We start from the raw sequence: 72,089 nt of genomic DNA on the forward strand, positions 1-72,089 counted from the left end.
TCGATAATGATCGATAATTCGATAATGTCAAGTTTGAGAAATTTTATACAAAGTACCATATCATCCACAGATTTATCTCGATCGGGCACCTGCAGTCTAATAGAAAAGTCAAGGTGACCAACAAGATAATTCTACAAGACCTGAAGATAAGAATTGATCAAGCCAAAGGATGTTGGGCTGACGAACTCCCCAACATCCTATGGTCTTACCGAATAACTCCTCGGATCCCGACCGGAGTGACCCCCTTCAAACTGGCATTCAGGATAGAACCTATAATCCTGATTGAAATCGGCCTACCATCGACTCGGATGGAGCACTACGATGAACAGATCAATTCGAACAAGCGACGAACTGATCTGGACTTGCTCGACGAGACTCGGGGACAAGCCCAATAGAGGATGGCTTCCTATCAGCAAAGGATAGCTCGGTATTACAACTCTCGAGTTAAGTCCAAGATCTTTCAAGTCGGAGACTTAGTCCTCAGGAAAGCCGAAGTCTCCAAACCGACTGAGCAAGAAAAGTTGTCCATAAATTAAGAAGATTCCTACAAAATTTCAATGGTTTTATGACCTGGAGTATACAAGATCGAGAGTTTGGATGGCATGAAGATTTTTCGAACCTGAAATGTTGAGAATCTATGGATGTATTATCAATAGGAACACTTTATAAATAAAAATTTTTCTTTCCTACAATTTTGTGTTAAACAACTCAACTCTTGGAGGCTTAACCATCGATCGAATTAGAGACACCTTGGCCAAGTCCAAGGTGCGACGATGGGAACCCTTGGTCAAGGACCAAGGCTGCCTTGATGAGATTCGAGGCACAGCAAATGACGATGCTCCTCTATGATAGAATGGCCTGTAACAAAAATCCTCATCAAGGCCTCAAGTCACCTTGGTGGTTTTCGAGGTGCAGTGCAGTCAAGATCATTGATGGGACATGAGGTCACCTCGATAAAATTTAAGGTACAATAGTAGTACTGACGAGACATGAGATCATCTTGACAAAATCTGAGGAGGAACTCCTAAAAAGTCATTAAGAAGCTCCTCCAAAATGAGTCAATCATGACCTTGACAAGACTGACACTACGGGGGGCAGACAACTCAGGATGTTCCTTTGACTTGGAAAACTCCTCCAGACATCACCAACTTGGTCGCTTGACAGCCGATCAATCCACATCTTTGCCAGCTGAAACCAGACAAGATGTTACTCAACTAATATCTATTTAACAGAGCCGTGGAGTCTGACAACTGTCAGCATGCCAGCTATGGCCGAAGGGCCGCTAGAGTATATGCTACAGTTTGTGGTGTAGGCCCAAGTGAAATCTAATGTTATTTAACTAATACCTATTTAATGGAGCCATGGGGTTTGACAACTGTTAGCGTGTCAGCTATGGCCATAGATCGTTGGAGTATAAGCTACAGTTTGTGGCGTAGACCCAAGTGAAATCCAATGTTATTTGACTAATACCTATTTAACAGAGCCTTGGAGTCTAGCAATTCTTAGCGTGCCAGCTATGGTCGAAAGGCCGCTGGAGTATGAGCTACAGTTTGCTTGCGGCATAGATCTAGGCAAAAAATGTTATGGTTAGTCAGCTTATCCCTGATTGACCAAGGACCAGTTTATCCGAAATGAAGTAGAGATACGATCATACTCCGCCTCAACCACCATGCTTCAAACTTAATGAGATGCTCCGTAGAATGACGACCCTCATCCTGAAACAACAAGTCCACTGTGCATGGCTTCCAAAGATCAGGAGGGCACAAGCACAAAAAGTGCCACATTGGGGATCGTGAGTCGGGAGGGTCTCCGATAAACTACTCCTGATGCTTGAATAGAGTCGAGCTACGCAATCAATCATTGTGCACAATCAATCAAGCACAAAAAGTCCATGTAGTCGTCAAAAAATATTACTTAGACCCACACATCGATTAACTCCTTTCGCCCGATGAAGACTATGTAATCGGACTCAAGAGTTGGGGGGAAAGTGCTGGGGTAGGTCCTCATCACTTAACCGACCTCATCCAACCAACCTCAACCAGAGGCCTACCTCGATAAAAGCCGACCTCATCAGAAGACCGTGGTCTCCAAGAAGTCGGTCTCACCAGAAGGCCGACCTCATCTAAAAATTAATATCGGTGAAAATCCGATCTCAGCATCATCTGGATGTGGCGAGTCCAAGTTGAAGACTACATCGGCTAATGATCGATCTGTTTCTTTAGTGGCATCAGTGAAAAATCGACATACTTATCTGTTGCGACAGTCCTGATCCAGAGATCGGATTCTTTAGCTGCCTACAGTGCCTAATGCTTCAAATTGATCATCTACTGAACTGACTTTCCAACCTTGCTTGGCAAGCTTGAGACTGCTGGCACATGGGGTACTCACCTTGGACTATTTCTAGTCTCCTTCACCTTGCTCTGGCTAGTGGTCAACCTGGATATCGATATCGACCAAACTATCGGAGGTCAAGTGAGGCTACCATACAGTCACATCAAGTCGCGTCATCCTAAGGTCATATCCTAGGCAGTCCGCTCTACATCATGATAAAACACCATAAAATCATTAATTGTGCCATGCACATGTGATGAGGCCCACCGCCGCAACCATCGGTGTGCCGGACAAAAGGCATGCCTGCTGATGGGGCCATTTAAAGATGTCCCTATGCGGCTCCATATGATTGGACATTATAGGAATACATTTTCATCCTTTCATCCTTCATCCTGCTCTTTCTATAAATAAAGGTAAGAGAAGATCCCCAAGAGGTATGCATACTCAAGTATTTAGAGCCTGAAACTCTGTCTCACTCACTCCGCCTCTTGAGCTAGAAACTGACTTGAGCATCGAAGGATCATCACTGGAGCTATCTCTGACGAAGACTTTTCTTGCAGATTTTTTGGCTGCCACCGGACGCCGCCGACCAACTTTTTCATCTGGTCCGTGTTGATCCTGCCTCTGTTCAATGCACAGTGAGCCCTCACTCTCATTCTCGGCCCTCTCGATTGTGCCTCTCTTCGACGAGCGGTCCTTCTCCATCAGTTTTCTGCCATTCAACATTCAAGCACGACGATCCGACTACCCTGTCGGAGACGAGCCGCAATGATATCCTAAGTAATAAGCCTATCATTCTCTCACTATTGCTTGATGGTTTCTCACCATTCGAATGCTTGTAGCTCTCTGCAAGTGATAAGCAGTGAAGTGGACATTTCCTTGGTCTGTGTATTCCATACTAGCAAAGGCCTTCTCCATTTCTTGGAGCCACTTTAGTGATTCGATGGGATCAGTGGAGCCTTCAAAAGCAGGTGGTGTCAACCTCTTAAATTCTCCTATCCCTTATTACAATCTTGAGGATTGGCCACCTTTGTTTTCCTATTGCTCCATATGTTGAATGAGTCTGATTAGATCTTGTATAAGATTCACCATCTGTCCTTCAATCCTTGAAGGATTAGTAGCATCCTGATTGACATTTGCGGCATTGGTAGCATCATTCCTTTGGCAAAGAGGGTCTAGCTCTGATGATGGACTACAAGCTATCCTAGAGGTATTGACAACTCAAGAGGCACCAGCAGCTTGTGATGCACTACCAGAAGCTTGAGAGGTATGCTCAGCTCAGGAAGTACCAGCTATCCAAGAGGCACCACAAGTTTGAGAGCCATTAGGGGATTCGAAAGGTGTAACCATTTTGATAAGTCCAACATGTATTAGCCGTATAGGAATCCTCCACAATGTCAGACAATCTCCTAGATTTGGTTTAAATGATTTTGACCTATATCATGAGAAGGAATAGTTCTCTAATACAATCACTAAACATTTCATTACTTGTGATTAGAATCATTCAATCATAACCCTAATTCTATCCCACTCTCACTAACTTAAACTATAAAATCTTTTAACCTAAACTCTAATACCACTTAATCTATCATGCCCCAGGCCAATGGCCTAAACCAAGGATGTGATAAACGGCCACACATCCTTAGTATTTAAGCCCACAGGACATGCAAAACCTATCTTCATATTCATATATACTCATATAAATCTCAAGCAGTGGTAACAAAAGCAAACTTCTAATATATTTATTTAATAAAAATGGTTTATAAAGATGGATAAGAATAAATCAACATTTATTTCAAAAATAAATTAAGCAACATGTATCTAGGGTCCTACACTCCTCACTGCTTCCCAAGCCCCATATGTTCTTCTGGATCTGAAAAATATAGAATATAGAAGTGAACTTTATGGACTCAATAAGTTACCAGAACCTCTAATTCAATTAAATATTTTTATAAAAAAATAAATTTTTAAGCTGCATGATTTTTCACAAAATTATTTCAATAAGTATAAAAGCATGCCATATCATTCAATATAGAATTGAAATATGCATTTGCTTGAAATAATTTTTTTCAAATAATCAATAGTCAACCTTTCACTCTTACTTTCCTAGTCTCTCTGACTATAGCCACAATCGGTCCGTAACTAGCCTCAAAAGAGACTAGATCCTGACTACAACATACCATCCCTTGGCCATACACCAATGGTCACCCCGCTGGAGGCTCAGAAGAAAACCTAGATCCAATATCACACTAAGATTCATGCTCTCAACGGTATATACAAGTAATCAGTGCAAGGTTGAAAAGAAACCAGCTCCTAACTACAACATGCCATCGGTTGGTCATGTATCAATAATCACCCCACTGAAGGTCCAAAAAGAGACTAGATTCTAAATCCGTGTGATCATGATCGGACTAGATAGCAGTAGAATTGATACAACACATTTTGGATGCAACAAAATACAATTCATGTCCACTAAATTGTGTATATTCGATCAAATATTTCATGAATCATTTTCATGTAGAGTATATAAGATACTTAATTTAAACAGCATACCATAGCAATGATAAATTTAGAAATCAAATTACATACATGATAAAATATACTAGGGGTAGAGATAACTTATAAATTTTTGCCCTAAATTTTTATGATACTTCACCAACTAAGAGTATTAACCAAAATCTAAAATAATTAAAGACTGTATAAAGGCTTTTAAAAAGCAGTGGATTGTTTGATTTTTCTCATAGCAGATTATAGTCCAAACCATCGAATTCAACCTAACATCCAGGGGTCTTAACCAACCCTTGGATCTAATAATTATCTAAACGAGTATTTAAATGGAGTTCATGGTTACCTATATGCAGAGGAATTGGTTGCAATCACTCCTCAATGTCCGGATCTATATTTCCACCTGATCAAATTCAAATTTAATTCTCAAATTAAAATAAAATTAATCTAATTAATGAAGATTAGGCTTGATCTAGGTAATTTAATAGACATAGAGGTAGAGAGAGAATTGATCTGGTTGAATCAAAGTCGAGGTTTATTCCACCGATACTAGTAATTTCTGAGTATAGACAAAAGATAAAACTAAAAACTAATGAACATGAAGCATCGAAGTTTTATTTGAATGATTAATTAATGAAAGAATTTGAGAAGAAAGAAAGGGAGTAGTAGAGGGTGATACAAAGGGGAAGAGAATAGAAGGGGAGAGGAGAGAAGAGGGAAAAGAGGGATCTTGGTGGTCGTCTGACCGTGGTGGGCCGATGGCAGTGGCCAACAAGAATGGCCAAATCTAAAAGAAAACATTCTGAAACTGATCGTTAAATCAGCTAAAAAATTGGAGGGATCAACTCCATTCGAGGAAAAATAGAGGGTGAGGAAAGGAGGCTCAACCGTAATCAACGAATGCAACAGATCTTGGTTGATAGTGGCAGGTTCTAGCAGTTCAAGAGCTCAAAATCAACTCAAAATAAGACAAAGATGGGTTAGAGAGAGAAAAGTAGAGGTTTTGGGTGATCGAGCTTTGATTAAGACAGCTCATCGACTAATGGAGAGGAGAAGGAAGAGGAGGGAGAGGGTTCGATAGTGCCAAACATAGAAGAAGAGGGGTTTAAATAGAAAATGGTTGCGAAAAAGACAAGACTGGTCTAACGTCAGCCAATCGCCAGTTGCATTGGCCTCTAGTGACCACCGATGGTTCATACCAATCTAAAGATCTTACACTGGCCAACATTTGATCCCAACATTTTTTTTTACAAAACTTCGAATTGAAGAAAGGAAGAAATTTACTAACTTCAATTCAAAATCAGAACAGGTGGGCTGGATTTCATATACAGTGTGCATGTTGCAAGGATAAATGCATAGCCCCTATATTCTCAGTTGCAATAGATGAATCTTTTTAGATTTGGAAGTATATGTTATCCATTAACAATAGATTGCTAATGAACAAAAAAAAATTATGCTTCGACCAATTAGCCAATTGAAGTCGTAAAAGAAGAGCCTTGAATTAGCTTATTTAGTACACAATTTTGAATATCATTTGGACATAGAAATTGTAATTATTTGTGTTACACCTTTCTTACCCAAAAAATGGAAATGCATTAACACATGACAACTAGAATTGAAGCCAGATAATAAAATAGAGAAGTGTTTATCCAGTGTTTATTTAATAAAGTGATTACTTATAATACTTGGCAAAAAATTCTGCAAAATAGCAAAAAGGTCCACCATGCTATGTTATTTGGAAAGTCAAAAACATTGCTTCAGTACAGGTTAAAGCAATATAAGGAGAACCGGCTAACATGAATATCAAGGCTTGATAACACAAAATCTTAATTAACAGCTCAAAATAAGGAAATGGGCTAGGATACGCATTTAAATGTCAAAAAAGGATATGAATAGAAATTGTAAGAAAAAGATTTGAAAGAAATTTATTAAATGCATGAACACCCTCTAGGACGACCAGCCAAAAAAGATATGACAAACGAGCCCAAACAATTGAGAAGATCAGATGGCTAGGATTAGTTGCCTCAAGAAATAATTACACTGTTGAGAAGAACTCCTTTCTCAAAACGTCCCGTGCCTTGACCTAAGCATACAGTGCAGTACATTCACTAATAAAGTTAATCAAATCATGGACGATAGTTCTGCAAGGAAGTTATCATGACATGGAACCAGAATGCAATTTGAGCAATAAGATAGAAAGCGTGGTTGTCTTCCAGGATTTCTGCATGAAATGGTCCTCAAAAGAAATTCTGGAAGTAGGCTTGAATTAGCTGCTTCAGCTTCCTGATGAGACAACAGCTGCAATTCGTGAGAAGACATTTAAAGCATCTATGAGCCATGATGAAACCAAAAGAATGACTACAAGTCACGTCGCAGGTCCTCTATATGTGCTACAAGTAGATCGTTCCACGTATCTGTCAATCCAGGCAAACACCAGTGCATGCAATCCTCATGTTTTTTTCCACCTGTGGTTGAAGGATGAGCATCTGCTCTGAATTCACTCATGTGTGTAACGTCCAGTATGTGAAACCTTGACCCATTTAGGGCCTTGTGCAGGTGCTGATTTATCAGGCGTGCCTCCACATTAGTCCCATTGTTCTCTATAGAGAAAAGATTTTCAACCTACATGAAAAACACGTCCGCAATACAACTGTTAATTCTAAAAACCTAACTTCACAAAATAACAAGTTATCACGGAGCATTCTAGAAAAAATTGTGGTGAGAACTGAATTTTAATCCAATATGTAAATAATGGGATGCTTTATCTCTCATCGGTTGCAAGGTAACTACTATGTAAGCAAGGTTTTAAATACTGATGGGATAGCAGAGGGTCTCACCATTCCAAGTGCCGGGATGGGGCACCATCCCAAGTGTCAAGACAGGATGATGAAATGGATCAGAAGAGGACAGAATATCCACCAACTCAGGTATCGAGAAACGGGATGTCCTATTCCATGAAAATACCCCGATGGCACCATCTCATGGCATTTAAAAACTTGCATGCAGGTGCCTATCATTTTCTCTACATTAAGATTGGAGATTGATACTTAAAACAAACTTTTAAGAAGGAATAAAGAATATTAGCAGATGAGGATATTAGAGAAAAGGACTCACACCAAGAAAGAGGCAAGACATGCCGAAGAATAACTGCAACAGCATTTTTATCACTTCATCTCCAAAACATTCAAAAATCATGCACTATTAAGACAATGCGATTGACAGAACTGTTTCAATCATTTCCCATGGGAATTATTACCCCTACCATATGTCAACTCATCATTAAACTAGAATAATCTCGAGCAACAACTAAAATGTCTCTATTCCCAAGCCTCAAAAGATTAAAGACCTAATCAAAGATGGACATGGACAGTAGTTTGCGGTAGAAGTGGGATAAATGGGGTGGTTTGCCCTGCTGGCAGAGATCAGCATTTTGGTCAAGCCTGGTGGTGCTTTTCGATCTGCACATATAAATGCTAGGAAATGACTTGACATTTTGAACCCAAATTGATTCCATATCCTATGCATACTTTTAAGTGCCACAGTTTGTCAGTATGTCCATATGACCCCTTGTCACAAGCCATATCTTCTAACAATTTCACTTTCTAATACTTTCACACACACTACCATTTTCCTCATTTACTGAGATTACAATATCTGCAGATCTTCAAAGGAGAGGTGCTCTGATTACTATGCCAGACAAACAGTAACTATAATGCCACAAAAAGATATGCAAACTTAAACTCATAATGATGATGACCATATTTCTCAAGCTCAAGACTTTGCTACTGCTGGCTTTATTTATATGTCCATGTTGGGAAAGCAGTCATTCTAACATCAAAAATCAATATCCATGATCTTAAACCCTGCCCCACATAAAAGCTCCTGCTCCACGTGATATCCTCTGGCATTGGTTTTGGGACCCAAAGCCATTCAGCTGTCAAAAAGGATGGAACCATACCATTAACCATGTCAATGTTGTTCACAACTCTGAAAAAATATAAAATGGAAGCAAAGAAGCATCCAGGGTTCTGCTTGACTATCTGAAGACAACTGATCATGCTTTTACCGCACATGAAATTGTACCCACCCACAGGGCAATGTGCCAATGTGCTTCAATTTTGGTAGGGGAGAGGTATTGCAAAGTTCGGGGTTATGCCATGCTGGAGGCCTGGATACATGGGACAGATGAGGTGGAATATCACTTTCATTATGAGATTCCCCAGTTTCTGCTTACAAGAATTACAAGAAAATAGTATAATAAGTGAAAAACTTGGCCTACCTGGCCATCTCCCAACATACTCTAAAATTTACCTCTAAGCCCATCTTTGCCCAAGGACAGTGGGGCTCAGCTACTCAACAAGACACTATGCCACACTAATATTTTTCTAGCACATCCTGGACAATCAACGTTCACTTGCTCTTTCATCAAAGTGGAGTTAAATTTATTATTGAACAAACTCTTAACTTCTTAAATAAGAAAATTAGTGGCATATAAATACTGCAATGTTGTGATGTGTAAATGTCAGTGAAATAACAGGACATGAAAAAAGTGGATGTTGCACACCAGGGCTGCCCTAGTGGTGAGACTCCTCTGCTTCGCAACTAGAGATTCTTGGTTTGGTAATTATAGTGTGGGTGGGTCGTCCTCCCTTTGTCAAGGAAAAAGGGAAAAAAAATTGGATGTTCCACCTTAGCATTACAAGCAAAAAAGAACAATGAAGTCAATTGGCCATTTTCATGATAGAAATATTACAACTATTACTAACCATCAATATATAGTGGGTTAATGTCCACTTTCAGGATACCCTATTAGATGAACAAGAAGTCAACAACCTAGCACCAATTCACATTTAGGGCCTGTTTGGATGAATGGATTGAAAATCCCATTGGATTAGTACATTGAGCCAATCAAATTAGTAAGATAATAATCTTACAGGCCGGGCTAGGTCTATATCCATAACCATCCAAGATTGGTTTTAGAGTGGGCTGGTCCGAATCCCATAAGAAGAAAGCAAGTCTTTTTTTTCTTCCAATGGGATTCAGGCTAGCCCACTCCAAAATCAATCCTGGATGGTTATAAATATTACCTAGCCCGGTCTGTAAGATTGTTATCTAACTGATTTTACTAGCCCAATCCATGAATCCAATGATATTTTCAGCCCATTCATCCATAAAGGCTCTAAATAACATTGCATGAAATGGAAGTGATAAAGATAATCTTTTAACAAAATAAAATTGAAATGCATATAGAAAATTTACACAAAAAAAAAAAACTAACCAAATGCCATTGGAAGCGCATATAGATATATATAATGGATCTACTTGATAAAAGTGTCAAATCTCATACAATTAGATCATACCTGTCCAGGCAGCAGCGGTTGTATACGTCGACATGAACCACCTTTATTCCAGTCACCACCCTCAAAATGCCTTGGAGATTGAGTACGAAAGAATTTTACTGCATCAATACCAATTCTTTCCACGTATAACACCTATTCCAAAAAACAGATGTTCAAAAATTTCATACATATGAGCAAGCAGAAGAAAGGGAAGAGGAAGGAAAAGAGAGAGCGAGATACTAGTGCGTGCTTGTGCACACATAAAGCACAATAATGTGCACCAGATCCTTAAGAACTATACAATGAGTACATCAGGAGCCAATTGATAGACCTCCACTGAAAAGTCATCGTGTAAGATTCCATTTTAATGAAGCAATGAAGTGATCATCTCCCATTTTCAAAGTCTCCATTTATGATCATTTGAAAAATCTAAGAATCAAAAAGTCAAGATAACTCACTTGAAAGAAAAGTTTTAACATGATGTCTTCTCAGTTGCAAAATGTATTAGATTTAAGATGGCATATTCTCGGGCAAGGCATTGTTTTGCACTCAATTGCAATGCTTTTATTCAAAGATTTTGGTTAACCAACCATGAGGCACCCCCCTCTTCCTCCCAAAAATACTACTAGCATACAGGCACGTACATATATCCCATTTACTTTCAGGTCACTAGGTATTATTGAAAAATTTTAGATCAAGAGTACATGATTTTGTTGGAAAATATGTCCTAAAGCCAATCATCAGTATGTTGATGATTGTGCTCACTTTTATAAATATATATAATTTTTTATTAATAAAAATTAGTTAGCTTTTTCATCACATTTTGTCCATCTTATTTGAACTCCTGTATTGTGATGAAGTCTTTAGGACTATATTTAATCGACAAAAGAGAATTTATCATTTAGTCCTTAAAACGTATTCGCAACCAAATGATATGCTGTTAATAAGACGATAGCAATATCGAGTATAGGTTGTTGTGTGCCATATGAATTAGTTGTCCTCTTAACCAAAGAGTGTAGAGACACTGGTATGGCATGTAGATGGAATGTAGGAGTACACTCGCACCGAACGTGACCATTTGCCGAATACTCTGCTGTCAAGAGTGGCTCATAAAGGATATGGGTATAAGTGTTCCTCAGATCTGAGATCATCATGGTGACTTGTAAGCAACTTACTGTACTTTAGTACCGGACCATCTGAGTTTCTAATTCAGTGACGGAAGGTTACTGGGTGCAGTCAAGTACTTATCAAGTCGGTATATGAGTCAAAGATGAAATTGACCCCTCTGAATTAGTAGGAGATATGCATCAGTGTATTTCAATTTACTAAAATTTTGACCAAGATAATCCATGTGATGGATTTGAAATGTTAAAATACAATGTGGTCGACTATATTAAAGTTGAAAGTCAAACCCTAGGTCACCTTGAGCATTAGGGTCAAAAGGATGAATTATACGGTAACCATACATCAGTAAGTTCTAGAATGTTGCTTTGCAATCTTTCGACCTATCCAGATGTCGAATCCCATTGCTAGATGGTTACATCGATTAGTAGAGAAAATTATTCCTATGCTACCGGCTTAGGTTCGAACCTATGGGGTCACACACATTAAAAGATTTGGTTAAATCTGATGGCTGAAGAGTTTAATTGAATTGTGACTCCAGTGAAGAGTCCCACTGGATTGGGACTCTGGAGGAGAGTCCCACTGAAGAGTTTAATTGAATTGTAACTCCAGTGAAGAGTCTCACTGGATTGAGACTCTGGAGGAGAGTCCCACTAAACTGGGACTCTACTATTAATGAAGAATTAATTAACAATTAGATTGCTAATTGACTCAATTTGATTGAGCAAAGAGCTTTGGATCAAGTCTAATTGAATTGAATTCAGTTTGACTTAGTTTGGATTTGATTTGATCAAGCCTAATTGCAAGAAAAATTTAATCCTGATTTGATCAGGACTTGGGCTCAGCTAATTTCTAATTGGATTAGAAATTTATTGAGATGATTGGGCTCCTAATTAGATTGGATTCATTTCTATCATTGGGTTCAAACCAAATTTGATTTGGCTTAGAATCGAATTAGAAATGAAGAGTCCCAATCGGCAAGGACTCTATTTCTTTATCCTTGCACAACTCTGGACCCATGCCCTATTCTCAATGCCAAAATAGTTTTGGCATGAGATTTTTGGCGTGAAGAAAGTAGACCCAGTAAGGATGGGCGGCAAAACATGATGAGTCATGATCATATCTCCTGCCTAATTTAAATACGATCCGAATTAGAGATAAAGAGATAAGAAGGAAAGAGATTTTTCAAGTTTGGAAAGAAAGATGGCGCCTATTAATTTTTCTTAAATTTTTTTGAAAAGTTTTTGGGCGTGTGAGACACCTGATCTCCTTCATCACGCCATCAGCCATTCTTGGAAATTTTGGGATGCCAAATTAGAGGTTGGCGTGGTGGATATTGGTGCCCTCCCTTTGACCCAAAACCCTAAGTCCTTGTTATTAAAAAGGAGCTCCAATAGTGGATGCCCTATATGAGTTCCTTTGTTGGTTTTATTTTTTCTCCAGAGCTTTCTCTCTTCTCCTCTTCCTCCTTTAGATCTTCTCTTCCTGTGGAGTGTCCAAGAGATCAAAAGAAGAAGAAGAGTTCAGCCCTTGAAGATCATTGCAAGCTAGTACTTCCAAAGAGCCCGATCTACGTCGGTCTTCGTGTGGACGTTTTGTAGAGGCCAGACATCTTCGTGCGGCTGCGAGCAACCTGAAGGAGCATCTATCCAAGTGTTGGATCAGAAAAGATCAGCAACTTACAGTTCGATAATGATTCCTGAACTTGCTTGATTGTTTTTTATAGATCTAACGGTTAGATCTAGATTGCAGCATTGATTAGATCAATACGATTTTTATTTTCAGATCTTAAAGTGCATGTTACATCATATTATAGGTCATGGCATGGTAGTCTAAATTGGATCTTATGCATGTAAATTAGGTTAAATTATTTAATTTAATAGATCCGCTGCGTAAAATTTTAAAATTACATGCATAGTACTGCCGTACTTTTCCTTCAATTAGTATCAGAGCGATGTTTCATTATGATATGATTTAATATGCCTTTAGATCTGATTATATGCTATTAGATTTGATTATTTGTTATTTAGATTAGATCTAAATATGTTTTATTTTCAGATCTGGTTTTTTATGTATTAGATTAGATGATTTGAGTAGCAAAGTACTCGGATTGAGTAATCACCAGGCCGTCCTGTCATAGAAGCAAGTAGGGTTACATGACCCTCTCTTTTCATTCAATGAAGTACTCCTCATGGCATATAGGGGTGCCACTATAAGGTCCCATGAAGAAGAAAGCGAAAAGAAAAATTTACTTTCTTGCAAAATCCTAAGTCTTGAAACCCTAGAATTTGTTGTATATGATGCAAGTTACAAAGAAAATTAGTTACATCTAATCTTGATAATCAAAATTATTTTGATTTAAAATCATGAAAATTTAGATTTGATCTAAAAAGATTTTATGATTTAATGTAAAAAGTTTACATAAGAAATTATTTCAGAACCTAAACCATATTGATACTAAACTTAATTGAGAATTAAGTATTGAATCGATTAGAACTAGAATTGTAATTTAAGATCTAATGACATTGCATAAAATATGGGACATGGATTAGCTCAAATCAGGTCCTCTTAATTGGATTAGACCTAAGGTTAGAATCAAAGAATTAATTGACCATGTAGACAAATTGATTAAATCTAACCAAATGTTGAATTAGATTAAATTAGAATTTCTCTAATACAATAGTTGTAGATGGTCAAGTCCATGTCTTTGATTAGACCAAATGGATCTTGATTGTGGCTCAGTGGTTAAACCCGAATCATTAGGTTGGTCAAATCGAAACTAATTAACCAATTGGTATCTAAAATAAATTTGGCATTTCGACTAGTGATTTTTAATTAGGAGTGGCTTACCTGACCATTTCGATGGTATCTAAGGCAAGCTTAGCAGACCCTCCCATCGATCTCACTTATCTGACCAATTTGATGAATTATGTTTGGATTAGATCGCTAAGTGATTCAAGTTAACCCATGCCATTAAGGTTGATCGGTGTGACTGATCTAGGTGCCAGTTCGATCAACATGACCTTAATCCGATTCAATAACTTGATGAAGTCAGTGGAAGGATTATGATTTATTGATTGATCTCTTCTTTTCTCTTCTTTTAATTCATAAATTAAATCCTCTAAATTATTAAGTCTCTTAAATGAGATAGTTATGGTGATAACTAAATCATAGCCTCCCATTAAGTTGGGTGATAATGGGTCCAATAGTATAATGATCATTAGAGGCCCAAAGATCTGGTGCTCATCTGCTATTGGAATTATCATTCATAATATGATGACTTAGTCGAGTCTCTCTAGCTAGTGGTCAGGTTAGCCGGCCAAAGTCGGACCTGATCATTTGTTAGTTAGATTCGTAAGTATGACCATGTTAATGGTTGAACCTAACCAGGACTTGCAAAGAAAACCAAAATCAACTGAAAAGTTACTTGGGGCTAAATCAATTACTAGAAACTGTTTGGTGAAACAATTGGTTAATAAACCTACCCATAAATGTACATGGATAAGCCGGCAAAAGTCGGACTTTGGTGCAGTCTGTGTGGATTCTAGTACCCGTTAAGAAATTAAAGTAATTCCTCGAGTTGGAGGTAGAGACTACCAATTCGTATAAAATAGTAGAAAAATCTTTAGACTAAAATCCATGTCTTTAGGATTAATTAATATACTAATTGGGTTTTGATTTTTCTTTTGTGCAGATATGGCCTCAAACTTATCACTCCGATCACTGTTGGACAGTAAGAAGTTGACGAGACTCAATTTCGATAACAGATATCGAAAACTTAAAATCATCCTGGAGCATGAGTGGATTTTGTATATCATTACAGATCCGACACCTGAGGAGCCTGCTCCCAATGCCCGTGACACGCTTCAAGACACTTATTTGAAGTGGCTCAACGACCGCACCACAATACGTTGTATAATGCAGGCTTCAATGAATGACAAGTTCCACCGAAAATTTAAAGAGGCTCGACTAGAAGACATGCTCAAGGTGTTAAGAAAGTCTTTTGGTATTCCCGACGATGTTGAGCGGCACAAGACTAGTTGCACCGTTTTCAATACTCGAATGAGGAAGGGAACATTGGTCACCGATTATGTATTGTACATGATTGAACAGATCGAGCGACTGAGCAAGCTCGGCTTCTCCTTGCACGAACAGTTGGGGAAGGATGCAATCCTGAACTCCCTACCCAAATCCTACCTGCCATTTCTAAGTCATTTTAGAATGACGAAGCCTGTAGTCAACTACCACGATCTGTTGGGATTGTTACAGACTTTTAAGAAGGATCACTAGCTCCACAAGGACACGGTGAATGTAGTAGGAGGATCTTCTTCGGATAAGTGTCATCTCTTTAAGAAAGAGAAGAAAAATAAAAATAAAAAAGTGCAAAGTGCTGGGAGTCAGACCCAGAAGCCTAAGTTCAAGGCCGATCAGAGTCAGGTAGAGTGCTTCTATTGCAGGAAGCTGGGTCACTGGAAGAGGAACTGTCCTCAATACTTAGCTTCCCTTAACCCGAACAGACCAAAGAAGAAGAAGCAATCGGTTGCTAGACAAGGTAATTATATGATAACACCTTGTAACTTCTCAATTTTTTATACAATGACCTATGTATTGGATACCGATAGCCCTATTAACATTTGCAATTCGTTGCAAGATCTTCAAGTCAGTAGGAGATTTGAAGACGGCGAGAGATTCCTGAACGTTGGAGATGGAAAACCAGTTTCAATTCTAACTTTAGGAATTATCAAGCTTATATTCGAGTCCCATTTTATTGTTCTTAATGAATGTCATTACTATCCTAGTTTTCTTTTGAATGTTATTTCTGTAGGTCTTTTGACCAAAATGAATTATGAAATTTCAATAAAGAAAAGCTTTTGTAATATCATTTTGAATGGTGTTACTACAATGTGTGGATAGTTGAACAATGATGTATATATTGTATCATGGCCTAATGTAATGTACACGTCTAATAAACGCCCTAGAGTAGTCGATGTCACGGATGCCTATCTTTGACATTGTAGGCTAAGTCATATCAACAAGAACATGATGAACATGTTAGTTCAAGAAGAAATTCTTGATGAAAACGATTATGAATCGTTGCCTACCTGTAAGTCTTGTCTACTTGGAAAGATGACCAAGTCACCTTTTACTGAAAAAGATGAACGAGCCAGTGATGTTCTAGGTCTGGTACATATGATGTATGTAGACCCATGAGCACAAGTGCCAGAGAAGGATACCACTATTTCATTACGTTTACAGACGACCTAAGTATAGGTACGTCTACTTGATGAAACACAAGTCCGAATCATTTGAAATGTTTAAACGATTTCGTAATGAGGTAAAAAAACAAGCTGAAAAGAACATTAAAACTCTTCGATCAGATCGAAGAGGAGAGTATCTTTCTGGTTAATTTCTAACATACCTTGACGAGAATGGGATTCTCTTTCAATGGACACCTCCTGGAATGCCACAACATAATGGCATGTCGGAAAGGAAAAATCAAATCCTGTTGGACATGATTCGATCCATGATGGGCTTTTCTAGCCTACCAATATCTTTTTGAAGATATACACTCGAGTCGGTTTGTTATGTGCTTAATAGGGTTTCTAGTAAATCTGTAAGTAAAACACCATATGAGATATGGACGGAACGTAAATCAGGGCTCTCTCACCTTAAGATTTGGAGGTGTCCGACTTATGTCAAATATTTAAAAACAGACAAACTCGAAGCCAGATCTGATAAATATATTTTTATAGGATATCCCAAAGAAACTAAGGGGTATTACTTCTACCTTGCTGATGAACAAAAAGTGTTGGTCAGTCTTAAGACAGTCTTTTTAGAAAAAAAGTTCCTTGGAGAAGGAATTAATATCTCTAAAATTGAACTTGATGAAGTTCAACAGATAGAACCGATACAGTCTAGTGAACCCACAGAACTGGGTTTGACACGAAACCTGAAACCTGTTGTAGAGACACTATTAAGGAGATCCGATAGAATATCGCGTCAACCGGACAGATACTACGGTTTCTTGATCCAGGACGGAAATCTTATTGAACTCAATGAGAACAATGAGGATCCGATCACCTATATAGATGCAATGCAGAGGTCCGACTCTGATAAATGGCCTGAAGCCATGAAATTCGAAATGAAGTCCATGAAGGTCAATGATGTGTGGACATTAGTTGACTCATCTGAAGGGATTAAACCCATAGGGTGTAAGTGGATCTTCAAAAAGAAGAGAGGCGTAGATGGGAAGATGGAGACCTATAAAGCCCGTTTGATTGCTAAGGGTTATCGTCAGCATTATGGTATTGACTATGACGAGCATTTTATCCTGTGGCAATACTCAAATCCATTCGGATTATATTTGCGATAGCAGTACATATGGACTATGAAATCTGACAAATGGATGTAAAAACAGCTTTTCTAAATGGAGAGCTAGAAGAAGAGGTGTATATGATATAGCTTGAAAGTTTCACATCCACAGATGAGTCCAAAATGTGCAAGCTTCAGAGATCCATCCATGGATTGAAGCAGGCATCTAGGAGTTGGAACATGTGTTTTGATAAGATTATCAGAACGTATGGCTTCGTTAGGAATGGAGAACTCTGCATTTACAAATGGATAAATGACTCTGCGGTTGTATTCCTCGTTCTGTATGTAATCGAGAATGACATCCCTGCATTACAAGGAATAAAAGTCTGATTATCGTCTCAGTTCTCTATGAAGGACTTAGGAGAAACATCCTACATTCTTGGAATGAAGATCTATAGAGATAGATCGAAAAGGTTGTTTGGATTGTCCCAGTCCACATACATAGACACCGTGCTGAAGCGATTTAGCATGGAGAATTCCAAGAAAAGCTATCTCCCAATAGACCATGAAATTTCTCTCTCGAAGAGGGATTGTCCGACAACTCCTCAAGAGACAAAGCATATGAGTAAAATTCTATATTCTTCGGCAGTGGGTTCTATTATGTACGTCATGACATGTGCAAGACCAGACGTGGCATACTCACTAGTAGTGAGTAGATATCAGTCTGATCCAAGAGAGAACCACTGAAAAGTCGTAAAGACCATCCTTAAGTATTTAAGAAATACTAAGGACCAGTGACTTGTTTATGGTGAAATTGACTTGAAATTAGTGGGGTTCACCGACTCCAGCTTTCAGTCAAACCATGACGATAGTAAGAGTGTCGGATTATATTTTTACCCTGAACGGTAGAGTAATCTGCTAAAAAAGCTCTAAGCAGCACACCGTGGCTGACTCTGTTTGCGAGATGGATATATCACGGCATCCAATGCTGCGAAAGAAGCTGTATGGTTGCAAAAATTCATCGACGAGCTCGGAGTGGCACTCTTCGTCGATGGTCCTGTCCTGTTATACTGTGACAGCACTGGAGCCATTGCTCAAGCTAAAGAGCCGAAGTCCCATCAGCGCACCAAACATATTCTGTGCCGCTACCACCTTATCCGAGAGATCGTGGATCGAGGTGACATCGATCTTCAGAAGATCAACGGAAAAGAAAACCTAGCTGATCCATTTATTAAAGCTCTCAAAATCAAAGAGTTCGATGATCACAAGTTGAAGATGGGTATACGATACTGTACCGATTGACTTTAGTCCAAATGAGAGTTGTTGGAAAATATGTCTCAAAGTCAATCGTCAGTCTGTTGATGATTATGCTCACTTTTGTAAATGTATATAATTTTTTATTAATAAAAATTATTTGACTTTTTCATCATATTTTATCCATCTTTTTTGTCCATCTTATTTGAACTCCTGTATTGTGATGAAGTCCTTAGGACTATATTTAATCGACAAAGGAGGATTTGTCGTTTAATCCTTAAAACGTGTTCGCGACCAAATAATATGCTGTTAATAAGATGATAGCAATATCGAATACAGGTCATTGTGTGTCATATGAGTTGGTTGTCCTCTTAATTAAAGAGTGTGGAGATCTGATATGGCATGCAGATGGAATGTAGGAGTACATTCGCACCGAACGTGACTATTTGCCGAGCACTCTGCTGTCAAGAGTGGCCTGTGAAGGGTATCGGTATAAGTATCCCTCAGATCTGAGATCACCATGGTGACTTGTAAGCAACTCACTGTACTTTAGTACCAGACCATCTGAGTTTCTAATTCAGTGACGGAAGGTTACTGGATGCAGTCAAGTACTTATCAAGTCGATGTGTGAGTCAAAGATGAAATTGATCCCTCTGAATTAGTAAGAGATATGCATCAATATATTTCAATTTAGTAAAATCTTGACCAAAATAATTCATGTGATGGATTTGAAAGGTTGAAATATAATGTGATCGACTATATTAGGGTTGACAGTCAAACCCTAGGTCACCTTGAGCATTAGGATCAAAGGAATGAATTATACGATAACCATACGCAAGTAGATTTTAGAATGTTGCTTTGCAATCTTTCGACCTATCCGGACGTCGGATCCTATTGCTAGATGGTTATATCGATTAGTATAGAAAATTGTTCCTATACTACCGGCTTAGATTCGAACCTATGGAATCACATACATTAGAAAATTTGATCAGATCTGATGGCTGAAGAGTCCAATTGGATTGCGATTCTGGTGAAGAGTCCCACTGGACTAGAAATTTGAAGGAGAATCCTACTGGACTGAGACTCTTGTATTAATGGAGAATTAATTAGCAATTAAATTGCGAATTGACTCAATTTAATTGAGCAAAGGACTTTGGATCAAGTCTAATTGAATTGGATTCAGTTTGACTTAATTTGGGTTTGATTTGATCAAGCCTAATTGCAAGAAAAATTTAATCCTGATTTGATCAGGACTTGGGCTCAGCTAATTCCTAATTGGGTTAGAAATTTATTGAGATGATTGCGCTCCTAATTAGATTGGATTCATTCCTATCATTGGGTTCAAACCAAATTTGATTTGGTTTAGAATCGAATTAGAAATGAAGAGTCCCAATTGGCATGGACTCTATCTCTTTATCCTTGCGCCACCTTGGACCCATGCCCTATTCTCAATGCCAAAATAGTTTTGGCATGAGATTTTTGGCGTGAAGAAAGTGGGCCCAGTAAGGGTGGGCGGCAAAGCATGATGAGCCATGATCATATCTCCTGCCTAGTTTGAATGCGATCCGAATTAGAAATAAAGGGATAAGAAGGAAAGAGATTTTTCAAGTTTGGAAAGAAGGGTGACGCCTATTGATTTTTTCTAAATTTCTTTGAAGAGTTTTTGGTCGTGTGAGACGCCTAATCTCCTTCATCAATCAGCCATTTTTGGAAATTTTGGGATGCCAAATTGATGGTTGGCGTGGTGGATATTGGCGCCCCCCCCTTTGACCCAAAACCCTAAGTCCCTGTTATAAAAAGGGGGCTCCAGTAGTGGACGCCCTATATGAGTTCCTTTGCTGGTTTTATTTTTTCTCCAGAGCTTTCTCTCTTCTCCTCTTCCTCGTTTAGATCTTCTCTTCCTTTAAAGTGTCCAAGAGATCAAAAGAAGAAGAAGAGTTCAGTCCTTGAAGATCATTGCAAGCTAGCACTTCTAAGGAGCCTGAGCTGCATCGGTCTTCGTGTGGACGTTCTGTAGAGACCGAATGTCTTCGTGTGGCTGCGAGCAACCTGAAGGAGCATCTATCCAAGTGTTGGGCCCGGAAAGATCAACAACTTATAGTTCGGTAATGGTTCCTGAACTTGATTGTTTTTGATAGATCTAACGGTTAGATCTAGATTGCAGCATTAATTAGATCAATGCGGTTTTTATTTTCAGATCTTAAAGTGCATGTTAAATCATATTATAGGTTTTGGCATGATAGTCTAGATTAGATCTTATGTATGTAAATTAGGTTAAATTATTTAATCTAATAGATCTGCTGTATAAAATTTTGAAATTGCATGCATAGCACTGCCGTACTTTTCCTTCAGGTTTGGCAAAACAATTTTGCTCAAAAGAGAATATTACACAAAACAATAGAATATCAAAATTTGAAAAATGACAAGAGGTAGGTATTTTTTTCCTTTATACCTTAAAAGGGCATCAAGCACTTACCACTAACTCATTGGCATACAAAACTTGGATTAAAATCAACTCATGAAGCATTAATATTTCTATGAACTAAAAAAAGGATTGGTAGTCATACCATATGTTTCAAAGCCATATCCAAGCCAACCTCTGGAGATACATGAGGCAATACTGGCAAGCCCTTCTCAAAAAAAAGCATCGGTGACTGAACAGGATCAAATTTTGAAGGAGCCAACCACCTGAAAGTATAAGAAACAAAACGAAAGATTAAGAATAACAAAAATGAACAGAACATCTATCTTATAACCTAATTGGCCGATGGTAATGAATTAGAAACTATTATAATGAACCTAAAGGATGCTAATCGAAATAGAATTTATAATAATCAAACATTTGCAATCAGTTGGCTAATCCAATCCAAAAATAATGTGAAAAAAAAAACTTGTTAAAGAAAATCATTAAGGAAAAAACAACAAAGATAACTTGAGGCCTACCTTCACAGAGACACATACAAAAAGAAAAAAATAAAATAAAAAATAAAAAATAACCAAACTCTCTATAAACATGATTTTGAGTAATAGACCTCAAATTAAAGACATCAGGCATTTAGAAAAAAACAAAAGCTAGCTTTCTTTAGCATAGCATTTCTTTCTATCATGGAAAATTGATTGGGAAAAGTCAAATTTCCAATTCACTAGGTTATCATCAACTTGATTATTCTCATGGACCAGAATAATGAACTAATTTCTTTGATTCTCTCTGCCATATGCCAAAAGACCACAGAAGACATGAACTAACAGAAATCGCATTCATCAGCATCCTTCCACTGATTGCAGGCAACTACTCAGGCAGCTTTCCATGTTTGCATATATTCACATCCCTAATCTAGCCCCAAATCAATGGAGCAACCATGACAATAAGAAAAGGCAAACAAATTGGCGAAGGTTTGGTCATAGATCCACTAGAAGTCCACAACCAATATTAGCATTGTTGAAGGAGCATTTAGCAAAGCTGCTCAGCTTGATCCACATCAAAAATTGTCGAGAGAACAAAAAGTTTAAGCATCCTGCACAACTTGGACATTTGTGATAAACTGATAACATTCCTAAACTTGGATTCTTACTCTGTCCAAATTTTAGAAATATCAATGAAGGGCAACACACTCCTCGGAAATGCTGCCTAAGAAGAATGTAATCTAAACTCACTCAAAGAAAGATCTCAAACAGCAACATCCAGCTCATTTGAAGAATTAAAGATGAATTAGATATTCCATTTTGCAGCCAAAGCTACCATAAATGATCATCAACATGGAAATATCAAGATGAGAAAATAATTTTCCACAGTGGTGATGTATCTCAAATCAATTCAGATTACTGTTGAAGCATATACACACATCTAATAGCCTCCTAGCTATCTTCACCGAATACAAATTTCCTTCCGACCAAATAAAATAGACTTTCAACATATCCCTTGTTAAGTATAACCCTTTAGAAAGATTCCCAAACTACAGAACTGGATGAATGTCCTCAAACTCATCAAGATACTAATGATGTAGGACGGAAGAAGGAGGAGAGAGAAGAATAGAGAAAAAGAAGAGAAGCGAAGAAAAAAGAGGAAGGAGAAAAAGAGTCAAAGGGAGAGAGCAGTACTTATCTTCTCAATTACATATCAGTGGCTATTTATAGACCCAAAATCCTAATAAAAGTCTGTATAGAAATAAACTACTGAAGTCCTAACAAAACCCTAGTCCTAATAAAAATAGAATACCTGATAAAAGTAATATTCTCAAATTTTCAAAAAAAATATAATTTCTATATTTGCGCCTAATAGTAGTGTGCCTGGATCTCTTATAGCACAGTCCTCTTTCATATTTCCCCCGCTTGGAAAAATGTCAACTCTAACAAGTTTGACTGCAAGTACTGTCCAAAAAGCTTTGAATCCAAAGTGCAAAGTTTGTACTCTATAATCCAAGAAGCATCAGATGAAGGACAGCCTTTCCACTGGATAAGATAACAATAGAAACCACCATCAGAAGTAATAACAATCTTGTTATCCAAAACCGCTTCAATCTTGTCCCGCTGTGGAAAAAAATGTGGCGCCTTAGAAGCTGAAGTGCCTGCAAGATCACAAGATAGTCATGCAGGATGCTCAAAGATGCCTCAATAAGGTAATAAATCCTCCATATTGAAAACAAGACTAATATTTATTTGATTAGGTAAATCAACTAGTTATACATTAGATCCAAATATTCCAATAATGGGGAACAGACCAATGGCTCAGGCATACAATTTCTTGAAAGAATTTTTAGACAATCGTTCTGGACAGATGTTAACCATGACATTATCCCTTAAATTAAACTCCTTAGCCTACGATTCACATCAATAGCAAATTTATGATCTGCATTACTCATTGCAATTTTGTGTCTAATCTCTAAAATCTACATACAAATCATGCATATGTTGGGCAAAATTTTCAGCAGGTTCAGAAACACAGGTATCGGATGGCAAAGGAACAAGATCAAAACAAAATCAACAGAAGTACGGGGTTGATATCCATAAACACACTCAAATGGGCTTTTTACCAATAGACCTATGCACAAAGTTATTATGAGAAAATTCAACAGCAGGTAAAACACACCACACAACATCACAATGGTAGTCGGATACCTCTGAATCATCCTCTAACTCTTTCTCATCTCCAGAATATTCTATAGGATCTACTACTTGGTTCTCAATCTCTTGTGGATCATCAGACTCCTGTTCTAAAACCAAAGCTCATTGAGGATAGCTTGCAATTATGCAACCCCTATTATGGCAATGATGACACTACACTGAAGAACTACTAGAACGAGGATCCCTAACAAAACCAGTAGGATGAGTCACAGACTGAGGTTCTTTATTCCTAGCAATACGATCTATAGATGCTATCTAGGAAACAACACACCTGAAAAGAGAAACTACACTAAGGAGTCTTAAGATACCTTTCTGCAGAGCTGGCAGTTTGATAAGCCTCTCTAAAGAATTGGGCACATATAATTCTACTTCCCTTATAATATCTTCCCTAAGCCCATTGATAAATCTCATAATTGTATGGAATGGATATCCTAGTCCTAAGCATAAGTTCATCAAATCTCTCCCTATACTGGGACATAGTTGAGGTTTGCCTATAGTACAAAAGCTGATCAAACAATAGATTCCTATAATAAAAAAATAAGTACTTCTCCATTAACTTCTGTCTCATGACTGCCCATTGGGTGACAGCGATTCACCTAGATGTTGAAGATCTTGCTGGACACCCTGCCGATATTTCTTAGCAGCTCCTACTAACTTCATCTTAATAAAAATGAACTTTTTCTCTATCAATCATATCATACCAATCAAAATAATTCTCAAGCTCATCCAACCAATCTAAGAAGGTATCAGGATCTAATTTACCATCATAAGATCATGCATCTACCTTAACCAACCTAGCAATGCCACTAGTATCCTCTTGATCATGTCTATGAGGTAAAGGAGAATGCCTCTTGACCCTACCAGGATATCTAACATGCTGATGAACTGGTCTATGACAGACTTCACCTGGAGGATCATGAGCTGGCTGCCTATGGCCCTGTCTAATCCAATGCTCCTCTACAAACTCATCCTCCTCATGCACATCGTCATGAACCCTAGACCCCATATTATAATAAGGATTCCTGGGTAAAACTCTAGCATGTCTAGGAGCATAACCCATTCTATTAGTAGCTATTACTGACCCAGAAGTGGGAAGGATATCCTAGACAGACCCAACTAAATGAGAGGCCCAGTCAGGCTGCAAAACAGACTCGTCTACCCTAAACTTCTTAGGGCTTCAGTTATACCTGCTAACTCAATTGCTCTTATTGTTGACCTATTTATTCAATTTTTCAGTCTATAGAGTTTATAAAAACTTGAGGGTCAGATGGCGGTGTAGAAGTGGAGGAAATGGGATTCGTGATAGTTTGGTCCATGGTCGATGAATGGTCACTCTGTTTGTTCCTAGTCATAGTGTGATGTACTCAAGTGTAAGGCAATGGAAGTATACAGAGATAGACTAAAAATTGTAATAAGTATTAAGTAATTAAGATTCCTAAACTATTATGATGCACACACGTAAAACTAATAAGTCCAGATGGTATTCCAAAGTTCAAAAACTAAGATGGGTGCAAATAAGGGTTTGGTGCAAGAATATTGGTGTTTTCTTTTTTTCAGTGTGTGGTGGGGGGGGTTGGTAGGGAGGAGGCAGGGTGTTTAAATAAAGGGATAAGGTTAAACTTGGACTAAAGCAATTTACTAGTTACCTAAACAAATAAATATCAATCAAACTTTCAAAGAGAAAGATGTTACCTCACTAAGAGCACTTTTAACCACTACTTCACCTTCTCGCGAATTAAAACTCCCTATAAAGGCAGAATCAGCAGAAATGGACATAAAAAATAGAATCAACATGTCGAAATTAGCTTGGGCAGGTTCTTAATGCTGATGTGGTGCTGACATGGCAGGTGACATGGGGCTAACGTGACAAGCTGCATGACAATGCCTACGTGTCAATGGTCACTAATAGGATGATGATGTATGCTGCTGGTTGGATGATGTGGCAAAAATTAATCGGGTCGGCGACTCACATGTGAATCAAAACTGAATCCTTAGGGCACTTATCATGTATAGATTGGATCTTGCAGATCTAAACCCAAATCCGCTAAGGCTTCTCATGATTCGGATCTTGTGGATCAGATCTCATGGGTTTGAACCTGAATCTGCAATGTAGGTTTCTTCCATGCAAGGGCTTCAATCCGAAGCCCTAGCACGAGCAGTAGAGGGCCTCAGCAAAGTTGCTGCTAACTCAGCCCCACCAGCAGGGAGGTTGAGGTCGATAGTGATAGTCAACAGAGACACGGCAATACAAGGACGGCATTAAGAAGGGGGGTGGATCATAGCATAGGGCCAAAAGCAAGGTTGACTCATGGTGGGAAGCCTCTATGAGAATGATCTTGTCTAGCCAGGTGACAGAGTAGGAGATCCAATGACTGAAGCGAAGGAGCCAAAGGTGGCAATGGCCGGGCACAGGAGGGTGACAGTAGACTTAAGAGATTAGGAAAGGCAAAGGGACAAGTTCCGAAAACCAAGGAGTCCAATAAGAGAATTGACAACCAGAACTCCACCATCGGAGGGTGGAGCCAAGCCTAAGGAACAGGAACCGCTAGGAGCCGAAGATCGATGCTTCAGATGGGTGTGATGGTTGCAGATGGATAAGCAGGGATTTGGGCAATTTCTTTTTTCTTCCTTGGTGATGGTGTGGTGACAAGCACGAATCTTGACTTAATGCTGATGGAGCATCAATGATGCTACGACATCATAGTGGATCGAGGCTAGCTCTGACACCAAACTACCGTAGGACAGAAAAGGTAAAGGAAGAGGAGGGAAGAAAAGATAGGAAGGAGAAGAAGAATCAAAGAGAGAGGGCAACTCAATATTCTCAAATCTCAATAATGCAGAACCTGTCTTCTCAATTACATATCAATGGGTATTTATAGACCCAAAATCCTAACAAAAGTCCATATAGAAATAAAATATTGAAATCCTCACAAAACTCTAGCCCTAAAAAAAAATCCCAATAAAAAATAAAAATTCTCTATTTTCAAATAAAATAAAATTTCCTAAATCCAATATTTGCGCCTAACAGTAGTGCACTTAGATCTCTTATAGGATGGTCCTCCACCAACTAATGAGTATAAATGGTCTCCATCAACAATAAATATGTGCTGAATTTTGCAATGAAATACCAGAAACCCTACATTGGTTTCATCTCATTGTCATTCTACAGTTACAACTTTCAGGCATTTTAGCAAACTCTTCCTCCAACTTCTCAGGAGGTCACATGCAAAATGTATGCTTAAAGGTCAGAAAAGGAAAAAAAAGAAAGAAATGATGATTACCAGTGTCCCGTGTTAAAGATGAGAATGTCATGGAAGCGAGGTGCCTCTGCCCATGTCTGATCTGGAACATCAACATCCACTCTATAACCTTGCTTGTATCCAAGAGATTCTAATGCACTTGCATTGGAGCTGGCTGACCACCTATACAGAATGAGCTGGTAGCTTTATCTCATTGATAACAAGGAAGCAACAAAGTAAATTTGGAATTCTTTCTTTTTAATTTCGCATTAACATGAAAGAGATATAAAGTAGCCCTTGTTGTGAATGTCACCGGAATGTTCTACAATGCCAAGCTTCAATAGTCTAGGTCTGTTAAAATGGTTGTGTTTATTAACATATAGAGATATATGATAGCGATACTAAAGCTGCACAGGCAACAGATGCGACTCTAACCCAATCTCCCTCATCCTACCTCAACACAAATACGATAAATCAATGGGTTAAAAAAATAAATAAAATATGCAAAAATCAAATAAATCAAAAATTTCTTGACTGCATTTGCAACCATATGTCAAATTGATTCATTTGGCCAAGCTCCAAACAACTCCACCCACTGAATATGAATTTCCAAGACAATACAAATACAGACACGAGAGTGAGATCTGAACCAAAAGGAATGTAAATAGAAAGTAACATGCACTCCATTTCAACACTACAGTGCTCATAAACTTGAGAATGCAATATGAATTGCCGAATGAGCACTGCTTACCTACCATAGCGTACCAAGAGATTGGTCCGATGGTAAGCCACCGTAACGTTGTAGGAAAGAAAAGTGAAACCACGGTCAGCCCCTGCCGGCCGCCACTTCTTCACTTGATTGCTCGCTCCTCTCAGCATGCAAACCAGCGACACAAACATATTCCTATTCAAAGAATCCCCCACAAATCCTGCATTAAAATTCAAAATTATGTTAACAAATGCGAAGAAACGAGAAAAAGATTCGAACTTTCAAAGAAAGAACAGAACAGAAAGCAATAGAATGATCAAAATTCGCCTATGCTGCATCATAATCATACTAAGCAAAACAAGAATAAAAATTCAACCTTTTGAGGGAAAAAACAGTATAAAAAAGAAAAAGGAGGGATCACGAATTGCCTATGCTGATGTTCCTGTAGCGTTCGAGGAAGCGAAGGGGATCGATGCGAGGGAGATCGCAGCTGGAGGGCTTCCATCGCCAGCGGAGCAGATCGGGGCCGTTGGATTTGTGGTTGGCGATGCAATTCCAGCCCTTGAAGATCTCCTTGCAGGTCATGTCGTAGCGGGGGGCGACGGAGTCCGGGTCCCAGACCCAGGCGCCGTCGTAGTAGTTGCAGGGCGCGCGCCACCACCGCTCGGAGGGGTCGTGGAGGCGGTCGAGGAAGCGGGGAGAGGAGCGGGAGGGCTGGCGGTCGAGGGAGGACCTGAAGGAGAAAAGGAAGAGGAGGGAAGCTAGGCAGACGAGGGCGGCGAGGCACGAGAGGGTGGTGGTGGAGAGGTGCCTTCGTGCGGGGTCTCTCGCCGCCATGGACGGTGGCGAGGGGGAGGGATCCGAAGAATTAGCGCAGCGCTGCTACTGGAACGCCGAGGTCTGAGCTTATTGCTGGGCCAGACGACTGACTCCGCTCGTTTCCGCGTTTCCATCGGACAATTTTTTTGAAATATCTTCATCTTTCATAAAAGCGCTGCTTTTGCCCATCGTGGGAGGCAGCTCGCAGAAGTTCAATTTTTTTAATATATTATATTTAAAAAATATTTAAATATAAAAAAATTATCGGTATATTTTAGGACGGTCTCACTCCCATGTAAAACTATCCCCAAAAATTTTCATAATTTTCAAACTGATCCTTATAGTATGAAAACTAGCATTCAATCCCATATTATGCGAGTTTAATTGATATTAATAATAATAATTTTTTTATATTATAAATATTAATAAATTTAAAAATAAAAAATATTATAAGATAGATTTATAGAATACTTTTTTGAAATGACAAGATCATCCATATAGAGAAGAGAAATTCTTTGTACTCCACCCGCGGTGTAGAAAATCCGATATGGAGTACACCGCTTCCTCCGATTGGATCATATAGCCATTCCTTTCCGATGCACATTTAATACCTACAAGTTGGTATTGTCATTTAAAAATTTTATATGATGAAAATATCCTTCATGACTTTCTGATGCTTTGTATGACTTCCTATCGTATAACTTCATATGAATATATATGACTTCCTATCGTATGACTTCATATAAATATATATGATTTGCTATCATATGACTTTCTATGAATATATATGGCTTCCTGTAAATATATATGACTTCCTACGAAACAGAAACTCATATATATTTACAGAAAATCATGTATATTCATAGGAAGTCATATATGTTCACACGAAATCACAGAAAGTTATATATATTCATAGGAAGTCATACAAGATATCAGGAAGTCATAAAGAACTTTTTGTGAAGAGATATCAAAATTTAATAAGGATATTTTCATCATACAAAATTTTTAAATGAAAATACTAACCTACATGCATTAAATGTACGTTGGAAAGCGATGGCTATGTGGTCCAATCGGAGGAAGCGGTGTATATCATGTCGAATTTTTTACACCGCAGGCAGTGCACAAAGAATTATTCTACGGAGAAAAGTCAAGAAAGGCAACTTTGGTGATCTCTTTTAGATGGCTATATAGCCCACTTTGATTGGTTTCATTGCATTTCCTACCACATGGATATATAAGCAAAATAAAAATATTCATACAACAATTTAATCATTTGATCGACTCAAATTAAACAGTTCATGTTCTATACCAAATAATATCAGACAAAATATAAAAGAAAAAACTTTACTTATGAAACAAACCAGTCTAATGCCAGACATTCAAATCATCCTTATATTTGTATAAGGACAGAGATTAAAACACAAAGTTATGTCCATATAAGAGGACAGAAACAATACTTTAGCATCTCTAAGCTCGTCGAAATCCCTTATCAATTGATAAAAAAAGAAAGAGAATTTATTCCAGAGTACCTAGAGACATCATTAAAGAAAAATAAAACTATGAAAAGAAACAAAAATTGAATACAAAATCTCCAATTTAACAATAGCCACCTATGAATCAATGGCCAAAAATTTAGAAAAGTTAAGAACTATTTGTTTGAGAATCATAAAGAAAGGCATAGAAATCAGAATCTTGAAGGGAGAAAAGAAAATCTTAAAAAAATATAAAAAGTTTAAAAGACATTTCGAGGTTGTGAGGATTATTGTTCCAAGCAAGCTTGGGGTACCCCTCTCTCTGTACGATCAGCCAGGTCCTATCCGATTGATGAGGCTTATGGCCGCCACCATCGATCGCTACAAACAATCGACGCACTGCTGCCCATGTCTTCCTCCTCCACCCCCTCCGCCGACAGTCACTGCAATCTCTTCAACCCTCCACCATGCCTCCACCTCGCCTATTACCGATCCAACACCCACTACCTCGCCAAGCCCTTCCACTCTCTCCAACCCTACCTCTACATCCTCCTTGAGATCCGTCATGACCCCCACGAGATTCCTTGCTGTGGCCCCTGCTCCGCCACCGATGGAGGCGGTGATGGAATGGACCCGAGGCTGTACACCGACCTTGCCTTTGGCACCGTGTGTTGCCCCACCCACATGTTGGCCTATGTCGAGGTGTGTTGGCCAGGGCATGAGATTGCCATGGATGTCGACCGAGCGGAGCTCTTCTACTGCACGTGCAGCGATCAGGTCTACAATCACGAGTTCGATAAGGTCGTGGTACTCACCCAGATAGCCGTGGTAGCAGCCAATGCCTCCGCATCCTGCTTGCTGTCGAAGAGCCTGAGGAAGCAGAGGAGGGTAGACTACAGGCCGTGGACTCCGGATCCATGGTGGTGGGCAACAATGCGGTAGGAATCAAGCCCTTTACTCCTCCCAGACGCCTCCGATCCCTTCTCGATCGGTGCCACCAACAACTCCACTTCATCTCTTTCTTCTTCGCCCTTGGGGTGAGGGGATTGAACAATCACGAGAACACGTGCTTCATGAACTCAGTTCTCCAAGCATTGCTCTACATGCCATCATTTCTGTGATAGCCCAAAACCCAGCCCAACCAAGCCCAGCCCAGCAGACCAAAGCCCAAAACGAAAAAAAAAAAAAAACAGAGTAAAAAATCGGAAAGAAGACTCCCGATAGGAGTCTTCTTCTCCGGCGAGACCCAAGCCTATTAGGAGTCCTAGGATCTCTCGAAATCCTAGGACCCTCTATAAGAAGGTCTCTCCTCTCTCTTGAGATCGATCATCGACCTCTTCTCCTTCTCTTTCTCTCCGATTTTCCCGAAGTAGAGCCGCGGGCACTGTTGGTTTCTCGCCGTGATTTCTCGCCGGTGAGGTCACCGGAGGCCGGGGGTGAGCTTTCCTTTCCTTCCTCTCTTCCTTCCCTTTCTTTTCATATTTTTGATTGAGGCTGCTGGCGACGAGTGTCGCCGATCTACAGTCGGGAAAGAGACTCTATTTTTGGGTCTCTTTTCCTTGAATTTTCCGGCGCCGGCGATCGAAATCGATCGCCGGCCATACTCCTCCGTGACCAGGGGAGTGGCCCCCGTCGGCCGCCGGCCTCCACCGCGGCTGCCGTGGCCCGAACGGCCGGTCAAGGTCGGAGGACTACCGTCCTCTGTTCGGCCTGGAAGGAACCAAGAAAAAGAAGAAAAAGAAAAAAGAAGAAAAAGAAAGAAAGAAAAAGAAAAAGAAGAAAAAGAAAGAAAGAAGAAGAAAAAGAAAAAAAGAAAATAAAAAAGAAAATAAAAGAAAAAGAAGAAAAAGAAAAGAAAAGAAAAGAAAAAAAATAATAAAAATAAAAATAAATATATATATATATATTTACATATATATATAAATAAATAAATGAATAAAAAAATAATAATAAAAAAAATGATAAGAGAGAGAGTTTCTCTCTCTTCTCTCTCTTCTTTCAGTCTGAACCTTGACTTTCTCTCTCTGGAATTGGACTTTCTCTCTCTACTTTCTCTCTCTAGAATTTTCTCTCTCTAGAATATTTTTCTCTCTTGATGGATTTCTCTCTCTCTAAAGTTATTCCTCTAGGATTAGCGAAGTGGAAGGCTTCATCTGATGATTCTGATCGAGTTTAGAGACGAGTCTGATTTTAAGCGAGATTTTGATCTTGAGATTTGTTAGATTTAATTTTGAATTAAAATTAATGTAAAAATATAATTTTGGATAATAGGCATGGAAGAATCTCCTAGAAGTTAGTCGATCCAGTGCTCCGTGAAAGGTAAGTAATGAATCATCTTCTCGAGATATTCCATATTTATTCTGAAAATAAATAATTATTCTCTGAAATTATGGATGATTTATGAAATTATGTTTTTAAAGAAAAGTGCTTTTGAAATGTTATGGTATATCGATTTATGCACATATTTAGTGAAAGATTATGATATATATTATGGTACAAAGTGTTTTGATACAGATCGAATTTATGCTCTCAGCCTAACTATGTTTCTGTGGACCCTGCCAGTGGGGGTTGTGCGCTGGTATTTGTGGACCCTGCCAGTGGGGGTTGTACGCTGGTATTTGTGGACTCTGCCAGTGGGGGTTGTGCGCTGGTATTCTGTGGACCCCGCCAATGGGGGTTAAACGTTGGTCATAGTCAAGGCTGTTGAGTTACGAGTGTTTTGAATCAAATCGGATTTATGATTATATTATATGTGAATATTTGAAAATATTTGATTTGTATTAAATCAGCATGAAATATACTCTTATGTTTATTTGCAGCATTATTCTTGAAAATTATATAATATCTGAATTATCTAGTTGAGATATTTGTTACTTACTGGGCTGTCTAGCTCATTACCTTTCTTTCTATTTTTTTTCAGATTCAGATAATTAATTTCGAGAGTGAGAAGAAATATTGGGACAGAGCTTTTAGAGGTGAGATTTAGCAATGTCAACTTCATTGAACTTAGATCTATTATTTTTATTTTATTGTTAGCAAAAATTTTATTGGATGTAAGATATTTGATTTAATTACTTGAATTAAAGTTGAATAAAAATTATTTAAATTTATTCCACTGTGATGTATTGATATAGTGATGAGATGCCTTGCATGCTTATGGAGAGAGTTCTTCATGAGTATGCGGTGGTTGCCGCGACCCTCGATTCACGATCTCGGGTCGGGGTAGTGAAAATTAATATGGTATCGGAGCATAAGTGGATAAATTATGACACATAGAATTTGACATAGTATGAGTGTAGGTGGGTAAACATTAGGAATATTGGGACGTTAGAATATGAGCATCATAATAAACCCATCCTAACAAATAGATAAATGAATCTAATAAGGTTTTACTACTACAAGGTTATCATGCCTCCCCGTAGAATGATAAGAACTACTCAAGGAATTGCAAGAGAGACATCACAACCACGGGATGGTAGCACTCCCCATCTGACCAGTGGCACCCCTCAGGAGGAGGGAGTCGTAGATCCTAATGGGAGTGCTTCGAGAGCACGTCAAGAACCAGATATGGCTCAGTTAATGCAGACCCTAATCAGGATGGTACAAGTGCAACAACAAATACAGCAGCAAATGTTTGAACAACAGCAGATACAACGAGATACACAACAACATCAGCATCCACCACCACAACATGGAGAGCAACCAGTACAACGGAACAACATTTCAGAATTTAAAAAGCTTGCTCCTCCAGCTTTCAAGGGGACTACTGAACCTTTGGAGGCTGACAACTGGATAATGGAGATGGAGAAGGCCTTCGCTGTCCAAGAGTGTCTTGATGAAGAAAAGATTCGATATGCAGCTTATTTACTACAAGGAGAAGTATACAACTGGTGTCAGCGACTACAGCGCAAGCATGAACAAGACGGCGAAATACTTACTTGGAAAAGATTTCGGATTGCATTCTATGATCAGTATTTTTCTCGGAGTATAAGGATTCAGAAAGAGCAAGAGTTTATCTATTTGAAGCAAAAGGGTATGAGTGTAACTGAATATGAAGCAAAATTTACAGAGTTAGCAAAATTTGCTCTGAGATTAGTGGATGGTGAGCAAGAACGTGTTCACAAGTTCGAGATAGGACTGAGAACTGAAATTCGAAAATAAGTGGTTCCATATGAATTGACAACTTATGCAGATGTGGTAAACAAAGCACTGATAATTGAAAGGGAAGTCAATGAAGAACGCATAGAAAGGGAAAGAAGACAAAGAAAGAGAGCAAAATCAAATGATACACAAGGGCAGAATAATAAAAACATCAAAAGATCAGCTAAGGGAGCAATGGATAATAAGACTCAATAAATTGATGGTGAGCCGTGCTCCAGATGTGGCAAAAATCATGCAGACAAGAATTGCTATTGGAATACAGGTGCTTGCTTCAAATGTGGTCAGAAGGATCATAAAATTGCTAGCTGCCTGCTAAATACTGAAAATCAAGTTGGCCAAAGAACTTATAAAGGACAACATAAGGGTGGTGGACAGATTCCTAAAAACCAGAGAAGAATGAATGCGCTTACTCCACAGAATGCACAAGCTTCCAATACAATGGTGACAGGTATGAAAAATTTCGAGGACGAAATTTCTTTTTAGGGGTGAAGAATGTGATAGCCCAAAACCCAACCCAACCAAGCCCAACCCAGCAGACCAAAGCCCAAAACGAAAAAAAAAAAAGAGAGAGTAAAAATCGGTATTAATTGTCACGCCCCCGACTCGAGATTTGTGGATCGAGGGTCGTGGCAACCGCCGCATACTCATGAAGAACTCTCTCCATAAACATGCAAGGCATCTCATCACGATATCAATGCATCGCAGCGGAATAAATTCAAATAATTATTATTCAACTTTAATTCAAGTAATTAAATCAAATGTCTTACATCCAATAAAATTTTACTAAAACAATAAAACATTAGATCTAAGTTTATTGAAGTTGACAATGCTAAATCTCGCCTCTAAAAGCTCTGTCCCAATATTTCTTCCCACGCTCGAAATTAATTATCTGAATCTGAAAAATAGAAAGAAAGATAATGAGCTAGACAGCCTAGTAAGTACCAAGTATCTCTACCAGATATTTCAGATATTATATAATTTTCAAGAATAATGCTGCAAATAAACATAAAAATAAATTTCATGCTGATTTAATGCAAATCCAATAATTTCAAATATTCACATATAATATAATTATAAATCCGATTCGATTCAAAACACTCATAACTCAACAGCCTCGACTATGACCAACGTTTAACCCCCATTGGCGGGGTCCATAAAATACCAGCGCACAACCCCCACTGGCAGGATCCACAAATACCAGCGCACAACTCCCACTGGCAGGGTCTACAAACACCAGCGCACAACCCCCACTGGCAGGGTCCACTGAGTACCAACGTATAATCCCCATTGGCGGGGCCCACTGAAACATAGTTAGGCTGAGAGCATAAATCCGATCTATATCAAAACACTGTACCATAATATGTCATAATTTTTTTCACTGAACATGTGCATAAATCGACGTACCATAATATTTCAAAAGTACTTTTCTTTCAAAACATAATTTCATAAATCATGCATAATTTCAGAAAATAATTTATTTATTTTCAGAATAAATATGGAATATCTCGAGAAGATGATTCATTACTTACCTTTCACGAAGCACTGAATGAACAGATCGACTAACTTCTAGGAGATTCTTCCATGCCTATTATTTAAAATTATATTTTTATATTAATTTTAATTTAAAATTAAATCTAAACAAATCCCAATTCAAAACCTCACTTAAAATCGACTCTTTCCTAAACTCGATCAAAATCATCAGATGAAGCCTTCCACTACGCTAATCTTAGAGGAATAACTTTAGAGAGAGAGAAATCCATCAAGAGAGAGAAATAAGCTAAAGAGAGAAAATTCTAGAGAGAGAAAGTAGAGAGAGAAAGTCTAATTCTAGAGAGAGAAAATCAGGGTTCAGATTGAAAGAAGAGAGAGAAACTCTCTCTCTCATCATTTTCTTTTATTTTATTTTTATTTTTATTTATTTATTTATTTATTTGTTCATATATATATATATAAATATATATATATATATTTATTATTATTATTATTATTATTATTTTCTTTTCTTTTCTTTTCTTTTCTTTTTCTCTTTTTCTTTTCCTTTTCTTTTCTTTTTCTCTTTTTCTTCTTTTTTTTTCTTTCTTTTTCTTCTTTTTCTTTTTCTTCTTTTTTTTTCTTCTTCTTGGCTCTTCCCGCACCGGAACAGGGGACGGTGTGGCCCATCCTTGATCGGGCCGTTCAGGCCACGGTCGCTGCGGCGGAGGCCGGCGGCCGACGGGGGCCACTCCCCCGGTCACGGAGGAGTATGGCCGGCGATCGATTCCGATCGTCGGTGCCAAAAAATCCAAGGAAAAAGGCCCAAAAATAGGGTGTCTTTCCCGACCGAAAGATCGACGACACTCGTCGCCGGCCACCTCAAGCAAAGGTACAGGAAGATAGGGGAGAAAGAGAGGAAGGAAAGAAAGACTCACCCCGGCCTCCGGTGACCTCACCGGCGAGAAATCACGGCGAGAAACCAACAGTGCCCGCGGCTCTACTTCGGGAAAATCGGAGAGAAAGAGAGGGAGAAGAGGCCGATGATCGATCTCAAGAGGGAGGGGAGACCTTCTTATAGAGAGTCCTAGGATTTTGAGGGGTCCTAGGACTCCTAATGTGCTTGGGTCTCGTCGGAGAAGAAGACTCCTACCGGGAGTCTTCTTCCCGATTTTTACTCTGTTTTTTTTTTTTTTTTTGGGCTAGGTCTACTGGGCTGGGCTTTGTTTGGGCTATCACATTCTTCACCCCTAAAAAGAAATTTCGTCCTCGAAATTTTTCATACCTGTCACCATTGTATTGGAAGCCTGTGGATTCGGTTGAGTAAGCGCATAAACTCTTCCTTGGGTTTTAGAAATCTGTCCACCACCCTTATGTTGTCCTTCATGAGTTCTTTGGCCAACTTGATTTTCAGTATTTAGCGGGCAGCTAGCAATTTTATGATCCATCTGACCACATTTGAAACAAGCACCTGTATTTCAATAGCAATCCTTGTCTGCATGATTTTTGCCACATCTGGAGTACGGCTCACCATCAATCTATTGAGTCTTATTGTCTACTGCTCCCTTAGCTGATCTTTTGATATTTTTATTATTCTGCCCTTGTGTATCATTTGATTTTTCTCTCTTTCTTTGCTTTCTTTCCCTTTTCATGCATTCTTCATTGACTTTCCTTTCAATTATTAGTGCTTTGTTTACCACGTTGGCATAAGTTGTCAATTCATATGGAATCACTTGTTTTCGAATCTTAGTTCTCAGTCCCATTTCAAACTTGTGAACACGTTCTTGCTCACCATCCACTAATCTTGGAGCAAATTTTGCTAACTCTGTAAATTTTTCTTCATATTCAGTCACACTCATACCCTTTTGCTTCAAATAAATAAACTCTTGTTCTTGTCATTCTACGGGGAGGCATGATAACCTTGTAGTAGTAAAACCTTATTAGATTCATTGATCTATTTGTTAGGATGGGTTTATTATGATGCTCATACTCTAACGTCCCAATATTCCTAATGTCTACCCACCTACACTCATATTATGTTAAATTCTATGTGTCATATTAGGAGTCTTCTTCCCGATTTTTACTCTATTTTTTTTTTTTTTCATTTTGGGCTTTGGTCTGCTGGGCTGGGCTTGGTTGGGCTGGGTTTTGGGCTATCACAATTTCTAAATTAGAATAACATTGGGTATTAAAATGGTGGAGGCGATTGAACAATCTTGGGAATGCATGCTTCAAGAACTCGGTTCTCCAAGCATTGCTCCACACACCATCGCTTCGGAATTAAAATAACATTGAGTATTAGAATAGCAATACATGGTATGCTAGGAGATTACTCCATAATCTGACGTGTCAACACAAAATTTTACATCTAAAATCCGTTGATCATTTTACTTATATAGATATATAATGACCAAACCATCCTTAGCATAAGTGGGATGTAAGTTCTCGAACCAAGATACTCCAAAACACACAAGATATCATGTAATCTTAGATGATTACTTTCCAATAATGATTGTTTCTACATTCAAAAAATGCTAAATCAAATGGAAAGGAGGGTGGTGGGTTAGATTAGGGGGAGAAAATCATAAAGGCATCTCAATTAAGTTCTTCTACTTTTTTATCCTTCCAATCTATTAATCTCTGCTATTATGGAATAAGATCATGTTTGAGGACCCCATGGACCATTGAAAATCTTAACTAGCATTTCTTTGGATGTGGGATGCATGAGATATATTGTAAATTTCTTATTTTTGTGTTTATTCTCCAATTTTTGGCTTGAATCTTCGACCTCAACTTGGTGAGAGATGTGGTTACTTCTAGTATAGTCTATCAAATTTAAATATAAGGGATAAGGATATCATTAACAAACTCTTGCAACAAAATAAGAAGCTCAAGGCCTAGCTTTCAAGCTAACAAAATAAGGATCGAATAGACTATGTTCTATATGCTAGCATCTTGGAGTTTCTCAATTTTGAATATGTTAATGATCCTAGATTGAACATTTGGGGTGTGTGGAGTTTCCTAGGCTTGATGTTTTGGGATTTGTCCCATATTGGATGCTTTATTTTGGAGTCTATCCCAACTTGTTTTGTAATCTCTAAATTATTTATGTAATAAGAATAATACTTTTTGCCTTGACAAAATGGCTTTATCCACCTATTAAGATCAATTTTTATATTAGAAGTATTTCAAAGATTTCCAATCCCAAGCATGTTCCAAACTCTTTATGTATTTTGAAACCCATAACCGAATATTTAGTAAAGATGCATCGAACTTTTATTTTGTTTAGTTATATCTCATATACTTTTCTATCTATTCCACAGACACTCCCTTCACTTTATTTATGTTTTAGTTACATCTCATCTATTTTTAAGATATTATGGACACATAAGGCTGAAACTGGGTCGGCTAGACTGAGCCATACCCCTACTTGAACCCAGTCCAAATTTTTTTGGGGATTCAAGCTAGGCTTGGGCCCAATTTTTTTGGAAAAACCTAGTCGGAGCTGGATTGGGCCACCCCGGATATAACCCTTTGGGCCAAAAATTGGGTTAGCCTGAAACAGCAAGTATTTTGGTGACCAGTGAAAGAACAAAAGAAAGGATAGTCTAGCATTTATTATTATAGAAGAAGGAAAAGATTTGGGTTATATTCTTTAGTAGTTGAAGTGGAAGATAGGAATCATGTGTTGTGCTTTGGACTAGCAAAATTCAAGAAACTAACCAAAAATTAGGTCACCAAAAGGTTGACATCTATAATACCATTCCAGGGAAGACCTAAATTTTGTAGGTGATGTCCTCGGCTCCTAACTCGGAACGGACATTGAGATCAACAAGGTGAGAGAGAAAAAAGGAGCGATCGAGGTGGTCAATGAGCTTGCATATTTGCTTGGTCTAGATTGATATGAGGCACCCGATGAACAGAGTATTAGAGTGAAAGGGGTATTAAATGTGAAAGAGAGAGATTATGGTACTGTCTAGGGCTGATAAACAATGATCGATAAATAAAAATGATGGATGAGTATAACTTTCAAAGAACATCAATGACCGGTGACCAGCAAATTAATGGCGATAAAGGACCATTAGGTTAGACCTTGAAGTGGCCAATTGGTGGTGGAGGTGGAGAAAACTTCAAAACTCTAAAGAGAACTCTTCATCCTTCAAGAGGAAGAAGAGTCTTAAGTCCAAATGTCTAATCCAAAATCGATTAAGCCCCTAACTAGTGAAGCCTTAAGCCCTTGGCCCTTAAGTCTAATTGGTTGGGGATCGGGCTCGAGCTCGGATCGAATATTTTGGGCTAATACTCAGGCTTGAATTCGGACTTAGGCTCGAGCTTGGGCCTAGCCCAAGAATGGAATAACCAAGCCTGCTTCAAAAGACAAACAAGCCTTATAATTAAGTCCAAACCTAGCCAAAAATATTTCGAGCCTAGTCTGAAGCTCAACCCAAAGTCAGTTCGATCTGATGGGCCTCGAGTCAACCCGAGCCCACTTCTAGCCCTACAAACACACAACCTATAATTTAAAAATAATAAATATAAGTTTCCTAGTAGATGTAGTTGTGGATACATATCTATATAATTACACTTGAATACTTGCTATATTATCCACAGATATATAATAATTTATAATAGAATCATAAGAGAAGAATCACAACACAATTAAAACACTTGGCACATCATCCACTAATACCTGCTATTTGATAAGCAATTCAAGACAAAAGAAGCAAATCAAAATTAAAACACAAGTAGCATGTAATCAAAAGAGAATATTCATTATATTGGCACATGAATGTTCAAAACTAGAATCAAAACTGATTGCACTATATTATCTCACAACATATCACAATGTTTCACAATAAACACTAAAAATATCACACCATAATTTTTGTATCCTAACTACTCTATTATATCTTCAAGATGTGTATCCAGGTCATAGTTATGAAAATGGTTGATGGATCCATTGCTAGAATGAAAGTGGGGGGAGATGCCTGATGGATCCACCATCATGGATGGTGAATAAATTATTATCCATCCTTACAAGAACAGACAAGTAAACTATAATGGCATCACACATGTACAAGTAATCCATAATGATAGTAAATCACATTAATATGAAGAAATAATGCATCATTGGATGAAAATAGATACTATACTTACATGAAATTTACATGAAAAAAGATGATTTATATGAACTTACATGAAAATAGATAACTTATATGAAATGAAAGTGCATGAACTTACATGAAGTAGATAACTTCATGAACTTACATAAACTTAGATAACTATATGAAATGGCATATTACAATTACATGTAATCAGTCATCGGTGCAACCATAACACAAAAGGAACCATGGTTCTATTATAAGAGATGGTTTAAGTGCCTCGTACTAAGTTGAAAATTGTTGCGTGCATGCCTTGACTCTTATTTCAAGGGTTAAAAAACTAAAATAGAGTGCTCAAGTCAATTGATCGTTTGTTGGCCAGTTTAGTATAAAAAAATTATAGCAGTGGTTCAAACTTTTCTTAGGCTTCCACTATGCATTCAAAAAACACTACATCAATCAAAAATTGTATGCTCTTAAGGCTTCCATTATGGCTCTTGCAGTCAAAAGCATAATTTAGCTTCCATGATAGCTACTGCAATCAAAATATTTTTCTATGCTTCCATTATAGTACAATTAGGCTGAAAAGGAAATGAGATGTATACAAAAAATGAATAAGATATCCAACTTATACACAAGGGACCACAACACATAGGCACAATTATTGGACCATAGTAAGAGGGACTACAACACACCCTGTACCAGTGAGTATTGCATTCGCATAAATAACATTAAACCATAGAACCATATAGAACAATTAACAACAAGCACATATAAATAAAATTCAGCCTCTAAATCTAGAGTTTTAATGGCTTAATTGTTGTTGGCCTCTAAATATATATCACAACACATAATGAGCACTAAATCAAGCTTTGTTAAGAAAAAATTTTGAGAAAAAAAGCATTACTAGCCAAAAAAGAGGTGAGGCTTCTTTCATGGCTTGATGGAGACTTCTCAAGCTCTTCGGATGCCTGCTACAATGGTGCACAAGGAAGGAGGAGTGGCTGGATCTAAGCAAAGGATAGGATTATCAGTATTCATTGTAAAATTATCGAAGTATTGGCCCCATGATTGATTTTGATCTGAACAAAATATTTGAGTATATAATTGATACTAATAAGTTATTTAAATATTTAAGAAGAGATTTTAGAAAGCTAAAGCCATATTTCAAAGAATCCCATGCTATCCATTTTGAAGATCCAAAGAAGCAAAATTTAAGGAGGCTACACTATGAAAAAATTCAAGAAAAGAAGGCTTACAGTCGACTCCTAAAGATTTTGAGTCAATTCCACATGCTAGTATCAAGTATCATAGGCCTCGAGTCAACTCTCTCAAAAAAGATAAAAGATAGATTTCTATAAATAGTGCTCGAGTTGATCCCTGAAGACTTCAAGTCGACTTAGAAAAAATTTGAGTCGACCTCAGATCCACTCGAGTCGACTCTACTGTGGCTGACAGCTCAAATGACTAATTTTTTAGAAGCTGTAGTTTTATACAGAAAACCTTTAATGGCTAGTTTTCAACCCTCAATGACTAGAAATCTATTTTTAGACATTCAAACAAGAATTTATGGATGCAAAGAGAATAATAGAGAAGTGCATTAAACACCAAAGGAAAAAAAAAGAGAGTCTAAATTTTGGGTTGTGTATTTAGTGAGCATTTAAGAAGAAAACCTCAATTCTAACCACCTACTTTTTGAGCATTAAAGTGATTTTCAAGAAAAAAAAGGTGCATTGACTGCAAGCTTTTTAACTCTTTAGATTGAGCTTCAACAAGTTTTTATTTGCTCATTAAGGAGCATTTTCTTTATAATTAAATTTGTATTCTATTTTTTATTGATTACAAGTTTTAATAGGGATTGAAACTTAGGGATAGGCTCATCCAAGCCTTAAATTAGATTGTGTATAAGCCTAGGAGTGGCTTGAAAAAAGTTTTGATTAGTGCACCTAAGAAAAACTAGCTAGGTTTAATTGTGATCTTAATAAAATAATTGGGCTGTAATCTTGATGATGATAGTTGAAATTCTTAAGAGATTGTATGGAGAGTGGATGTAGGTATTGTACTTGACACCGAACCACTTATGTATGGTTTTGATCTTTTTATCTTGTTTTATTATTACTTCATATCTCTACACATATTTTTATTGCTTCCACTGCATCTTTATATAGTTCACTTAAATTATGCACATATTTGTTTTAAGTTATAAAAAATTTAAAAAAATCCAATTCATCCTCCTCTGCCCCTCCTCTCTTGGGTTGTCTCACCGGCAACATGAAGGATGGAGGATGAAAGCAAGGGATTTAAATGGAACAACCCTCAAAATTGGAAGGGGGTAGCCAAAATAAGTTTCGAATTATCTAAAAGAGGGAGAGGGCAATTTTATTAATTGAATAGTAAACTAACATTGTTCACTGGTTGAGAAGCCGAAGGATAATTTTAGAATATTTCGATAACTTGAAGGTTCAATTTGATACTTATAAAATCGAGAGGGTGTAAGTGAGATTGGAATATATTTTTTTTCTTAGACATAATGTAACAAGATAATAAAATCATGATTATAAAACTATAACAGAAATTAATGAAATATTAATATAATTAATGATCAACATAGGATATGGATCGGGTACAATACTAATGCAAAGTACTTTAATTACTATCAGCATACATTAAACAAATACATTTATTAATAATGTCATTGATTGTTACATTTATTGTGTAGTACTCATTAAAAGTTTTTCATTTAATAAGATTTAATTAATGAATAAGCTTCTTATTAATAATATTATATTGTTGTATGTTAATAAAAATATATTAAATCAGAGTCCAATTTATCTTTTAAGATAAAGAGATCTATTAGTAATATTATTATATGAGTATCTACATGGCAAACAAAGAGCCATGCAAAAATAGCTTCTATTGGTGTGTGTGTGTGTGTCTGTATGTGTATGCATGTATGTATGTATATGTGTGTGCATATTAGATACTAGTACAGTATGTAGGATTAATTTTTTCTTTCAAATTTGCATTAAATATAGCAAAGGTTTACATGGAGATGAGTAAATATTCATTTTATAATAAAATTATCAGAAATGCCTGACTTATTTATGTAATAAAATATTGAAGGGTGTTATTTGAGCTGAATTGGATTAGATGCAAATGAAGTATCAGTATATCAAAAAATCCAAATCCATTTTTAATTAACAAATACAAATATAAATTTGGATATAAATTAGATACTAAAATTCATATCAACATTTTTTTTAGTGGACATGGATGCAAAATAAATATGGATATAACTTGGATAGTTTAATTTTGTGAACCACCAAATTATAGATACCACTCAATGGAAAGTAAGTTAAGAACATAATAATGTTGTCACTAATTTTTCTTTTAAGTCTATAAAGCTACACAAGACTAAATTAGATTACAATCAAAACCAGATATTCAGATAAAAATTAGATAACAAACTATTTATTTCTATTTAACTATTTATATATTTATATGTATATATGTATGAAATTTGGATATTTTATGAGTCAACCTTAAAATTTAATGAGTTGACCCCTGCAAAGCAAGAGCTAACCCAAACAGGGCAAAAGTCGATCTAAAATAGTCTCAAGGTAAAGATAAAAAGTAGTAAAAAATGATATATTTCTAAATTGATCGTAGCATTTCGTGAGTCGACCCTACGTTGAGACGGTCGACTCCAACTTCAATCGAGTTGATCCCTAAATGCCACAGTCATAAGATGTAGACTTATCTTGAGATAGTGCTTCACAAATTGACCCCTGATGAGTCGAATCGATCCTTGATTGAGCTAAGTAGACCCCTGAATATTACAAGTCAATCTCTCTATATTTGACAGCCCAATGATTAGTTTTTCAGAACATTTCCAATGGATAGCAAAAGTTTTCAATAGCTAGTTTAAGTTCTCTAACTATCATATTGTCTCTTCCAACCATTTTTGGATATATTTAAGTAAGAAATTTAAAGGGAAACAAAGAGAAGTAAAATAGAAAAGAAAAGGAACTTTATTTAAGAGGGCATTCATTTCTAATCACTCAAGACATTTAATTCACTTAACAAGAGAGATTTAAAGAATACATTTTATGAGCTACCAGCTGAACAATCAATCAAAACAACCCTTTAATCCTCTCTCAAGCAATTAAAAAAGAAGTCAAAGTATTAAAAAAGCTTCTTCATTGACTTTTACAAGCTTCAAAGAATTTTTATTTTTGAACATTAATTTGTCTATCCATTGTATTAATTGCTTGGTAACAAGTTTTTTAGGGATAGAAACTTGGGATATAAACTTTTATTTTTTGTCAAGCATATCACAAGCACGCCTACAATTGATAATTAGAGCATACATTTATATTCAAATTTTTTTAAGAATCCAATTCACCCCTTTCTTGAGTTGCTGTCTTTGGGTAATAAAAAGTTATATTATAGATTAGATGCTTTGTCAAGAAGAGAAGTGGGATACTTATTACCTAACCAACATGGTCAAAGTCTCTAAGAGAAAATCTAAAGATAATAAATATAGTATCTAGCAATGTAATGTAAATCTAGATATATCTCTGCCATTTAGCATGACTTGACCATATTGACCTTTTTCTTTTAATAGAAACATAAAATATGCCACCTTCTAGAGCCAATTATGGATCCATCTCCTCTATTATTACACATGGCTATGATTATTGAATGGATAATCTTGATATGGATATTTGATTTATATCCAACATAAATTAACATCATCGATAAAGGGACAAGATATAACAATTTACTATTTTTTCGGGTGGATAGCACATAACTATTAATTACTAATATATGACATACATGGAATAGTGATGTACTAACCATGTATTTAGTTGGAGTTATGAGAGGATAGATGGGATTGGAAGGATGGATGTCCCCATCCACCATTTAGTTCAAAAAATTTTAAGGATGATGGATGCAAAGGGGGGATTACCTATACATTAGGGCCTACAAATTTGCATCCTTTCAATTTAAGAGGATGCAGAGAGGATGGATGGGGTATGTGAGGGATAAATTTTAAATTAACAAATTTATCCCTCCTTGACATTTTAACTAAACCCTAATACTTCATCAATAGCCCATGTCCCACCTCTTCTTTGTCGCTCTTCTTCTCCTCAAACCCACTACCACAAATAAGATTATTCCATTGTAAATCAGATTCCTTTTTTTTTGGGATCTAAATGCTACTTTTTCCATTTGCTTGTATGGTAATTGTTGATACTTTTTTCTTTTGTAGACCATATGCATATTTCGTACATGGATAAAGAATATTATAGGATGAGGAGAGATGGCCTCCAAGTACTTCCTCATTGATGATGAAGTCTAATCTTAGCTTGCCATCTACCTGGGCTATTGATTTGCATCTCAAGTCCTTGTGATAGATTGTGGTTGGGCCTGCATTTTAATATCTATTGAAAGAATGTTGAATGTTATTTGAAGAGAGTACTTTATCATTTGGCAAGTTAGACAAATCTTGTGAGAGTAATTCTTATCGATTGACTAGCTTTATTTTGTTATTATTTTTGTTACCTTCATCCTTCTCTGTTTAGTCAACTCTGTTTTTCCTTTTGTGTTAATCATTTCTTAATTTATATCATTTCTGTATGCCCCCTACCTAGAGGGGTTTGCTTCTCCTGTAAATTCTTTCTAATAAATTCTAGTGGCTTCTTTGGCCTCCTTTTAAATAAAAAAAAATAAATAAATAACAAATGAGCGATCTTGGCAACTAAAGAAGTAATAAATTTCTAAGGATATATATTCTTTTCTACAACATTAATAAATCTATTGAGGATATATTTAAATAAAGATCTGGATCAAATAGAGCTTTGGAGGATATATATTTTTTTTGAAGTAATGTCCTCAAAATCTTTATTTAAGAAGAGATAAAAAAAGGTAAGAAACCAATTTAAAATTTAATGTGAGAACACATTTATCAAGATATTGCATGAAATCATTATTAAAATATTTAAATATTCAAATATTCAAGTTTTAGTATCTTAAATGCCATTATTCTATTTATTTATAAATTTTTTAATTTATAAATAATTAATTATCTTTTAAAATATTCTTTTAGGACTATATATATGGAAGATAGGTGGAATGATGAATAGGAGAAAGATTGGGAACTTAAATGGGTAGAGAAAGTCTGAAAATGAACAAGTTGATTGTAAAGAAAAGATGACTAGAATGGCTTAATTTTATTGAATATAGCAATGACGTATATATATACGTCATCTGTACAAATTCAGCATATTCCAAATCAACTTAGCATATGCGTACAAATCTTATAAATCAATTTTTGAAATTCTATCAGATTCCATAAATCCATCCAGGACAAAGCTACCCAAATTGACCAAGTAAATATGAAAAATATGCTAGTAAATATAGGAAGTTTGAAGAATCTTTAGGATTCTTATCAAATCCTATAAATCAATTCATGACGGAGCTACCCAAATTGACAAAGCAATCTTATAAGTATATAGGTAAATATAGAAGGTTTGAAGAATCTTTAGAATTCTATCCATGGAAGTTTGAAGAATGTTTAGGATTCTATCACTCCCCCTCAAGTTGGAGCATGGAGATTTGTAATGCCCAACTTGCCACTAAGAAGAAGAAATTAATCACATCCTAGTGCCTCAATGAAGATATTGGCTAATTGATGATCACTAAAAACATATGCAGTGGAGATATGATCCAATTGAATACATCCACAAACTATGTGGCAATAAATTTTGATGTGCTTGGTGTGTTCGTGAAATACTGGATTAGTGGTGATATGAAGTGATGTTTGATTATTATAATACAACTTCATAGGTTGGATATGTGCAACACCAAGATCAGATAATAGAGACTTGAGTCATAATAATTTGCATGTGGCAACTATCTATAGATCTATATTCAACCTTAGTAGAAGAGCGAGAGACTATAGGTTGTTTCTTTGTCTTTCATGAAAAAAGAAAAGATTCTAAAAGGATAAAGTAGCCTGTGGTAAATTATCGAGTCATTGGACAAGTAATCCAATCCGAATCAGCATAAGCACACAAAGTAAGATCACCAGATGATGGAAGAAGCAATCTTCTATCAGGAGATGAATTAAATAATGCAATACATAGATGGTAGCATCATAATGTGGTTTCTCTAGATTTTGCTTAAATTGACTAAGGATGTAAACTGAATACAGAATTTCTAGCCTGATGACTATCAAAAAAATTAAGCGACTGACCAACCACCTATAAGAGGAAGGATTATTTAGTGCAACATGATCATCAATCAATCTCAACCTCTATTTCATGGGAAAATCACATGGTTTGGTTGTTATATGTATGTCCTAGAAATCAATATGGCTGACATATTGTAATAAATTTAGGATATAATTTTATACTTAATATATTAATTTGATCAATAAAAGGATAAGTTTATTTTTTATTCAAGTATGATATGTCCTTGAATCATCCATGAAATTAACTTTCAATACATATTCTCAAAGAGTTGAGAATTAGAGACATGCATTTAATTCTTAAATACTTCCGATCATAGGATGATCATGAGAACGGTGATCGATCCGGATAGACCAGCATACAGATCGCTTCTTTCGGGATAGATGAGCCTCTAGTCTATAGTATAGAAATACTAGACGATGAGTGCAGGTAGTTGTTAGGAAACAACTAGTATTGAGCATGACCATACAAGAGATCATTTGGATTTCTATTCGATCGTCAGTGATAATCTCGATGCTGCAGTTGTGTGAATAGTCTTTTGACCTGAGATGGTACTACTGTTCGTAGTGAGACTGTTGGAGTTTGATTGATACATAAACATGAGTCTCACTGAGCCCTTGTAGTGGATATTGGCGATAGTTGATCCACTGTAGGAGTAGGGTATGCATCAAGATGGGATCTATCGATCTTGATAGAGAGGAGTAGTCCTATGAGATTTGAGAAGCTAAGTTCGAGAGTTTATGACCACAGTAGTACAATTGATGGAAAGAAGTTTTCATAGAAAATCACAATTGGACTTGAATTGATCGAATTTATCATATGACTGATGTTGAGGTTTGACGATTTATCCATGACCTGTCATCTAGACGGGACTCGTGATAGAGGGACTGAATCATATATTAACTACACCTTGAAGTTTATTTCAGTTCTACTGGGTTGTCACTACATACTACTAGATATCATTGGTGGATTGAGAGCTCACTAGAGTTGTTCTGGATCGACAATCTTTGATGAGTTAGAGTGGAATTATTTCGATCCATTAAAAAGAGTTTCAATGATATTTTGATAGAGATCATTGTATATCTCACTACTAGATAGAATTGAACCTATGAGATCACACAATAAAGAGATTAGATCTGGAATAAGCAATTAGACTTATGAAGTATCAATTAGGTTTAGAGATATCCGATTGGATTCAAGGTAACCTTGTTAGCACATGGTTGGACCCAAGTTTCTCTTTATATTTGATTTTTTTATTTGATAAAATAATTCAAACTTAATTATCTGCTAATAATCTAAATGAATTGAATTCATTGAGCTCCAATTGTTGGGTGCCTAAAGTTTTAAATCAATTGAATTAAGGGTGCAAGTCCTTAATTTATTTCCTTGATAGTTTTTATGGGGTGCCACTTGATTTGATCAAGTTGGGTGTGTCCCACCTTTAGAGGACATGTGGATCTTTATTGGAATGTCTCTTGGGTATACTTTGAAGTGTGATCTAGTGGGTACAAGGGGTCTAAGAGTTGGCACCTAATAGGTTTCTTAAAAGAAGTTGAATAACTTAAGTTATTAGGTAACCTAATGCAAGTAGGACTTGTATTAAGAGCTTGTTTGATTTTTAATAGGATTCAAACCTTATGTCTATTTAAAGGAGCCTCCCCTAAGGTCCCTAGGTATCTCAACCAGCAGCCCACACCCCCTATTAGAGTGCCCCATGCCCTCTCTTCTCTTCCCCTTCTCCTCTCTCTTGGACGTCCACACGCCACCTCCCTTTGGGCGTCCCTTTTCCTTCCACGCCCAAGGCTGTTGGGCATCCTTCTTATACTGGTTTCTAGCCCATAGCAGCAGCATATTCAAGAGAAGAAAGGTAAGAGAAGAAGAGAGACAAAGATGAAGGAAAGGATCAAAGAGTTGATCGCGATCCAGGCTTCATTTAGATTCGCAGGCTGATTTTTCTTGGAGAAGAAAAATTAATTTGAAGAGGGCTGTTCTAGATTGATCCCGAGTAGATATCCATAGAAGTTGGGTACTTGCATGGCTAAGAAAAAAATTTTTCTCTTCCAGATCCAGATTTAAAGAAATGAATTGTGAAACAGGTATGTGATTCGATCACATGTTAAATTCAGCATTTGTTCAATTTCAGCATATGAACTAGATCCTTGTGGTTTATGTTTTATGCATATATGATTTAGGTTAAAAGAAGTTTTAATCTTATATTCTACTATAGTATTTAGAATTTTTTTTTTGAAACACACGTGCATGCCCCGATATACGAATTCCAATAGTGGTATCAGAGCCACAGGTTTCATACGCATGAAATTGACATACATGTTTTGAAAAGAGTTTTAAAACTTGATTTTTTTCTGATACATGAGATATATAGATGAATACTTTGAATTTAAAATTTAATTTTAAATTTAATTTTATAATATATAATTGATATGTGAAAATATCAATAGATCTGAATTTTGATCTAGAACGCTTTCTAGTTCATCTTAACACGATATGTAGATGCATGCATAAATCTGAAATTTTATTTGACCAAATTTATGATTTATATATGAGATATATAATTACATATTTAGATCATAAAATTACTTTCAATATGATTCATGATTAGTATGTGAAATATATGATATCATGTATTGATCTGAATTTTTATTGAGATCTGAATTTTACATACATATATGAGATATATGTTTGTATGTTAAATCTGAAAATTATTTTTATGATTTAAAACTTACTTTCATGTAAAGAATTTAGATCTAAAATTTGATTTTATAATCTAAAATTTGTGTTTGTGCATGAGGATTTTGGTTATGAAAAAATCAAAAATTAGGTCATGTAATAGGATTGCATCTAAAGTTTTTGATTTGATTCATATGGATCTAATTTGATTAAGTAATTGATCAAATCGAGTCAAATGTTGATTAGGATTAGATTTATGATCATGCGATTATTATTGGTCAAATCGATTGAATCTCATATACAGAATTGATTGACCTAAAGACCTAATTTGGCTCGATAGTTTGAGCCTGATTCGCTTGAGTTAACTTATTTGGACCAATTGATCTATTGGTGTCTTAGGCAAATAATTGAGAGGTGGTTATTTAATTGGTTTTGTTAGCTTATCTGATCAATTTATTGGTATCTTAGAAAAGCAATGGGAGGACCCCCACTGATCTCCACTTATCTGGTCAATTTGGAAGATTGGATCTTGAATAAGGTTACTTAGTGATTTGGTTTAACCCATACCAATTAGATCGGTCATATGATGACTGATTAGATGAGACCTAAACCTAAATCTCTCCATAAATATTAAGTCCATGGGTCTTCCACCATTGTAGATATATGGGTGTGCTACTGGTGTTGACTATTCTCAGTTGGTTATAGTGGTTCAGTTGCACTGGAAACACGCAACCATTGTATTAGCAAAAAGTTACTTCAAGGTAAAGATGGATGGGCCCGATAACTGTTAGGTAAGGCATCCAATGACGGTCTTGCACCTGCTTATGAATGGTGGGTCAGACTTAACTAAGGAGTGTGGTCAATAACTGTTAGGTGAGCCCATGAGACCAAATCGCTACAACATGCTTAGAAAAGCATCTAGGCAAAGTCGCTCTAGTGTCTCTACACTGTAGACTCGAGACCCATCTGCCTGAAGGAAGTGATCCGCACACTGGTCTATCCAAATCAATCACCATCCCCTTGATGATCATATGATCAAGAGAAATTTAAGAATCAACCATCAATGACACATGTCTCAAATTCTCAACTCTTTGAGAATATGTGTCATCATCTTGTTAATCTCTTGGATGGTTCATGGACACATAAACATGAATGGTAACATAAATGCCCATAAAGTACATAATCATATCCTAGAGATATGATATGCGTCAGTCAAAATTGACTTCTAGGGCATACATTTAACAAGATTCTCTATAAATAAATCACTGGTCCTTTGTATTTCTCTAATACTTAAAGATGGTCTTTATGATCTTTCAGTGATTCTCACCTGGATCGGACTGCTATCTGCTCACTATCTTTAGTGAGTATGCCACATCCGGTCTCATACATATCATGACGTACATAATAGATCTCATTGCCGAAGCATATGAAATTCTACTTATACGTTCTCTCTTTTGAGAAGTTGTCGGATAATCCCTTTTGGAGAGAGAAATTTTATGGCCTATCGAAAGATAGTCTTTCTTGAAATTCTCCATACTGAACTGATTCAGCACAGTATCAATGTATGTGGACTGAGATAATCCAAATAACTTCTTAATCTATCTTTATAGATCTTCATCCCAAAGATATAGGATACTTCTCCCAAGTCCTTCATGAAAAACTGAGATGGCAGCCAAACTTTTATTTCTTATAATACAGAAATATCATTTCTGATTAAGAGAATGTCATCCACATATAAAATAAAAAATATAACCATAGAATTATTAATCTATTTGTATATGCAGGGTTCTTCTCCGTTCTTAATGAAGCCATATATTTTGTCACCTTATCAAAATACATGTTTCAACTCCAAGATGCCTGCTTCAATCTATAAATGAACCTTTGAAGCTTGTACAACTTAAACTCATCTGTGGATATAAAACCTTTAAGTTATATCATATACACTTTTTCTTTCAGCTCTCCATTTAGAAAAATAGTTTTCACATCTATTTGTCAGATTTCATAGCCCAGATGTGCTGCTATCGCAAGCATGATCCGAATGGACTTGAGTATTGCCATAAGAGAAAATATCTCGTCATAGTCAATACCATAATGCTAACGATAATCCTTGGTAACCAAACAAGCTTTATAGATCTTCACCTTCCCATCAACACTCCTTTTTCTTTTGAAGATCTACTTACACCCTATGAATTTTATCCCTTCAAGTAGGTCAACTAATATTCATACATCGTTGACCTTCGTAGACTCCATTTCAGACTTCATGACTTTCAGCCATTTATCGAAGTCAAATCTTTATATGGCATCCATGTAAGTGATCGGATCCTCGTTGTTCTCATCGAGTTCAACAAGATCATTGTCCCGAACCAAGAAATTATAATATCTGTCCAGCTAACATGATGCACTACCAAATCTCCTCAAAGATATCTCTACAATAGGTTCTGGGTTTGATCTAATCAAATCTAACTCTATAGGTTTACTAGATTGTGTCGGTTCTTCTACCGATCGAACTTCATCAAGTTCAACCTTAGAAGCATTAGTTCCTTCCCCAAGGTACTCTTTTTCTAAAAAGACTATCCTATTACTGACGAACATCTTTTATTCATCAGCAAGGTAGAAGTAATATCCTTTAGTCTCTTTCAGATACCCAATAAAGTTACATTTGTCAGATCTAGATCCAAGCTTATCTATTTTCAAATGTTTGATATATGCTGGATACCCTTAAATTCTAAAATGAGAGAGTACTGGCTTACACCCTGTCCATATCTCATGTGGTATTTTACTTATAGACTAATTCAAAACTTTATTAAGTATATAATAAGCTGATTCGAGTACATATCTCTAAAAAAAGATCGACAGACTTGCAAAGCCCATCATGGACCGAATTATATCTAACAGCATTCGATTCCTCCTTTCTGACACACCATTATGCTGTGGTATTTCAGGAGGAGTCCATTATGAGAAAATCTCATTCTCTTCTAAATATATCAAAAATTCACTGGAGAGGTATTCACCTCCTCGATCAGATCAAAAAATTTTAATATTTTTTTTAATTTATTTTTCTACCTCATTACAGAATCGTTTGAATATTTCAAACGATTCAGACTTATGCGTCATTAAGTAGATGTGCCCATACCTCGATAGGTTGTTTGTAAACAAAATGAAGTAATAATATCCATCTCTAGTACTCATGTTCATGGATCCATATATATTAGTATGTATTAGATCTAAAACTTCACTGGCTCGTTCATCTTTTTTAGTAAAAGATGACTTGATCATTTTTTTAAAGAGACATGACTCACAGGTTGGAAGTGATTTACAATCACTAACTTCGAAGATTTCTTCTTGAGTCAACCTTTTTATTCTGTTCTTATTAACATAACCTAGCCTACAGTGCCAAAGATAGATATCAGAGATATTATCAATTCTAGGATATTTGCCAGACGTGTATACTACACTAACAGACTGTGATAATATATAAATTTTATTATTCAATTGTCCATTCATCACATTAACATCATTCATAATGATATTAAAAAAAAAATTTTATTGAAATCTCATAACCATTCATGGCCAAAAGGCCTACAAAAATAATATTCAATAAAAATGAAGAATAAAAGTGACATTCACTAAGAATAATTATATTAGACTTGAATACAAGCTTGACAATCTCTAATACTAGAACTAAAACTGATCTTTCATCTCTAACATTAAAGAATCTCTCGCCTTCTTTAAATCTCCTACTGACCTGTAGATCCTGCAATGAATTGTATATATTAAAAAAACTTCTGATATCTAATACCTAGATAGTAGAATCACAAATAGAGAAATTACAAGATGTTATCATATAATTATCTTGACCAGCAATAGCTTGCTTCTTTTTCGGCCTGTTCAGATTCAGGGAAGCAATATACTGAGGACAGTTTCTCTTCCAGTGCCCCAACTTCTTGCAGTAGAAATATTCCACCTGACTCTGATCAGACTTAAACTTCTTGATCTAACTGGGCTTGGACACCCCAGCACTTTGCACCTTCTTTTTATTCTTCTTGTACTTCTTTCCTTTCTTAAAAGGTCGATGTCCAGAAGAAGATCCTCCCACTACATTCACCAACTCTTTGTAGAGCTGATGATCCTTTTCAAAGTTCTACAGCAACCCTAGCATACCATAGTAGTTGACTACAGACTTTGTCATTCTGTAATAAGTAAAAAATGGAAGATAGGATTTTGACAGAGAGTTCAAAATTGCATCTTTTCCCAACTACTTATGCAAGAAAAAGTTGACTTTTCTTAGATGCTCCATCAACTTGATCATATACAGTACATGATCAGTGACTAATACCTCTTCTCTCATTCGAGCATTAAAGATAGTATAACTCATCTTATGCCTCTCAACGTCATCGAAAGTGCCAAAGGACTCGTTCAACATTTGAAGCATGTCCTGTGGCTAAGCATTCTCAAACCCGTAGCTAAACTCATCATTTATAGCTGCCATCATTATACAACGCACCATGGTTCAGTCGTTGAGCTATTTTGATGAATATCTCAGACCGTACTACAGGCATTCGGAGCTGGCTCCTTAGGTGTTGGATCTGTTAGTACGTACAAGATCCATTCGTATTTTAGGATGATCTTAAATTTTTGATACCAACTATCGAAATTGAGTCCCATTAATTTCTTACTATCTAATAATGATCGGAGCGACAAAGATATGGCCATAACTGCATAAAGAAAAATCAAGAACCAAATTAGTATATGAATTAATTAAGCCTAAAAATATAGACTTTAGTCTAAAGGTTCTTTCACTATTTTATACGAATTGATAGTCTCTACCTCTAATTTGAGGAATTACACTAATTTCTTAGTGGGTACTAGAATCCTCACAGATTGCACATGGGCCCCAATATGGCTCGATCAACCCCTGTGCATTCATGAGTAGGTTTTTAATTAATTATTTCACCAAACAACTTCTAGTAATTAATTTTGCTCTAGGCTTCTCTTCAACAAGCATATGGCGCCTCTACTGAAAGTCCTGATTAGGTCCAACCATTAATATATCAAAATTCAGTATATCTGACAAATGAATAATCAGATTCGAGTGTGGCTCAGCCAACCTGACTATCGTTAGAAAGACACATCTAAATCAACATATTATGAATGATAGTTCTGACAATCAGATGAGCACTAGCATGTGGCACCTCCAATGATCATTAAAACTATTAGACTCATTATCATCTAACTTAATGGGAGGCTATGATCTAATTATCACCATAACAATTTCATTTTTAGGGATCTAATAATTTTAGAAGATTTAGTTAGATGTATTGAGAGAAGAAAAAAGACTGACTAGCTAATCATAATCCTCCCATCGACTTCATCAAGTCAGATCAAAGAAGATTAGATACAAGTTGATCCAGCCGACTAATTACAAATCCTCCAACTGACTTCATCAAGTTATGAAGAGGACTACTGACAAGTCGAACTAGTGGTACCTAAATCAATCATACTGATTTTCTAGCTAGCATGGGCCAACCCTAATCATTAAGTGATCTGATCAAACTGTGATTCACCATATTGGTCAGGTAAGTGAGATCGATAGGAAGGATATGCTATTAACTCGTCATAGACTTAATCTATATGAATAGCTCCCAATTAATGACCACCGATCAAGACTGTCAAACTTACTTTAGACATCAACTGGTTAATCAATTTTAATTTGATCAACTTATAGACTTGGATTCGACCGCAGAGCTACGATCGAGATCCATCTGTTGGGAATAGTATCCCAAAGCCAATCGTCAGCCTGTTGACGGTTGTGCTCTTTCCTGTATTAGTATATAAATTATAAATAAATAAAAGTTATTTTGATATTTTTCATCATAAATTATTTCATCTTCTAATGAACTCCTGTGTTATGGTGAAGTCCTAAGGACTATTTAGACCTGACAAAGGAGGATTTGTTGTTTAGTCCTTAAACCTATTCGTGACCAAATGATACGTTGTTACTAAGGACAACAACGTTTATCAAGCATAGGTCATTGTGTGCCATATGGGTTGGTTGTTCTCTTAACCAAGGAATGTGGAGACACTGGTATGGCATACAGATGAGATGTAAGGGTACATCTGCACTGAACATGATCGACTCTGGAGCTTTTTCTGCTATCAAGATTTGCTCTGATGAGATATGGGTATAACTGTCCCTCCGACCTGAGACCGCCACAGTGACTTGCGAGCAACTCACTGCACTTAGGCACTGGACTACCTGAATTTCTAATTCAGTGACGGAAGGCTGCTGGGTGTAGTCAAGTACCTGACTTGTCGGTGTGTGTGTCAAGATGGGATTGAAATATGATCATTTGGTTGAGTCTTTCTGGAAGAGAAACTGTCCTCTATACATTGCCTCCCTAGACCCGAACAGGCTGAAGAAGAAGCAAGGTAATTATATGATAACACCTTGTAACTTTTTCTTTTGTGATACTACTGCCTGGGTATTGGATACTGGAAGCCCTTATCATATCTATAATTCGATGCAGGGTCTGCAGTTCAGTAAGAGATTTGATGAAGGTGAGAGGTTCCTCAACGTTGGAGATAGAAGCAAAGTTTCAGTTCTAGCTTTAGGAATCATGAATCTTGTAATCAATTCTCATAATATAATTCTGAGTGAATATCACTATTGTCCAAGTTTTTTATTAAATATTATTTTTGTAGGCCTTTTAGCCATGTACAGTTATAAATTTTTAATAAAAAAAAAATTTATAATATCATTTTGAATGGTGTTACAATGTTTGTTGGACAACTAAATAATAAAATTTACTTACTATCACAGCCTGTTAATGTGGTTCAAACCTCCGATAAACACCCTAGAATGTATAATATATCAGAAGTCTACCTTTGGTACTGTAGGCTAGGTCATTTCAATAAGAACAGGATAAACAGGTTGGCTCAAGAAAGAATTCTTGAAATTGATGATTGTGAATCAATTCCAACCTGTGAGTCCTGTCTTCTTGGGAAGATGACCAAATCACCTTTTACTGGAAAAGGTGAGCGAGCCAGTGAACTCTTGGGTCTGATACATTCTGATGTATGTGGACCCATGAGCTCAAGTGCAAGAGATGGATATTTCTACTTCATAACCTTCACAGATGATCTATCGAGGTATGGGTATGTCTACTTAATGAAGCATAAGTCGGAGTCATTTGAAATGTTCAAACTATTCCGAAATAAGGTAGAAAAATAAATTGGGAAGTGTATTAAAACTCTTCGATCTGATCAAGGAGGTGAATACCTTTTCAATGAGTTTCTGACATATCTTAGGGAGAATGGGTTCTTTCTCAGTGGACTCCTCCTGGAACACCATAGCATAATGGTGTGTCTGAAAGGAGGAATCGGACCTTGTTGGACATGGTTCAATCCATGATGGAATTTGCTGGTCTGTCGATCTCCCTCTGAAGATATGCGCTCGAATCGGCTTGTTACCTTCTAAATAGGGTTCCGAGTAAATCTGTAACCAAAACACCATATGAGATATGGATAGGACGTAATACAATACTCTCGTACCTTGGGTTTGGGGGTGTCCGACTTATGTTAAACGTTTAATTACGGACAAGCTTGGACCTAGGTCTGACAAGTGTTATTTTATAGGGTACCCAAAAGAGACCAAGGGTATTATTTCTACCTAGTTGATGAGCAAAAGGTGTTTGTCAGCCTTAAGGCAATTTTTTTGGAAAAGAAGTTCCTTGGTGAAGGGACTGTTGCCTCTAAGGTCGAACTTGAGAAAGTTCGACGGGTAAAAAAATCAACACAAGTTGCTGAACCTGAACCGGATTTGGTTAGATCAAATCCGGAGCCCATTGTTTCTGCACCCTTAAGACGGTCTGGTAGAGTACCATGTCAACTGGATAGATGCTATGGTTTCTTGATCCGGGATGGTGATCCTGTCAAACTTGATGAAAACGATGAGGATCCGATCACCTACATGGATGCAATGCAGAGATCTGACTCTGAGAAATGGCTAGAGGCCATGAAATCTGAAATGGAGTCCATGAAGGTCAACGATGTGTGGACATTGGTTAACCCACCCGAAGGAGTAAAACCCATAGGGTGTAAGTGGGTCTTCAAGAGGAAGAGGGGCACAGACGGAAAGGTGGAGACCTATAAAGCCCGTCTGGTTGCCAAGAGATATCGTCAATGTTATGATATAGACTATGACGAGACGTTTTCTTCTGTGGCAATGCTCAAATCCATTTGGATTATGCTTGCGATTGCTGTCCATCTGGATTATAAAATCTGACAGATTATTGTGAAAACAGCTTTCCTAAACAGAGAGCTAGACGAAGAGGTATATATGATACAACCTGAAGGGTTCACATCCACAGATGAGTCTAAGGTGTGCAGGCTACAGAGGTCCATTTATGGACTTAAGCAGGCATCCCGGAGTTGGAACATACATTTTGATAGGACGATCAAGATGTATGGCTTCGTTAAGAATGGAGAAGAGCACTGCATTTATAAGTGGGCTAATGATCCAATAGTAGTATTTATTATATTGTATGTGGATGACATTTTCTTAATCGAGAATGATGTTCCTGCATTACAGAGAATAAAGATTTGGCTATCGTCACAGTTCTCCATGAAGGATCTGGGAGAAACTTCCTACATCCTAGGGATGAGGATCTATAGAGATAGATCTAAAAGGTTGCTTGGCTTATCCCAGTCCACGTACATTGATACTATGCTGAAGAGGTTCAGCATGGAGAATTCCAAGAAAGGCTATCTACCGATAAGCCATGGAATTTCTCTCTCAAAAAGGGATTATCCGACAACACCTCAAGAGAGAGAGCGTATGGGTAGAATTTCATATGCTTCGGCAGTAGGATCTATCATGTACGCCATGACATGTACACGATCAGATGTGGCATACTCACTAGGGGTAGTGAGTAGATACCAATCTGATCCAAGGGAGAATCACTGAAAGGTTGTTAAAACCATCCTGAAGTATTTGAGAAATACTAAGGACCAGTGGCTTGTTTATGATGAATTAGACTTGAGACTTATAGGGTTTATAAACTCTAATTTTCAGTCTGATCACGATGACAGCAAGAGTGTGTCGGGATTTATTTTTACCCTTAATGGTGGGGCTGTCTGCTGGAAGAGTTCCAAGCAGCACACAGTGGCTGATTCAGTTTGTGAGGCAGAGTATGTCGCTGCATCAGATGCTACCAAAGAAGTGGTGTGGCTGAAAAAATTTATCATCGAGCTCGAAGTAGCACCCTCCCTTGTTGGTTCGGTTCTGCTCTACTGTGACAGCTCTGGAGCCATTGCTCAGGCGAAGGAACCGAAGGCACACCAGTGGATGAAGCATATTCTGCGTCGCTACCATCTCATCTAAAAAATCATGGATCGAGGTGACGTCGACCTTCAGAAGATCGACGAGAAGGAGAATCTGGCCAACCCATTCACTAAAATCATTATGGTGAAGGAGTTCGATGACTTCAAGTCGAAGATGGATATTAGATACTGTACCGATTGGCTTTAGGCCAAGTGGGAGATTGTTGAGAATAGTATTCCAAAGCCAATCATCAGTCTATTGACGGTTGTACTCTTTTCTGTATTAGTATAAAAATTATAAATAAATAAAAGTTATTTTAGTATTTTTCATCATAAATTGTTTCATCATCTAATGAACTCCTGTGTTGTGGTGAAGTCCTTAGGACTATTTAGACCCGATAAAGGAGGATTTATCGTTTAGTCCTTAAACCTGTTCGCGATCAAATGATACGTTGTCACCAAGGACAACAACGTTTATCAAGTATAGGTACAAAGGAGGATTTGTCATTTAGTCCTTAAACCTGTTTGCGATCAAATGATACGTTGTTATCAAGGACAACAACGTTTATTAAGCATAGATCGTTGTGTGCCATATGGGTTAGTTGTCTTCTTAACCAAGGAGTGTGGAGACACTAGTATGGCATATAGGTGAGATGTAAGGGTACATCTGTACTGAACGTGACCGACTCCGGAACTTTTTCTGCTGTCAAGATTTGCTCCGATGGGATATGGGTATAACTGTCCCTCCAACCTGAGACCACCATGGTGACTTGCAAGCAACTCACTGTACTTAGGCACTGGACTACCTGAATTTCTAATTCAATGACGGAAGGCTGCTGGGTGTAGTTAAGTACTTGACTTATCGGTGCGTGTGTCAAAATGAGATTGACCACTCTAGTTCAAGAGCTGTGTACAGTCGTGTTTCAATTTAGCAAAATCTTGGCCAAGGTAGTCCTAGTGAGGAGTCACAAGACTATTTGAGTTGAGCACGATTCGGATGATCTAATCAGGGTTGACAGTTTAACCCTGAGTCGTCCTAAACACAGGGGTCAAAAGGGATGAATTATATAGTAATTATATTCATGTAGGTTCTGAGTGTTGCGATTGTGACTATTCGACCTATCCAGATGTCGGGTATCATTGCTAGATGGTCACTTCGATTAGTATAGGAATTGATTCTTGTGCTATCGGTTTAGGTTCGAACCTGCGGGATCACACACATTAGAGGTTCCTATCTGATCTGATGGTTGGTGAAGAGTCCCACTGGACTGAGACTCTTCAACCAAGAGTCCAAATGCTCGAAGACTCTGTGATTGAGAATCAGGATTCTCTGATCACGAGTTCCATACATTTTAGGTACCGGGGTCAAGAGTCCCACTGGTTTGGGACTCTTCGATCAAAGTTTCATATCGATGGACTTTAATTTCCGATTGCCCATCGAATTTAGACTCAGTATTTATGAGAGGTTTAATTAGTAATTTGATCACTAATTAACTCAATTTGATTGAGTAATTATTTTTGGATCAAGTCCAATTGAATTGGATTCAGTTGGGTTTGATCCGATTAGGTTAAGAGTTGACCTAATTGCCGAAGTGGTTTGGTCCCTGATTTGATCAGGGGTTGGGCTTAGTCAATTTCTGATTTGATTAGAATTTTATTAAGCCTAATTAAGTCTAATTGTGTTGGATTTAATTTAGTCTAATTGTGCCTAACCTATTTTAATAAGGTTGGTTCAATTAGGTTTGAAACCACCTTTGATTTATCTCCCTACGCCACCTCACTCACCTGTGCCTATTTGAATTCACGAGAAACAAGTTCTCATGAATTTTCTCCCATGAAGAAGCCTTCCCACACCCCTTCTTTGTGCACCATTTTGAATGGATAATGATAAGGTTGGTTGGCCATTCAAATTCAAAGGATGTTTGAATTTGAATGGTTAACAAATCCCTGCGCCACCCCTTTAATTTGTGCGCCACTTCCTCCACATGAGAAAAGGTTTCTCGTGTAAACTCTCCACGCACAAAGAAGCCCACGCCCTTCCCTTCTCATGCCAAGAGTGGATAAAAATTGGTTGGTTGGTATTTGAATTCAAATTCGATTTGAATTCAAGTGAGCAACCACTTATCTTTATCCTCTCACGCGGTAAAAATGCTGCAAAGATGCGGTCTTGCACCATTTTAAAAGAAATGAGAAGGTGGGGCATGCGACATCTGATCTGAGAGAGAAAAGGGGGTGTCAGATAGACCCTCTGCGTGAGAAAAGAAAAGAAAAGAAGAGAAAAGAAAAGAGAGAGTGGGCGCAAGGTTTTTCTTGTGTACCCTAGGATTTTTGCCTAGGGTTCAGGAAGTGAGAAAGTGAGCTACGAGTGTCGTGAGCCCACCAATTAGAAAGAGCTTTATCAACCTCTCTACTATCTCTGCTAACAATCTGAAGCATCCGAAGAATCGACAGACATCGATCGAAGGAGTTCGATCAGCATCAGCCGTCGAAAGGGTTCTGCAATGAACTAGCATTCGTGAGGAGCCGATCAGACTAGGAGCTTCGTGTAGATGATCTGCAGAGGCTAGACATACTGTGTGACTGCATTACAATGATCAGACCTTTCTGACGGTGATCAGATTGCAGTGATCGACTACCTGCACGAAGGTAATGTGTTCTGAATATATAACAGTAAAATATTTACTATAGAAGTTTAAATTTTAAATTTAAATGCATGCTATGTATATCATATTTAGATCCTTGTGTCGGGTTAATATATGTTAAATAATTAGATTAATTAATAATTTTTACTGTAAAATTATAATTTTGAAAATATTTTAAAATTATCGTTTTATCCCTACACTGAAATTCCCACACCATCTTGGTCTAATCAAAGATATAGATATTGACCAACTATAATTATTGAGAATTGATCAAGAGAAGAATTGATCCAATCAGAATTAACCATCAATTAGATTTGATCAATTACTAATATAGTCCATTATCTATGATTTCTAATCCTAAGTCTAATCCAATTAAATGGATCTGACTCGAGCTAACCCATAAATCTATGATTTATGAAAAGGAAGGCCTTAAATTTTTTATTCTCAAATCTAAATCACTGACTCTCTGTTTCGTATGAAGGATGGATTGAAGGAAGAATGGATGGAGGAGAAAGGATGAATGAAAGAAAGGATGGATGGATTTTTCATCCATCATCTCATATGTTTGGTGAAACATAAAAGGATGGATATTTTTATAATATTTTACTAAACTACCTTTTGATAAAAATATTATTATTATCAATTTATAATACTTATTTATATTAAAAAAATAAATAATCTATAAATTTATAAGCTTTATAATCTATAATTTATTAAAAATTATATAAATATTTAATTTAATACATGATTTCATAAATTAATTATTAATAAATTAATTATATAAATAACTAACTAATTTATAATTTAGTTCAAATAGTTAATTAATATTATACAAATAGTTAATTAAAAATAATAAATATAAATAAAAAAATAGAAGATAATCTAATTATTTAATTATAATTATAAAAATTATATATTAAAATTAAAACAATGACAAATAAAATTTAATAGCATATGATTAATAGTATAAATAAAAATATATATAAATAATATTAATAAAAAAATAAAAAAGTATTATATTTTTATCAAAAAAATTAATGAGAGATAATTTTGTCCATATCAAAGTCCATCCTTCAATGCTCCATCCATCATTCTCTTAATTTGGGAGGATGCAAAATGGTGGGTCAGGGTGGATAGACAATCTACTTTTTTTCTTCTATCCTTTCGTAACTTTTTTAACCAAATGATGGATGGAGGCCATCCATTCTTTTAATTTTATCCATCCACCCTCTCATAACTCCAACCAAATACAGCATTAATTCTCAATTAAGTTTGGGTTGATATGGTTGGGGTTTGGTATTTGAAAATAGTTTCAAATTTTATAAAATATTTTTATAAATTTTTATGCAATCAACTGTAAATTAATTTCAGATCTAACATATAATATATCAGATCTAAAATAAATTTTTAAGCTCTTTTCATTATTCATCTTCATAAAAATTAACTGTACAGTACTCGTACACGCCATAGGAGAACCTTATCGAATAGGAGGAGAGGGCCATGAAACCCTACTTTCTCCTAAGATCGGACGGCTATGGTGATCTATCCAATCTGACTACTACCCAACTCAGAATTAAAATTAATTATTTAGATCTAGTCTAAATAATTAAAAATCAGATTTTAAAGCTACATGCATGATATACATGTCATAAGAAAATGTGGCTCTAATACCACTGAAAGGAAATCGTAGAGGTTTCATGCATGCATTTAAAAAATTTTTGTAGTAGAATATTATCTGATTAAATATTTTAATCATGATGCAAGCATAAGATCTAATCTTAAAATATCCTACATAAGGATCTATGACCTATATATATATGCATGAAAAAAAATATGAACTACAAAATCAGCATGTCATGCATGAAAACTAGTTTACTCAGTAGATCAAATCTACAACTACTAGGATTCCGAATCCTATACTTGAGCATGGATAGATGAACACTATAATCATAGATGATGATCTGATGGTCTCGTTGGTTGCTTGTAGCCACACAGTACATCCGACTTCTACAAATCATCTATACGAAGATCTTGGATCGATCAGCCTTTTTGGGAATGCTAGTTCACGAAGAAGACTTCTGATAGCGGATCTGATTGGATCTCCTTCTTCAAACTTCTCAGACTCTTCTAAAATTGAAGATAGATTAGAGGAGGTTGCTAGATGATGGAAGAAAATCAGAGAAACCTCTTTCTCTGAACAAAAAACTCTCTCCCAAAAATCCTAGATCAAAATCTAAGTCACTCATCCAAGATGAAAATTTTTTCTCTAATCTCTCACAACCTAAAGTAAGGCAACGCCCACCCCAATCCTCATGCCCCCACTCAAATTCTACCCCTCTTTCTTTTTGCTTTCTCATCGTGTAAAATTCCAGCCCCTTGTTGCACAAAAAGGTGTAGTTTTTATGGTTGCTGATCAATGTAGATAGGATGAGATTAGAACTAGTTTGAGTTTAAATTCAAAACTCTTTTGAATTTAAATCAAACCAAACTAATCTACATCCCATCTCAATCCAAAGAAGGGCTGAATAAGAGAGGATTTGCATGAGAAAATTGCTAGGAAGACTTCTTTTGTCGCACAAAAAAAAAATCCTTCACAAAGAGACCAGTGGTGGCCAAGATAAGGATAATGAAGGGTCTGTTTTAGTTTTTAAATTTAAACACACTTTGAATTTAACTCTTAACAAACCATTCCTATCCAAAGTGGATGACAACATGAGACATTTTCTAGAGATTTCTCATGCACAAACAAGCTTTATGTGATGAGGAATGTCGTGAAGAAGAGAAGGTGGCACAAGGGAGTTCTTCACTTGAAATTTGAATTCAAACTTGAATTCAAAATTCAAGTTGATTTCAAATTCAAACTAAGTTTGATCTAATCAAACTCTATCTGATTAGAAGTGATTGAACCTAATCTTATTTGATCCTTACTCAATTAGAAATTTATTGGATTCAAGTCCTGATCAAATCAAGGCTTAATCTCCCTTAGCGATTAGGTCATCCCATAATCTAATCGAGTTTGACCTAATTGAATCAATTCAATTAGACTTGATCTAAACTTTAATATTCAATCAAATTAAATTAATCAACAATCTAATTATTGATTAATCCTTCAATAATTTACTAATCCTTAGTGAATTAATTTATTGCAACTATTATACAGCGTTGATCATCAATCGTATTGATGATTTTACCCTCGAATGATTCTCAATCGTCGATCTATCAATTGATTGGAGAGGAACTTCTAATGTATATGATCCCATAGATTCGAACTTAAACTAGTAGCATAGAAACAGACTCCTGTGCCAATCATAGTGACCATCTAGCAATGGTACCCATGTTCAGATAGACCAAATGATTGCTAAGTAACATTTAAGAATCCATTGGCATATGGTTACTGTATAATTCATCCTTTTGATTTTGAATGCTCAAGATGATCTCAAATTTAACTGTCAACCCTGAATTAGTCATCCACATTGCATGTCAACTTTTCAAATTCATCATATGAATTACTCCGATCAAGATTTTACTGAATTGAAATATACTGATGCATTAACTCTTACTTATTCGGAGGGGTTAATTTTATCTTGACTCATATACCGACTTTACAAGTACTTGACGGTATCCAAAAATCTTTCATCACTAAATTATAAATTTAGGTAGTCCAGTATCAAAGCATAGTGAGTTGCTTGCAAGTCACTATGGTGATCTCAAGTCGGAGAGATACTTATACCTATATCCTTCGTGAGCTACTTTTGACAACAGAGTGCCCATAATTGACCATGTTCAGTGAGATGTACTCCTACATCTTACTTGCATATCATGCCAATATCTCCACACTCTTTGATTAAGAGGATAACCAATGTACATGGCATACAACAACTTACACTTAATATAGCTATCATCCTAGTAATAGTATATCGTTTGATCATGAACTAGGTTTAAGGACTAAAAGAAATATCCTTCTATATCAATTCAAATAATCTTAAGGACTTCATCACAACATAGAAATTCAAAGAAGATGTACACAAAATAATAAAAAATTAAATAATATTTATTATTTAATAATTTATATATAATTTATCAATATGAGCTCAACCGTTAACAGACTGATGATTAACTTTGAGATACAATTTCAAACAAAATATACTTGAGATAAAATATTTTTGAATTATTTGATACCAACTGAATTGAAATTCAGACCAAATAAACTGGAAAAATTGATACCATTTAAAGATTAAAGAAAGTCAATTTTCAATTTCATTACAAAATATAGAAACATATTTCAAATTTAGCTTGATACCAATTATGAAAAGCTTTTTCAAATCTATTTTTTAAAAATAATCAACCAACATAAAGTATTTTCCAAATACTAATTAATTTTCAAAAATAATGATACAATCAAATCATGCAAAGCATGAATGAATTAAATGATCAAAGTTACATTAATGCTTCAAATTAAGAAAAGAATGATACAATTGTTTTGAAATTCAAAATATTTTGAGAATTTAAAAATGATAGATCATTTTGAATTGACATCAACAAATCTTTCAAGATAAATTATAAATAAATTTTTTGATTATTCTTCAACAAGATCATTTCTTTCTTTTCTTAAGAAATATTAAGCAATTATATTCAGAAAAGATATGAATTTTTTTTAATTTATCTTAAACAATATCATATCAGAAATATAGCTATGCAAAATCAGATTTGAGATAAAAACTTTCTTCTCATTTTGCCAAAAGATAAATCAATGAAATATAAGATAAATAGTAAGCTATCTGATATCAATTAATTAAAACTAATTTTTTTTTAGATATTTAGTTTTAAAGATAAATGATAGCTTCCTTGAAATATTTTGTTTGATATCAATTTTAAAGATTTAATAAGAGTATTTTTCAAATTCATTTTTTGATATGAATCAATTAGAACAAAGTATAAATATTCATCAATAAATTTACTTTTAAGATCAAAAATAATTTTTTGATATTAAATAATTATCAAAAAGAATAATGATAGGATCAAACCATACAAACTCAAAATCTTATTAATCCTTAAATCAAGATCTGTAGGATATAAATGCTTATCAATGATCTCTCTTATTAAGTTCAAGAATTATTTCCCCCCCTTATTTTTAATAGTTAATGCTAGAAAATTTATTTTTCTCAATTCTCTCCCTTCATTTTATTAACAAAGTAAATATTCAATTGAGTAAATAAGCACAAGTATAATCATCAAAGACTATATTTTCATAAAAAGTTATATTTTATTGATTTTCCAAAACATGATTATAAAAATGATATAAACATGAAAAGCATACAAAATAAATGAAGGCTATACCTATAGATGCCAAAAGTGGATAGTTAGGGTCACTAATGCTTTAAGAAATGAATCTTAGCATCCTAAGAGAGAGGGTCAGTATAGCCCTAAGAAAATGGTCTAGGCTGTCTAGATGGTGAGGATGATCTAGTGTCTCCAGATGACTGGCTTCGATCAACCCTCGTTGCAGTGATAGTCTGAATTGATCTGACAATCTCCTCTATGAGCAAAGATATAGCCTCTAAAGTGAATTTCTGAAGCTCTACACATACTAAAGTGACGATCCTGATTGAAACTCTCTCAACAAATACATTTTCATCCAGTCTATCAAATAATCATGAGCTGCTCTCCAGATAGCTAGTCTGTGAAGGAGTAGCCTCTATCTGCTTTTCTATTTTGTCTGATTTGATATCTACTATAGCATGAGTGCTGGCACGCAAGATGGAATCTTTTGGAGAATGTAATACGTGACCATGATGTTTTTCTCTGATATAAAGAAGATTCTACCAATCATGTGATACAATAACCACATCTCCATACTCAATTGGCTGGCACTGATATTCTTGATACCCTCGACATCATCTCAATCCAATACAAATTTCAAATATATCGCTACTTGAGACAATCTGAGATGCTCCTATGGGTAGTGTATGTAGCGTGCGTCCAATGTTATCAATATCCATCTCAATTTGCATGCCTTTTGCTTTGAAAACCAAACTTCCAACTCATCCTCTTAATTTTTTGACCACTTCTTGCTTCATAAACTCAAAGTCTATTTTTCTGCTCATGATTATTTTGAAGCTTGATCCTTTTTTCTTGCATAAGAGAATTACTTGGTAAAGTCCTAAATTCTTAAATTTCTACATAGGACTTTCTCTTGCTCGGGTGAATTGCTTCTGAGATGCCATTGGAGAACAAGGACTATAAGAATCAGATAGAAATAGAGAGAAAAATTTTAAATTTGATGAGAGAGGGATTTGAAAGGAATTACCACTCAAAAAAGTTAAAAAAGGAATGAACAGAGCCTTGAAATATTTTTAATTAAAAAATCTATCCCAAACATAGGAGTTGACTCCTACTAAGTCAATAGTCGACTCTTAATGAGGGGTCAACTCCAGTACCATTGAGAGTCTATTCCTTATAGAACTATTTTTCTTCTTAAAAATACAAATCGACTCCTCGATTTTAAGAGTCGACTCTGAATACAATTCAAAGAGTTTAGATTCAAAAAATATTAGCTCAAATAGAACATGGATCCATAGCAAATTAAATTAATGATAAAAAATTATATTAAAAATAAATCAATTTGGGGGATTAAAGAGTAATCAATTTGACATGATCAAATCAAGGAGAATCTAGATAATGGCTCTAAGAACTAGATTCAACCAGAATATTTTCAAAGCCTTAAGGATCAAACTAAGATGCAATCATGCAAAATAATATCAGGCATAAGATCTTTTATGAATAAATGTCTTATCGTAAAGTTCTTAGATGACTTATTTCAATAATTAGGTATCTTATACGGATGTCAGATTTAGTTCACAGAGCTTGCACACAACTGATTTCCTATACAATTAAGCTTATTTTGATTTATCTTTCTTATATAATTAACAATCAAAACAACATGATATAAACAATTAGGAGAGCATGTAAACTTTTAAAATAAAACATATGCTTGTAATGAACAATATATGAAAGCATTCAAGACAAAGAATGTATCATGCCTACATATGAAGCATTAAAATCAATCATTCAAATAAATTAAATTTAGTAAATAATGATGGTATGATGTAAAGAGATTTAGCTTTTACCAAGTATCATAATCCATCTACTTTAAGTCCTAAGCATCCATTTGTCAAGAATTTACTTCTTTTATTGCTTTGGATGTTTGGTATATCTATAAAATTATTTTTTAAGCTTCGGTACTCAAGTTTTTTTTGGATCCATTAGACTTAGTGCATATGATTCTTTTTAGAATCCAAATTGATTTAACAAAAGTATGATCAATTTTCTTGATATTGTGTTCAAAAATTTTATGACCTTTTTTATTACATTTAAAACATATGATAGAATGATTTTCAAGTGAAGCTATAGTAAATATATTTTTAAATATTTTTTATTTTCTTAAAGAATTAAAATCAATTTCAGCTTTATTGAAAATAGATTTTTGATTTTTCAGCATTAATTAAAACTTTTCAAAATTGAATGTAAACTTTTTAACTATAGGCTTCAATATTTCAATTTTTTTCTTAATTTTGTATTTTGTTTCACTAAACACTTCATATTTTAAAAAAAAAATTCTTTAACTAAATTCTTTTTTTCTTTCAAAAGTTCTTCTGTTCTATTAAAAGATTATTCTTTTCTTTGCTGTGAGCATAATTAATCTTTTAAGCTCTTTATTTTTTAGCCTTAACTTTTTGAAATCACTCATTAATTTATGAAAAACTTCAGGTAATTTATTAAAGATAAATTCAGAGAAATTTTCAATATTTATCTCATCATTATAAGCCATGAGACAAAAATTTACAAGATCTTCTTCATCTTTCTTATTTTTTTTTCTTTGCCTTGCTTCCTCTTAATCCATACTTTCTTTCTTCTTTATTTCTTATTCTTCTTTTTATCCTTCTGAGCCATGAGATATAAGTTGGAAAGAGCCTCCTTATCTTCTTGGAAGATTAATTTTTCTTCTTGATTTGCCTACTTATAAGTTATTTCCAATTTATCCTATACTTATTTAGCTGAAATACATAAGGAGCATATTCATAACTTTAGTATTTAGCTGGGCCATTTCTTTATCATGCTCAAGTAATATATTGAGGATGTGTGAGTCATCAACTATAATCCTTCATAAATCATAATCGTATGCTTGCATGAAGATTTTCATTCTAACTTTCCAATAGGTATAGTTAGAACCATTAAAAAATAGAGGTCTATCTATAGAATGGCCTTCATTAGAAAAAGATTCAATTTAGATTATCATGATCTTCAGTTTAAGACCACTAGGTTAACAACAAGTATAAGAGCATCCGCTTTGATATTAACTGTTGTCCAGAAAAGTAACAACCCAAGAGGAGGGGGTAAATTGAGTTCTTTAAAAACTTTAACCAAATTTGAAATCTAAAATAATTATATGCTTCAAATCAATTTAACTTATATGATTATAAGATGAATGTAATGTGCTATAGAGAAATTAAAATATTGAAGCAACAAAGCAAGAATTAAAAGTAAGTAAAGAAAGCAAGACAATAAAGTAAGGAAGAAATAAGGCACAACACAAATAAAAGAAAATTTTTATAGTGGTTCAGTATAATCCCAACCTATATCCACTCCCTAAATTTTCTTTGAAAATTTCATTACAATCAGTCTGATTATAACATATTTATTTTGCCTAGGCTCACAAACAAACTCAGTTGATTTTTCTGGATCACTAATCAAAACTATTTATTGATTATTTTTTGGGTTCACAATCAATCTAGTTAGTTTTATGCAATCACAAATCACAATCTTACAAGTCCATTTCTAAGCTTAGATAGACCTAATCAAAGTTTCTTTCATCTCAAAGAAATTTGTAAAGAAATCATAAAAATACAAGATAGAAAGTTTCGATACAAAATGAAAAATAGAAAAATTGAACTCTTTGAAGCCTGGAGAAGTTATTGATGGATGCCTCAAATGAAGCTTGAACTTCTCTTGTTAATGCTTGAGAGGTTGTGGAAGATGATGAAGATGATCACTCTTAAAAATCCTCTGAATTCTATGCACAAATTTCCTCTCTTTTCTTTCTTTCTAAGGAAATTCAATAATCCCTTACATAAATGATATGTTTCCTTCTTTTAATCACTTTTCTCTTTTCAAATGATTTTTTAGCCTTTTATAAGTTTGAGAGTGGCTGAAGAATGAATTTTGACCA

At 36.0% G+C, this 72,089-nt stretch overlaps 1 protein-coding gene across 3 annotated transcripts; it reads right to left on the minus strand.

Moving 5' to 3' along the window:
• Positions 1-6,828: 6,828 nt before the first annotated feature.
• On the minus strand, positions 6,829-28,897 carry LOC105035344 (protein trichome birefringence-like 13). Of its 3 annotated transcripts, XR_012142135.1 has the most exons (7): positions 28,361-28,897; positions 27,975-28,152; positions 27,266-27,406; positions 21,431-21,551; positions 10,197-10,328; positions 7,674-7,846; positions 7,258-7,458 (listed from the first exon to the last, which is right to left on the minus strand). XR_012142135.1 is itself a non-coding variant. In XM_010910892.4 (6 exons), the coding sequence occupies exons 1-6, from the start codon at positions 28,767-28,769 to the stop codon at positions 7,195-7,197; spliced, it is 1,245 nt and encodes a 414-aa protein (XP_010909194.1). In that variant the 5' UTR covers positions 28,770-28,895; the 3' UTR covers positions 6,829-7,194. The 3 variants fall into 3 exon arrangements, 2 of the variants coding, with proteins under 2 accessions (XP_010909194.1, XP_073115619.1); XM_010910892.4 differs by lacking the exon at positions 7,674-7,846 and having other exon boundaries at positions 6,829-7,458; positions 28,361-28,895; XM_073259518.1 differs by lacking the exon at positions 7,258-7,458 and having other exon boundaries at positions 7,709-7,858; positions 28,361-28,896.
• Between the last annotated feature and the right edge of the window lie 43,192 nt (positions 28,898-72,089).

This window comes from Elaeis guineensis, chromosome 6 (assembly GCF_000442705.2).
Source record: "Elaeis guineensis isolate ETL-2024a chromosome 6, EG11, whole genome shotgun sequence".
Lineage (NCBI taxonomy): Eukaryota > Viridiplantae > Streptophyta > Magnoliopsida > Arecales > Arecaceae > Elaeis > Elaeis guineensis.

Bases quoted from the DNA above. Each gene is read 5' to 3' on its own strand.
- LOC105035344 (XM_010910892.4), bottom strand. From the start codon at position 28,769: ATGGCGGCGAGAGACCCCGCACGAAGGCACCTCTCCACCACCACCCTC. The intron at 28,153-28,360 runs GCAATTCGTGAT...ATTTTAATGCAG, and splicing joins CTACAGGAACATCAGCATAG to GATTTGTGGGGGATTCTTTG. The intron at 10,329-21,430 runs GTATGACTACCA...TTTTTGGAATAG, and splicing joins ATATGGCTTTGAAACATATG to GTGTTATACGTGGAAAGAAT.